We start from the raw sequence: 72,089 nt of genomic DNA, 5'->3' as shown, positions 1-72,089 counted from the left end.
TAGACAGGAGATTCTGCAGGAGCTGCACGATGAGCCGACAGCGGGACATCTCGGCTTGCACGCACGTTGTACAGCATACAAAAGAAATATTATCGGCCGCAGTTACCTCCCGACGTTGCTCATATGTGAAAACGTGCGGTGAGTGTCAGCAATGCGACGCCCCAGTCAGACCAGCTGGTCTACTGAACCCAATACCACCCCCGATTAAGCCCTTTCAACAAACTGGGATGGACCTGCTCGGCCCCTTCCCAACTTCATCAGCGGGGAACAAATGGATCATAGTGGCAACTGATTACATGACCCGTTACGCCGAAGCGAAAGCCCTGCCCAACGGTACCGCAGCATAAGTTGCTAAGTTTTTCGTCGAGCGAATTCTCCGGCGACATGGCGCTGCTGAAGGGCTTATCACGGACAGAGGATCGAATTGCATTTACGGCGGAGCTCACGCAGACCATCTTGCACTAGGGCCAAACGAGCCACCGGAGGACAACTGCTTACTATCCCAAGACCAATATACTTACGGAGCACCTCAACAAAACGATAGGAGACATGATTGTAATGTACGTCGACGCCGAGCACAAGACCTGGGACTCCATCCTGCCGTACGTGACCTTCGCGTATAACACGGCCGTCCAGGAGACAACCAGAACAACCCCGTTCAAGCTTGTGTACAGTAGGGAACCCACGACGACGGTTGACGCAGTGCTGCCGCACGTAACCGACGAGGAGAACCTGGACGTCGCTGCCTACCTTCACAGTGCAGAGGAAGCGTGACGGCTTGCCCTGCTGCGCATAAAAGACCAGCAACGCACCGACGCCCGACGATACAACTTTCGATGCCGCCACGCAAAGTGCAAGCCCGCGGAGACCAAGTCTGGGTATCGACGCCAATTCGCCGCCGCGGACTGAGTGAAAAGCTTCTGCGGCGGTACTTCGGACCATACACTTCGACACATCGGACAGCTCGACTGCCAGGTCATCCCCAATGGCCTGACCACATCCCAGAGGCGCCGGGCGCTCCCAGAACTCGTCCATGTTGCGCGCCTCAAACTTTATTGCGCGCTTAAGTTATTTCAATATTTAGTGCTTTGTTTACCTTTCTGTGTTTATTTTGTAAACATCGGATCGATGCTTTTTTAGTAGGGGAGTAATGCTGCAAATCATACTGTGTTTGTTCTTTTTTCGACAGCCACCGGCATTCAGCTTTATCACTCTGATTCTGGCACGCATATCAATTCTGTGCTCTTTGTTTGATCATGCTCGTTGTCGCGAAACGCAGCTTTATCAGTTTGCCTCGCAAGATGCTCGATGTTTCTGGAAGATTGCGGCCACTCGCGTATATTTCTGCAATGTTCTAGGTTGAGCTAATCACCGTTTGCAATTTTATCTCGATCTTTCTTGCGCTAATGCGTGAAATCGGAATTCGTAGATCAACGACAGCTGAACACGATTGTTGCTATCGCTGCCGCCTAGCTCTTAGGTTCTTTTACGGGCGCAAGTCAGCCCTATAAAGAGTTGATCCCTTTGAAGTCTCCTCATTTGTTGTCGATGGCATTGTCACCACTACGTGGCATCTCAGGGTGAAATCCGAGCTCTCGTGACATTGACAGTGGTCACGGGCCACTTGGTTGGTCGCAGACCACTTCGTGTCCTACGTGACTACTCAGAGTCACATGACGACCACCAGGTCACATGGCCTTAACCTTGACAGGGATCCCGGCCCCTTGGTGGCCTACGTGACTATGCCTGAAAGTCACATGGAGACCACCAGGCTTAACACGGAAGTTTGACCTCTAAATATCCCTCCCAGCGCAGGTCGCGTGAACTTGACCTTCTGTTATTTTTTTTTTCGCTTGCGGATGTTTGTACGAAAGGAAGATTGTGACATGCAAGCTGCTCAAGCATACATCGGCAAGGGCTGCTGAAAGCTGCTGTTCTTATAACCGAGAGCAAAAGGCGCATACTAGAGATACTGGCTTGACAGACACCTGAAACTGCCTTTAATGCGGCGTCTGCCTACAGCCTGGGATCTGCCGACACCTTGTCAATGGACCTGACCTTCACTGGTGCCACGACGGACAGCGACGGTGCGTCGGCGAGGGACGCGGCCAGCGACGCGGGTGCAATACTAAGGAGGAACGCCACATCGGAGGGAGAGGTAGAAGTGGATCCGTGGGATATGGAAGCTGAGGCATCTGCAAAGAGACGTCGAGAGGAACTTGGCAAGACGCATGTCTCTACAAGAAGGTGGAGAGTGGAAAGTGAGTGGCGGCAAAAAGAAAAAGAACGCCGCTTCCCAGCCGCGGGCGTCTTCGCTCCGGCGGGAGAAGCCTGTCCGTTAGGGGTAGGCTCAAACGAGGCACCATGCTTCCGGTGGGCTTTTGCTATGCAATGGCGTCGTTCGAAAGGTCTTTACATTCGAGTCGGAATGATAAATATGCAGGAGGGTTTGCCTCTGGGGAAAAAAAAAAGACATGCAGTTGTGTCGACTCGTCGTGGATCGGGACTTTGATGTTATATATAGATCGTTGTAGATCGGGACCAGGAAACAAAAGTAGAAAACAATGACCGGACCGCGATCATGATGCGGCGTTTCACTACGCGGTACAACACATATATGTTAACCTTGCGGTTGGAACCTCGGCAAGATGTGGGCTGTTTGTCCGGAAGTGTGCAGGCATGGTTGTGACGGCGGTCACAACACCTATTTCGGGCACTCTCTTTTTCGTCTTCAGAATGGCGTGTGATATGTGTCTACGCACCAGTGTGTACTGATGTGAGGCACGACTTCTTTGGAAGTCTAAATAATTACCGTAACTGCAAACGCTCTATCATCATGCTTGGTGACTTCAACTGCATGCGTTTGTGCGGCTCGGCCCCAGCAATGTATCACTCATGGACGCTAGTAGCACTGTACTAAGAAATAGGGTTAGTGAATTCGACCTTGAAGACGTTGGAGATAGCATTAACAAGTGAAAGTGTTTAACTTATTAAATTATTAAAAAGTATTATTGAAAGTGTTTACACACTTTCAGGGCTCGAGTCATGCTCGTTTAGAGAGAGTATATGTTTCTTTGGAAAGTCTAGCAATACGTATGTATTACAACATAATATATAGGTACCAGTTTCTTTCAGTGATGCGTCAGGCAAACATCTTAACTGGTCTAATGGTTTAAGGAACAATTCCCAAGTTGATACCAGTTACCAGTTGGATCCAACGGGTTTTGCTAACATCCTGTACGTACAGCTCCGCTGTTAAGGCGTCGCCGAAAATAATAATTTCCTTTACTACGAAACAGTTGGGTTGAGAGTAAAGGAGTTTAATGATCGAGTGGTCCATTTAATAAAACGTCTCGGTGATCTATTACAAAGTGCCGTCCGCTGTGCCTTCGATGGGGAAGTAATTTAGAGGTCCGTTCGTTTCACCGGCACTACGTGAACTGGTTCACGTGGTGCTGCACTTCACCATTCGTTTCGATGGATGGATGAATGGAATATAGGAGCGTCCCCTTTGAAACGGGGTGGTATCAGTAGCTATCACCCTCATTTTTCTCCCTATATCTTAAATATTGATTTAGATTGGTTAACTAAACCATCAATCTATTTATTAAATTTTTGTTTCTACATTACTAACATTATGTCACTTCTCTGCTTTTAAGCCACCAATCTTCCAGTTGTTTTTTGCTAGTTTCCACCGCCGGTTTATTCACCCGGCCACTGGTATCTCTAAACCCCAGAGCTTCAGGAACAGTGACTGCGCCTGCATCAACTTCCGAATGGATACCATTACAATCGAGTATAATGTGGTCAATTGTCTCACTGGAGTTACCACATACAGCACATGCGTCATCTTCATTGTTAAATTTCTTTTTGTAGCTGCGTGTTCTAAGGCGCCCTAATCTAGCTTCAAAAATTCGTAGGGCACTGCCTCTTGAGTTATCAAAGAAAGCTTCCTTCCTGATCTGCATTTTCCATTTTCGGTATAGCTCCACACTCTGTTTCTTTTCCATCGAATTTATCCAATTTTTACCTTCTGTGTTTTTCACCTGTTTTTCACCTCTTTATTTCTCCCTCCTTGTGACTAGCATACTTACTAGTTAGTTTCCTAGTCCTTTTCCTCCAATATGAGTCAACACTTTTTAAGTACAGGTACTTAAATACTTTAGCTGCCCATCTGTTACTGTACAATTTTCTCAGGCGTTCCTCTTATAATATTTTACTCTGAGCTTCCCGTACTTCGAAAGATGCCCAGCCCATATCTCCCTGTACCGCCTCATTTGTGGTTTTGCAGTGGGCAACTAGTGCTAATCGGCCAACGACTCTCTGATTTATTTCTAATGTCGACTGTACCTCTGATTTTAGGCACAAAACCGCATTTCCGAAAGTAAGTCCGGGCACCATAATTTCTTTCCAAATAACCCTCAAAACCTCATACCTGTTGTATCCCCACAATTCCCTGTGCTTCATTATCCCGGCATTCCTTCGCACTTTGGCCTTAAGTGATTTCTCATGCTTTCCAATGTATGCCAATCCTTCGTTTACCCATACCCCCAAATATTTATATTCTGCTACTCTAGGTATTTCATGGCCTTTTATTTTAAGACCCTGATCAGTTGAGCCGTTGAAAATCATCAGGCCCGATTTAACTGCGCTGAAACTGAAGCCTAGAGCGTCCCTTTCGTCTTCGCAATACTTAACTAGAGTTTGCAATTCTCCCCAGACTCTCAGCTAGCAGCACAATATCGCCTGCATACATCAAACCGGGGAGGCGCGGCTCTACCGCCTTTCTACCTAATATATATGACAGGTTAAAACGTAGATTACTTTCTTGTATCCTCCGTTATATATTTATCATATAAAGCATGAACTGCGTTGGTGATAGAGGACAACCGTGTCTAAATCCTTTGCATACCTTGACAGCTTTCGTACTTCTTATCCCTTCCCATGTAATTTCTACTTTGTTATCCCCGTATATTTCCTGTAGGAACTCTGTTATCTCATAACCGATACCTTCTTCTTTCAATATGTTCCACAGGTATTCTATGTTTACATTGTCGTACGCCCCGTTTATGTCCAAGAAGGCCAAATACAGATGTCTATTTTCCACTCTAGATATTTCGATGCATTGGGTAAGCACGAACAGGCTATCATCTAAGCGCCTACCATTTCTAAAGCCGTTCTGAAGTTCTCCGAGTATCTTGTAACTTTCTACCCATGCTTGCACCTTTAATTTCACCGCCTGCATGGCCAACTTATACACAACAGATGATATGGTAATCGGCCTGTAGGATTTTATGTGTATCTTTTCTCCTTTTCCTTTATAAATCAAATTCATTTTACTCTGCCGCCAGCTGTCCGGAATCTGCTTATTCGCATGACTGTTTTCAGAGCTTTTAACAACGTTTCCTTACTTTTTGGACCAAGTTCATTAATCAGCTTGATCGGAATCCCATCTATTCCTGTAGATGTGTTTTCAGGAATATTTTTTTCTGCCTTTTTCCAGTTTATATTCATCAGTTCTAAGCTGCTTTGTATTCTGCTACCTTGTGTTGCTTCCTGATTTGCGGAGATTAACCTATCGTCGCTCTTAAATGACTCGGCTATAACTGATGTAATGTAGTTCACTGCGTTGTCTCCCTTTACACAATTTCTCTCGTTATCTTGAATCCGATCCTGCTTTCTTTGATTCTTCTTCCCTGGCCAGCTTATATGGTTCCAGAATTTTCTTGCTCCGCCTCTAGAGCCATCGTGTATGTCAGCAATCCAGCGATCGGTGGACTGCCTTATTTTACTTTGGACGAGGGCCTGTACCTCAAGTTTCTTTTGTCGATATGATTCCCATTTTTGGTCGATTTCCTCCTGAGATATATGTGCTTTCTTTGCCACTCAGTGTTCCCTTGAAGCAGCCCGTCGTTGTTCAATAGCTTCCCTGATTTCCTTATTCCACCAGCTCCGTGGCTTCCTCTTTCCATTCCAGCGGTTTGCTACTTTAACCTCCTTAATTTTCCTCCTTATGAGTAGTTCTAACTGTTCATAATCCCAGTCATCCATGAGGCTTTTCTCTATTGCTTCCTATATGTCTGCTGCTATCTGCGCTATTTGATCGTCGCTTATTTTCGCGTTTACTTTTTGTCTAAGTTTCATTTCTCTTTTCATCAAGAGCCCCATCTGCAGACTAATACGTTTATGATCACTTCCCAGACTACACTCCCCTTCTTCGTCTATTTCTATTTTTGTGACCTCGCTATAAATTTTCTGCGACATTAGACAGTAGTCGATGGTCGTCTGCCTGTTGCGGAATTACCACGTGATTTGGCCTTCGCATTTTGTTTCTCTATTTATTATAACTAGATCGTCTCGCTCACAGAAATCTATAGCATTAGCTTCCCGTTATAATCCGTGTATCCATCCAGATCGTCGATAGGGCCGTTCATGTCCCCCAGCAGAATAATATTGGCCCCATCTCCAAACTGGCTTATATCGTCACTAAGGCATTCAACAAAATCCTTGTTTTCTTGGCTGCATTGGTGTCCTGTTCCTAAATAAACTACCCCTAGCCATGTCCTTATGCCGGCAATTGTTCCTGATACCCAGATATGTTCTTTACAAGATGATTTAATTCTTTGCCAATTTGTTCCCTGGTGTACCATACCTACCCCTCCACCCGTTCTTTTTCTCGTTCTCGTTCTGTTGCACTCTTCCCAGACGTAGCCTTCTATAAACGGCGGATCCTGAGATGAGTCTCGCAAAGAGCGTACACACCTATTTTGTCATCCTTCAACTGCTGTTCTATCTCTAGCCATTTCGCTCTTTTTCTACCTCCTTGCATGTTTATGTAGCTGATCCTAGTGTTAAATTTCTTTTTTGCACTTTTCTTTCTCGACCTCCTTCTTGCCATTTTTGGGGGCTCAGCCTCCGGGCTCAGCCTCAGCACCACGCCGTTCGTTTCAAAAAGTGCAGACGTCGTGCAGGTCGAGTTCACGGGAATTTCGGCAAAACTGTGCACCTCCTCAGCGGTCAGTGCCGAAATGGTGCATCTGCAGCCGCACCATGAAAGCAGACGACAGCTTGCGCGACGATGGCTTGCGTGTTGTGATAAACGGTGAAGCGACCCTTATTCCACTCGTCAACGAGAACGGTGCCTGTGTTTGCCAAAGAAACGACGACGCGTACTTCAAACCATGTCTACCAAGTAAGCAAGTGCATGCGTTATGGTTCATGCTGACTTCAATTCGGGATCGAAGTTCGTTCACGCTTCGTGCCAGCTGCCGCATATAGTGTGCATACACATACATTGATCGAGGCTGGTTCGTGTCAACGCTTCATTGCGATGTGCTGTTTGAAAATTGATCTTATTCGGCATGTTGGCGCCGGTTGATGTGAGTGGCAATATAATTCACAGATAGCCGACCACATGCGGTCGGCTTTTGTACATGTATGCATCGCATATTCATGAATGAATGAATTCTATCGCCTGTGTATATGCCGCTCGATCAACGGCGCTAATCATCCCAAACATGAAGATTTTCAAGTATACCACATCGCATTAAGTACGTCTTGTGCAAATGCATATATATGCACCTTTTGCAGCAGCCGGCGATCGAAGCGCACATGGTCATGATTGAAATATATAATCAGCATGCATCACACCGCATGCGTGTGTCTACTTCTTGAGTATGCGTAGCCGATACCTTGGTGAATTCTATCGTATTCTCGTTGGCAAGTGCCGTTTATTACAAAGCACAGGCCAAAAGCATCGCGGCTGGATAATGTCAAAACTTCGTTGTTATGTGCTATTTGAAAATTCATCAAGTCAACCGGAACGTTGGCGTCGGCTAACGCGATGTTGCACACAGCCGGCCGCAGCTTGTTGGCGACGGCAAGGCTAGCAGACGGCCCGGCCTGCACTCTACCATTCGTTTGTAAGTAGCTGGTGCCGATGCTGCACCTGAACTGCTGGAACTGGTGCTGCACGCTTGCGGCTCCGCCGCAGAACTTTACGGAACTGGTGCAAAGAGTGCAGTTGAATCGAACAGTCTTTAGGCCTAGCGACGATTAGGGAGAAGCAGACAGCCAGAGCGCCATCGATGGCTCTGGCTGTCTGCTTTTTCCTAATCGTCGCTAGGCCTAAATTACTTATTCGCGCTCGCCGGTGCTGTTGCTGTAAGCTTGTGGCATCCGGGGCTGTGAGCCTATGCGCTTATCGTTTACTTTCATGATGCAACTAGGGCCAGACTACTGTCGACGAGCAGCGTGCGCCACGCTCAATTACTACGCTGCTACGCTGTCGGGTGGTACCCGAAGATTGTACAAAAGGGCAAAAACGCCGTCGGACGGTGCTTATACACTGCGCATTTCATGTGTTGATTTTGAGACTTGTTTCAGTGTACAGTGTGTACGCTATTAGAGCGGGTCAGCTCGTGCGGCTTTCGTACTTGGGCACCGACGCGCACCACAATCTCGCCCACAGATGCCGCTAATGCAGGCAAGAAAACAAGGATCTCTTTGAATGTCTCAGTGACGATATAAGCCAGTTTGGAGACGGGGCCAATATTATTCTACTGGGAGACATGAACGGCCACATCGACGATCTGGATGGATACACGGATTGTAACGGGAAGCTAATTCTAGATTTCTGTGAGCGACACGTGCTAGTTATTATAAATAGAGAAACAAAATGCGAGGGGAAAATCACGTGGGAATTCCGGAACAGGCATACGACCGTTGACTACTGTCTAATGTCGCAGGGAATTTATCGTAAGTTCGCCAATATGGAAATAGACGAAGAAGGGGAGTGTAGTCTGGGAAGTGATCATAGTCTGCAGATGAGGCCCTTGATCAAAAGAGAAATGGAACTTAGACAAAAAGTAAACGCAAAATTAAACGACGATCAAATAGCGCAGATAGCACAGGAATAGATGGAATTCCGATCAAGCTGGTTAATGAACTTGGCCCAAGAAGTAAGGAAACGTTGTTAAAAGCTTTGGAAACAGTCATAACAAAAAAGCAAATCCCGAACAGCTGGCGGCAGAGTAAAATGAATTTTATTTATAAAGGGAAAGGAGAAAGGATGCACATAAAATCCTACAGGCCGATTACCATAACGTCTGTTATATACAGGTTGGCCATGCAGGCAGTGGAATTAAAGATGCAAGCATGGGTAGAAAGTAACAAGGTACTCGGAGAACTTCAGAGCGGCTTTAGAAATGGTAGGCGCTTAGATGATAGCCTGTTCGTGCTTACAGCTTCAGAGCGGCTTTAGAAATAGTAGGCGCTTAGATGGTAGCCTGGTCGAGCTTACCCAATGCATCGAAATATCTAGGGTGGAAAATAGACATCTGTATTTGGCCTTCTTGGACATAAACGGGGCGTACGACAATGTAAACATAGAATACCTGTGGAACATATTGAAAGAAGAAGGTATCGGTTATGAGATAACAGAGTTCCTACAGGAAATATACGGGGATAACAAAGTAGAAATTACATGGGAAGGGATAAGAAGTACGAAAGCTGTCAAGGTATGCAAAGGATTTAGACACGGTTGTCCTCTATCACCAACGCAGTTCATGCTTTATATGATAAATATATAACGGAGGATACAAGAAAGTAACCTATAGGTTTTAACCTGCCACATAGATTAGGCGGAACGGCGGTAGAGCAGCGCCTCCCCGGTTTGATGTATGCAGACGATATTGTGCTGCTAGCAGAAAGTCAGCAAGAACTGCAAACTCTGGTTAAGTATAGCGGAGACGAAGGGGACGCTCTATGCTTTTTTAGCGCAGTTAACTCGGGTCTGATTATTTTCAACGACTCAACTGATAAGGGTCTTAAAATACAAGGCCATTAAATACCCAGAGTGGCCGAATATAAATATCTGGGGGTATGGGTAAACGAAGGATTGGCATAAATTGGAAAGCATGAGCAATCACTTAAAGCAAAAGGGCGAAGAAATGCCGTGATAATGAAGCATAGGGCATTGTGGGGATACAACAGCTATGAGGTTTTGAGGATTATTCGGAAAGGAATTATGGTGCCCGGGCTTGCTTTCGGAAATGCGATTTCGTGCCTAAAATCAGAGGTACAGTCGATATTAGAAATAAATCATAGAGCCGTCGGACGATTAGCACTAGGTGCCCAAGGCAAAACCACAAATGAGGCGGTACATGGAGATATGGGCTGGGCATCCTTCGAAGCACGGGAAGCTCAGAGTAAAATATTATACGAGGAATGCCTGAGGAAATTGGACAGTAACAGATGGGCAGCTCAAGTATTTAAATACCTATACCTAAAAAGCGTTGACTCACAATGGAGGAAAAGAACTAGGAAGCTAACCAGCAAATATGCTGGTCACAAGGACCAAGAAATAAAGAGCGTTAAGCAACATGTGAAAAACACAGAAGGTAAAAAGTGGATAAATTCTATGGAAAAGAAACACTAGTGTGGAGCTATACCGAAAGTGGAAAAAGCAGATCAGGAAGGAATCTTTCTTTGATAACTCAAGAGGCAGTGCCCTACTTTTGAAGCTAGATCAGGGTGTCTTGGAACACGCAGCTACAAAAAGAAATCTAACACTGAAGATGACGCATGTGCTGTATGTGGTAACTCCAGTGAAACATTTGACCATATTATACTCGAATGTAATGGTATCCATCCGGAAGTTGATGCAGGCGCAGTCACTGTTCCTGAAGCTCTGGGGTTCAGAGATACCAGTGGCCGGGTGAATGAACCTGCGGTGGAAGCTAGCAAAAAACGATTGGAAGTTTGGCGGCTTAAAAGCAGAAAAGTGACATAATGTTGGTAATGTAGAAAGGAAATTTAATAAATAGAATGATGGCATAACCAATCTAAAATAATAATTAAGATATATGGGGGAAAAATGAGCATGATAGCAACTGCTACCACCCCGTTTCAAACGGGATGTTCCTATATTCCATCCATTCCATAAAAGCGCTAACAGAGATCGACGAAAAGCTCAGTTTGTGGTAACCTCTGTAAGCGACATGACTGTTGTTTGCCCGACATTACCGCGGCTTCGCGTAACCGCGTTGACGCTTCCCGTGCCATGGATCAGACGACACGGCGGTGGCCTATATATGGCCCCTGCTTAATATGTCTTGACCGGCTCTGCCTGTTGCCAGAACCAACGTTTAGCTATAAACGTTTATTTATAAACTATTTATCTATAAACGATGGCCAGAACAGCAAGCTGTTGACGAATAAACGAAAATGCTAACTTTAAAAATATCTGCAGCTCCGATAAAGTGCTCTAGATTTATCTCCGATGCAGCTGAAACATTGAGGTTTAGTTGCTTAGCACATCAGGAACAAGATGCAATAAATAGCTTATGTTTCAAAATGTGTGTCATGACCCATTTAAGGAAATTGAATATAAAGCTTTTAGATGATGGTAATTCAAGTATTCAAGGATCGAGGTAGAAAAAGAATTAGAAGTGACGAGTGAAAACTATGGTGTACGATGTGAAAGCTTCAAGCAGCGCATTATGAAGGCCCTGGAGAGATCCAGTGAAATAAAGCACTATAATAGCATTTAAATGAAAGCGTTCTTAAAACTCCGGCGATTTATGATGCTCACCGATATCAACGAAATTTGCATCGGACGTTCTTGTCAACGTCAACATTACGTGTTCCAAAAAGTACAGTTGAGGACGCTTTAATTTTCCCGCAAGTAATTTTAAAGATAAAGCGCGGGACCCGCGACTTGCGCTGCTAGACAGGAAATTTTTACGGCCAACAATGCAACGACCCTACTGGGCGCGGCTTGTACGATGTTGCGTCGCCTGATACTGTGAGGTGATGCTGGCACGGGCAGGACAGAAACGGCCTGGCACGAGGCAGATACGGCCAACAGCTTGTAATCACTCTCTTGTAGTTTCAGCTCACTTTAATACATTCCTTTACAGTGGCAGCTAGTGTTGCGTTGTCGACTGCGCAAGTTATTCTACGAAAAACAACACACTGATTTACCAGGCCGATTTCCGGAGGAAAAAAAAAAAAGAAACTTCGCGACAAATTCCGCAAGCTCAAGACCAACCCCCGACGGGTCGGCGCAGCAGATCAAAGAGCACGGAAGGGCGAGAGTTCGAGGCCAGGGACGAATCCTTTCCCCGGCTAGACGGCAAGAAGACGGAACTGGTGGAATGTTCCAGCTCACAAGACCCAGCGGACGCCTGGCGGCGGAGCGGCAGCCAGGAGCAGCAGGGGGTGAGTTTCGCAGATATGGTCTCCCAGAAGGAATTGGCAAAACTAAGAGATGAAAATAGACAGCTTAGAAGCATGCTACAAAATCTTAATGGAGTAGTAGAAGGAATTGGCAAAACTAAGAGATGAAAATAGACATCTTAGAAGCATGCTACAAAATCTTAATGGGGTAGTAGGTTCCCTTCGAGGTCAAATTCAAAATCTGCAACAGCAGGGGCAGTCCAGATCTGGCATAGCCGCTAATCTCACTAACAGGCCCAATACGCAGAACGCTAAAGAGGATAGCATGATCACTGACACGGCGAGCCCTCCACCTGTAAAACGGAAAGTACGCGAGGATCCCTCCGAAGAAAAATCAGTAGAAGAAAGGGTGACCCGAATTAAGGGGGCGCTAGATTCAATGGCCGCCTCCCTAAATCAAATCACCTCCCAACTCCAGACGCTTGTGGGGGCAGTGCAAAAACAAGCTGAGGAGTCTCAGGTACTCCGGAACAAGCTGCTAGGCATCAACGCCTGGCAGCAGAACATCGAACAGACCCTTGCGAGTAAACATGGCTCGCAAGGCTAAGTATGAGATATGGCAGTGGAACTGTCGCGGATTCCGAAGGAAACGGCCGGTGCTGCAGCAGTTCCTCACAACGATAGAACTTGCGCCTCTCGCATTAGCACTTCAGGAAACCGGGGGCCCGGCTAAACTGTTGGGATACCAAGCATTCCACAGCGATAAGGGGGAGCGGGCGGCAGTGACAACTTTAGTTAAAAGAAATATGGCAGCAGTGCGACACGACCTCGCATCGCCAGAGATAGAAAATGTTTTTGTGGAGATTATCCTGGGAACCAGTCCTAGGGCCAGTATGTTCCTCCTCAATATTTACAGCTCACCGAGGCAGCGCAATGGCCAGATTCAGGACTTTGCTCCGAAAAGCAGAGCAAGTCAGCGGGGAACATCAGTTAGTGATTATGGGAGATTTCAATGCAAGACACCCTGCGTGGCGATACTGTACGCCTTGCCCAAAAGGGAGGCAGTTGTGGGAGGATATAAAAGACCTAGGGTGCACTATACATACAGATCCTACCTGTCCGACACGAATTGGGAACAGTGTTAGCGTCGATACCATCCCCCCGACCTCACACTATCTAGGCGCACCCTCAATCCCCAGTGGAACAACACGCACATGAACTTCGGTAGCGATCACTACATAATCGCGCTTAAACTGCTTAAACTTGTGGGGAGGGGGGGGGGGGGGGGGTACGCCGGCCCCGAACGTCGTACAAAGCCGGCGATAGTGGAATGGGACAAATTTCGGGACAACAGGACAGGCGACAATGAAGGCAAATAACCGACCTCGACACGTGAGTTGCACAACTAAAGTCCGAGGTCAAGGCAGCGACTAAATATCTCGATGACGCTAACGCTCCGGATTTAGTGGATAGTCGTCTTCTCCGCATGTGGGAGGCAAAGGAACGAATGGAACGGAGACTTAAGGGGCAGCGGTGGAATCGTAACCTAAGGCGCAAGATAGCTCGGCATAATAAGGCCATTGAAGATTACGCTTTCAAGCTATGCGAGCAAAACTGGGGGGGATCGATGCGAACACATGGAGAGTGATATGAGCATGCCTAAGACCTGGGGACTTCTTCGTCACCTTCTGGACCCTGAGAACTCGAAAGCTCAAGAAGGCACTAACCTCATGAAGATTAGACACTCCTTTCCAGGAGATGACGAGAAGTTCTTTCGACAGTTACAAGACTTGTATGTTGGCGATACAAGCAGGAGGTCCCTTCCAGATTACTTAGGGGACGCCAGTGATGAGCTTGATGCCCCTATTAGCACGGCATAAGTAAGAGCAGAGATTCTTCGGCTTAGAATCAACACGGCGCCGGGCCCAGATGGTGTCACTAATAAAATACTGCGAAACCTAGATGACCAATCGGTAGCCGCACTAACTCAGCTTATGCAGGAGTGCTGGGAGAAAGGGGAAATACCTCAGCAGTGGAAAACGGCTGACATTATTCTCATACCCAAGCCTGATAAGCCACTTCGGATAGACAATTTACGGTCAATATCCCTAACATCATGCTTGGGAAAGCTACTAGAGCATGTTATCCTAACCAGGCTCACCAAATATATTGATAGACACGACCTTTTCTCGCGGGAAATGATAGGCTTCCGCTCTCATCTCTCGACTCAGGACCTCATGGTCCAGTTGGAACATGACATTATCCGGTCCACGAGTAAAGATGCTAAGGCCATATCCTTGGCCTCGATCTAAAGAAGGCATTTGATAATATCTCGCACCAGGGAGTCATAGACGGACTGTCAGCATTGAATGTAGGGACAAAAACGTATAACTGTATCAAAAACTTTTTGAGTGGACGTAGTGCCCGCTTTAAATTCCACGATAGCACATCATCACTTTTCCCTCTGGGCAGTAGGGGTACTCCTCAGGGCTCGGTACTCTCGCCTCTTCTCTTCAACGTAGTAATGGCAAAATTACCAGAACAACTGCGACGTTACCCTCATTTAAATTTTAGTATTTATGCTGACGACGTTACACTATGGGTCAGCCGGGGTAGCGATGCCGTAATTGAACACACGCTACAAGAGGCGGTGGACACGATCGTGCGGTTTGCAGCAGAACGTGGACTTACATGCTCGCCGGAAAAATCAGAACTCTTCATTTACAATCCACGGTGCCTGCGGAACGATCGTAAGGTGGATATACAGATTTCGGTACAAGGACATCAAGTTCCCCAGGTATCGCAGATCCGTATACTAGGTCTCCTTCTCCAAGATAATGGCTACAACGGAGAAACTATTAAAAGGATTGAGCGGCATGTATCTCAAACAGTTAGCCTCATCCGCCGAGTTTCGAATAAAGGCAGAGGACTAAAGGAAAAGAATCTTCTGCGCATAATCCAGGCATTTATCATTAGTCGAATCAGCTATTTTACGCCATACTTACCCCTTAAGACAGCAGAACGACAGAAATTAGAGAGCCTCATCCGCACAAGTATTACAAGAGCCCTTGGACTCCGGCGCTGTACCTCCACCGCTAGCCTCCTGCAACTGGGCATCCATAACACATGGGATGAGATCGCGGAAGCGGTGCGCACTTCACAGGTAGAACGGCTCCGCCTAACCGCCGCAGGCAGATCCATTCTAGAAAAACTGGGCATCGACACTTGGGGAGGCGCTCAGACAAAATCTGAAATAGACATGGCTGTACGGGACAGGCTATGGATACCTCCGCTGCCAAAAAACATGCATCCCGAACACCATACGGAGCGTCGGGAAAAAAGAACTCAAATGCTCAGTAGGAAATTTAGCCTCTTGCCGCCGGAGGAAGTAACCTTTGTAGATGCTGCCGGAGGGGCAAGCCCCTTCATGGTTGCAGCGATAACGAATGGGTTGGGTAGACCGATCACCGCGGTCACCCTGAAAACTAGATCTCCTGAGACAGCTGAGGAAGTGGCTGTAGCTCTAGCCTGCGCCCAGACAAAGGCGCGCTTCGTGATCTGCGACAGCAAAACTGCCATACGAAATTACAGACGTGGGTTGATTGCTCCCTATGGCAATTCGAATGTTACACCAATCACCAATCTCGCGAACTATACAACAGATTTGAACTCCAGCGCACACTGGAGTTCCCGGCAACGAATCCGCCCATGCCATGGCTCGAGGGCTCTACCACCGAGCCGGCGGCAGAGAGGGGGGGCCGGAGCGGGGAGCATAGAGTGTGCCAAATCTTACACAGAAATTCTGCAGCATTATAGACTCAGTAGACGGGTGGCTGCTGCGCCAGCCCCTACCCTAAATTTCAGGTAGGCCGTCGCCTGGCGTTGCCTTCAGACTGGGACATTCCCACACCCGTTCCTGGTGAGCCATATGCTCCCGGGAGGAATATCTGAATTCTGTGCTAACTGTGACTCGAGAGGGACCCTCGAACACATCCTCTGGGACTGCCCCTTTTCTCCCGGGAGGGATCTAAATCTGATGCCGCAACTCTGGGAGACCATGTTGCGCTGCTCGGACCCTGGGCTCCAGCTAGCCGCCATCCAGCTGGCCTGGGACGCCGCCGGCCAACAACGTCTGCCGGCCTGCGTCTGAGGCGGGACACCCGCCATCCATCCCAAGCGACGGAGGGCCGGAGCCCCTTCATCCACTGGAATAAATAAAACGTTCTGCTCTCTCTCGCGACAGATTGAATTATGCGATCCGGCACCCTCCCCCCCCCCCCCCCCCCACAAACACACACATGTATACTCGGAACGTTTCACGTGGGCCTGCTACTACCACCACCGTCACACACACACAAAAAGCGAAAATTTGTCGATTTTTTTAATAATACGCGATTGGATAAATTAATCTAAAAAACAAAAACCTTACTGAGAATCGCTGATTTGCAATGAGATTCTGGGGATATTCTGCAAGGTCTATGTACAACCATGTATTCTGCCGTTCTAGTTTCCGTTTCAGTTGCCAAAGGATGGCTTTTACAGTAAGTAGCTAGAAGCCGGAATAATAAGGCTGAACAAAAGGCTATTCATGGAAAAAGAAAAAAACTTCCTCCCATTAAATTCTCGTTGGGTCTCAAGCAACGTTGGCACGTTTGTCTCAGATTAACTCGCATCAGACGATCGTTTGGCAACCAAAAGCCGAAACCGAAACTGTGTTATACCCAGAAATGTGGCGCAGCAAACACAAACACATTGTGTTTGTGTTTGTTGCGCCACCGCCACATTTCTGGGTATTATGCATGTACATGGAGGAACCTTCATGATTATGCAGCACCAACTAGCCCCTCAAGCTGTTATATTGGTAATATTGTGAAACCGTGAAACTGTGTTATTTACTATTTGCGGGTTGATTCTAAGTTGTGATTTAATTTTTAACGTTTTAAGCGCAATATTAGTCATAAATGCACTAAAAAACATTGCGAAATTGCGGGCTTCTACCGTTTTAAGGTATTTTATATTGTCCGTAGCGGAGCAGTAGCTACGGTGGTAGCAGGTAGTGGCAATAGTGGCAATAGCAACAACTTGGGCAACAATGGGCAATAAATTACTACAAAAAGCCATTCCTTCCTCCGTACAGCAGGAGGTTTAGCGCGAAAAGCAAAAGCAATCGAACAAGGAGCAATGGGTCTGCCAAAGTATGATTTTGACGCAGAGGAACTCTTAGTTGCTTTTGAGATGCACAAGGATTGTGATAACTGTAAGTGGGCAAGATTATTTTTCGAACCTGAGACTGGGCGCACTCAGGCGCTGCAAACGGTGCTGGCTGCAACGGACAGTGCGGGCGACATCCGCTTGTATTTAAAGTCTAGCAGCAGTGACAGCGAACTTAGACATCGCGTAGTAGAAATTTTGACTGTACTTAATGAGGAGAGAGAGAATGAGAATGAAGCATTCGTCGCTGGCACCGCAGATATCGAGGTATGTCATGTTTGAATTCATTGCCTGCTTTCCTTTTCTACCATTATTCCTTTAGATACTGCGCTGGCTCTCCTAGGGAGCATTGTTTTGAAATCATTTTAGAAAAAGATTTTGTGATGGTTTATTTGGGGAGTGTGTATTGTGCGCTTTAAATCCTCAGGTGATCCTTTCTACCGTTGGGACGTAGAACCCCCTCCTACCATCAAATATATTTCTACTGCAAATCGATTCTAATATATTGTACGTGCTCGAAAACATTAGAAACGCATCGAATCTATTCTCGAGTATGATACGGCATAGTTTTTTTTTTTTTTTTTTTTTTTTTTTTTTTTTTTTTCAACGTCTGCTTCTAAAACGGCCCACTCGGACGCCTCAGAACATGCTGCCGCGATCGGTCTGTGCGGCTACCTGCAAGGAAGGTTCAGCGTCGCTACGCGTTACATTCGTTCTCATCAAATGAGATTTAGTGCTAGTTAGCTGTCGTCAGCAGCAAAAGATTATTTCTCTATGCATATGGCATGCAGTTACGAAGTTAATATAAACTGATATTTTGTGCCCCTTAGTGAAGTTCAATGTGAGGTCTTTCGATAGCTCTAACGCTTCGCTGTTTCACATGGATATTTTCACAAGTATCAAATAGTCACAAATGTTTTATTCATATTTGATTCAGTTCTATTGCTGTTCATTTGTATTCGGTTTTGTTTTTTAACAATACTAATCACATTCTATTTGATAGCAAAACACCCTGTATTTGATCCTGTTTAAGAAAACTGCAATTCGCACACCACTACCATATGCACATTGCAATGCCAGGCTATGGACTGGGCATATCATTGTTGTCATGCTCATTCTACCCTGCCATGCTGCAGTGTCAAAAAATAATTGAATAGTTGGTTTATCCCTCCTCCTTTCTTCCACTTCTTGTAGAGTCACCTTTGATCTGAAAGAAGATACAAGTATGTTGTGTGCAGAGCTTGAACTAAATTCAGTACTGGTAAACCCATTTAAAGAACTCCTGACAGCTGAAATTAACCTGAGCCCTCCATTGCGACCCCTCTTATAGTGCATGTGCAGTTTTGCTATGTTAAATCTCACATATGCTACACACCATGCCTTGCCATGCCTTCCTTGCAAAATTCAGCCAGTGTAGTGCACACATCTGCATTCAAATATTGCTTCTGCTGCTCTCTAGCATAGGCACAAGCATAAACTATTTCCACTGTATCATTGATGGTCCCTAGATGTATGCGCATTCTCTTAAGAACAATTTAACAAGGTTGAAATGCAAACACACCTATGCATTATTTCGGAAGTATGTAGCATGATATGTATGTGCAACCTGCTGATGAATACACCCTTCCCAAGACCTTTCACTGGAGGGACAAATGACTTGCTAATTTAGCTTAACATGCAGGTTAAATATTATATTCAGCTCAAAGGCAATGTGTGGTTTAGGTCTGGTCTCATAAGTCTGTGAGCATGAAGAAAATTTTAATCATAAAAGTTCAGGCACTTGTAAATGATAGCATTGATTCTAACAGGGTCCTGTTACATGTAAATTACTTAATCAACCAGCAGCAACACAGTATAATAATATTTCATAATGACAAACAAAAAGAAAGGAAGAACATTACAGCATATCAAATGTATGGTATGAATATGTGCATTTAGAAGTAATAACAAAGCCTTAGGCTGGCATCTTGCAGATTTGAAGAGAAAATGCTTGTAAACCACACACGCAGATAAATATTTTGAAGTATGACACACTAAAGAAAATTGAGTGAATGCAAAAAGATACGCGATCCTGCAAACAGCTAAGAAAAACTTTTCAAAAGTACTGAAATTATTATATAAATGAGAGATAGAGCCAGGAATAGTGAAGTATTGAAAGCAAAAGTATAAGTCAACAACAGTATGATAATCAATGACAGTAATCTTTCTTTAGGAGAGAAACGTTTGCCAACAGTTGTATGGGTGTTCCTTGCTAAGGGCGTGTTCTTGGTGTCATGGCACATGCCAAAGCCCTACGCTTCTGTATTGTACAAGTTGCCCAGTAGCCCTCCTAAACCAGTTATGCTCCAGTAAACCACAACACTGAACACAACCTCCACACCCATTGACTGCTTACTGACCCAGCTGCTTCAGCATTCTCAGTGCCACATTCCTGTGTCTGCCTTATCTATCTCTGGAGATGGATTGTGAATGGAAGGACACCCATGCATGACTCAGGGGTGGAAGCACTGCTCCAATTGCTCCATTCTGCTCCAAACAGCTTTCACTGCTCCATCCTGCTCCAAAGCACAATATTGCTCCAAAACTTCCAAGCCGGTTGCCGCGATGTTTTACTGTCAAACATACAGGGGTGGAAGTGCTGCTCCAATTGCTCCATTCTGCTCCAAACTGCTTTCCCTGCTCCAAAATGCAATATTGCTCCAAAACTGCTCCAAACTGGTTGTTTTGATGTTTTGCCATCAAATTTAGCAGAGCACAGGAACAATGTCATTGCATCAGTGGCAAAGATATAATGCATCTTGCAATGGGGCTTAATACAAATGTCTTTTTTTGTTTGTTTGTTTTTTGTAAGGGAAGGAAGCATGGAGTATAATAAATATTTGTTCGCAATTAAATTTAGTATGAGCCACCGGCGGTTGGAGGTAATTGCAAAAAAAAAAAAAAAAAATGCACTGTGCATGTGATGTAGCACCTCCTGTCAGCCTTTTGAATTGCTGGTGGAGAGAAGCGAGATCAGCAAGCGAAGCAGGTAGCGCAAACTATTGTGAGCCATTAGGAAGAAAACTTGAAGACTACAAAAGCTGCATGTACTATTCCAATGGTTCTGCTGTGAAAACAAGTAGGTACTTCACCATCGAGCCTCTTTGTCAGGGGCAAGCTAGCCAGGCTTACGGCAGAAAAAAACATACTTGAAGCATTATGGGTTGGTACGCCAAAGCTGTCGCTCACTAGGAAGCTTCTCAAGAGTGTTGGGAAGGCATACGGGGTCTATTGCCAAAATATTAAAAAGAAGCCCAAGCATTTCTCAGTTAAAGAATGATAAACTATTGGTAGGAAGCAGTGAAGTAAAAAAGCTGTAGGATGGAAAGGCTACCCTTCAATGCCATCTATCTGCAACCCAAAGCTGCTCCAAAATGACTGAGCCTGCTTTAACTCCTGTAGACCTCCATCATATTTACAAATGGACAAGACGAACAAGGTTGTGCTGCAGTTGTCTGCGGTCCCACGGTAGGCAAAATGCACTGAAGCGGCACTGGCTTAGAGCTTGTCAATGCGCGTAATTGTGGTCTGAAGGCGCCTTTTTGGCAGATGAAATATCCATGGGCTCAGAAATTTATCAACCCAGGCATAGGATCAAAAGGGATCATGTAATACCCCCTGTCTGGGGGCTTTGAGGTGTATTCTAAATAAATAAAATAAAATAGACATGCGCAAGATAGGGATCAGAAATGTCATGCCCATTAATCTGAATTCCAAGTTAGTACCGCTGCTAGAGCGCATCGAAGTGGTAGACTCGACATTTGAATCTATCAAGTCAAAATAGGTAAACGCATTAGATCAGACTAGATGTTCAGTTATGAAGCGCTCCAGCAAGCGTTACATTTGCTGCTAGTCTGTTCCAAGTTTTTGCTAAGGTCGGCCTGTGTTATATTAATCATCTTTACATGCTTTGGCTGTTTGTCATGTCAGAGGTGAGTGCAAAATTGGAACTTGCATAAAAAAGAATCAGATTGATGATTTTGTATTTCAGGAAAAGAAAACTGCAATTACCAAAGGCATTTGACCTTGGAAATGTGCTCCAAAACATAATTAAAATGCTCCAAAACTCTCGTTTTGTTGCTCTAAAGCTGCTCCAAAATGGCTTCACTACTGCTCCCAAAGCTGCTCCAAAATGCTCGAGCCTGCTTCCCCCCCTGAACACATCTCAACACAAGAACAATAGCAGTGGTATAACACTTCTTGCACTGCGCTCAATACAAACAAAATTTTTGCAAGGTGGAGAAGCATGAAACATAATTTAAAATTTTTTCGCAAGTAAATTTAATTTGAGTTACAAGCGATTGGAGGCAATTGTGAAAAAATGCACTGTGCATGTGACATAGCACATCCTCCTAGGTTTTTGAATCACCGGTGGAGAGAGAAGCGAGAGCCGCAAGTGATGCAGGTAGCCCTAACTACCACGTTAGCTTGGTAGCAGTGGTTAGAAAACTTGTTTGGCAGTAGAAAGTACACAAGTTCTTCTAGTGCTTTTGCTTTCAAAACAAGCAGGTACTTCACCATCGAGCCTCTTTGTCAATGACAATCGTGTCAGGCCTATGTCAAACAAACACATACTTGAAGCGTTGTAGGATGTCGAAGGTTCCAATCACTATAAAAGTTCCAAAGGGGGTTTGAAGGCCACACAGGGCCTATCGCCAACTTGTTAAAACTGAAACCTCAGAATTGCTTAAGCAAAAAAATGACCAGCTACTGGAAGGAGGCAATTAAGTAAAGACGCTGAAGGGGGAAAAGCCTGCCCATTAGTGCCATCTATCCTGCCTGAAGGCACTACTGGCCAGTGCTCGGGAATTTATTTGCGCAGGCGTAAGGTCAAAGAAAATGCTCTGAATAGCGGGAATATGCCCATTCATGTGAACGTCCAAACTAGTGGCGCTGCTTGGGCGCATCAAAATGGAAGGAATGAAAGGAGAGATTTTATACGTTGGGAACAGAAAACTGTAATCATCAAGAGTATTTCATCCTTTAAACATTCTCCGAAACATCATTCGAATGCTCCAAAACTCGATTGCTTCAAAATTGATTGCTCGAAAGCTGCTCCAAAATATCATTTTAACTGCTCCCTGAGCTGCTCCAAAATGCTCGAGCCTGCTTCCACTTCTGATGACTTTTGATTGCAAGCATAATGCATGCTTATCCTGTAACTCTAATCCCTACCTAGAGTAAAAATTCTCTGAATGGCATCAGCATGTCTCTGTACCTCAACTGCCTCTCTCCCATTTTCCTAGCTGTGCCTATCATGCTGGATGCTCAGCTTATTCGCCACTTTCACGTACAGTGCTGCCGCCACGCAGCCGCTTTTGGTGCCACCCTTGAGGTAATACCTGGTGAATGACGGCTCGTGCTTCACCAGCTTGGTGCGGCGTCTCCTGCCTAACTTTTTTGCATTTAGTTCAGTCGAGCAGCACTTGTTGTGCATATTTTCCTTTTGAGTTAGATTTTGCTCAAAGCCATGACAACTGGTTAATAATGTAATTTCCATTTCGGTATGTGAAGCATGCAAAATGAGCAGAAAACAAAAGCAGTCGAATCTTCTATACACTGCTGTTTTCTAACTGTGTAATCAAAGACGGGATAAACTTGCATACATTACATCTAGATTATGTGCTCAGGAAGAAGGGGATAATCAAGTTAATTAATATCTCGGTAAAAGCAAGTCAGTTACTTACTCACCGTGAAAAGCGTCCAGGCAGTGCGTGCTCTTTGCCGTTATTTGAGCGCCAGCGGACTTGATTCGCGCTTGTAAAGCAAGCTGCTGTGTCTGTATATATATTTCATATGCCTTCTCCCACATCGTCACCCATCATGACCTTCTTTCTTCTCTCCTTCCCCTTCCCCAGTGCAGAGTAGCAGGCCAGATTTGAATTATTCGGGCCAACCTCTCTGCCTTTTCCTTTCAATAAATCCATCTATCTATCTATAGGGATAAAACCTGGCCAACAAAGAAAAACACCGTTAATGTTGGTACAAGTGGCGTAGCTGTTTTGTTATTTCTGAGTTTAGGCATAAGTTTTTCATTGCCGCTTTAAACTCTGAGCGGAGCCAAGGTTCGCATTGGAAAGACTGTGACCAAAGCTATGACGGTTTTCAGTGCACATATGAACTGGTGGGATTGATATGAAATGATATGAAATTCACTGACGTAAGTTGCGAACCATCCATGATGGCAACATTTTTTTTATTGGCGACGACTTCATGGCAGACACTTGTTTTGAGAACGTAAGAACGTCTGTTTTCTCCTCGATTCCATGAATGCAGTGTTTGCAACTGCCAGATGAACGCTAAATTTATAGCTTGTACTGCATGTTACAGAGCTTGCACCATCAATTCATATGCGGCATCGGAAAATAGTAGCTATAGCTTCTTCTCAAAGCTGGAACTGTCTCACTCGTCTAGTGATTGTTGCCAAAAAAATATTTCTGTCAGTACTGGTTCATGGCACGAAGACCACTATGGAGCAAAGAAGACAACACAAGAAAGAATGCAGCACCACATGCGCACACACTACCAATTGTTTATTACGCGAAAAGGGGCATATTTAAATCCTCGACCGTGCATGTGTACAACACTTAATCGCTTGAACCTTCCAGAACTCAGCCAGTGTAAGTGTTGATAATTTTTTGTCATTACTTGAATTTTACCTGAGGTGTACCGTAGTTACTTTTGAAACTGAATGTATGTGCAAAAAAAAGGAATTTGTTTTGGTTCCTGTTTGCCCCAGTTCTGTGTAACATATTTATATTATCTGTTGACCATGATTTAGCCTCTTCCTTTGACAATAACCTAGCCCTGAAAAGTTTTAGATATATGGACGACTTCCTTTGTTATACTAAAAACTAACGCTACAATGACGTACCATGGTTCTGTGGGGAACATACTATCCGCCTTTAGACAACAAAGGAAAGGGCTCACTTTTACGCATGAATTATTAAACAATGACAGCCTTCAGTTTTTAGATATTAACATCAAACTCTTAGAAGGTAGATTGTGCTAGATTTACTCACCTTGGGCAAAAAAAAAAAAAAAAAAAAGAGCTACTTCCGTACCGTTCTGCACACTCCAAGACGGTCAAAGGGTTATCGCTTCACTTTGCCTGTAATCTGCACTGCTTAAATACTGTGGTCACATGGCTGAGGCTAGCTTCAATAATCATATTGGAAGGGTTCAAATGGCTGGTTTCTCATGTTCTGTCATTTTTGGTGTAGCTGACCCTCCTTTAAAATATGAAAGGCAAGAAGGAACCTAATGGCAAGATGGGAGCTAGGCGACCACAAATGGTCCCCTATATACACTGAGCGGCACACAACATGAAGGTGGCAAGCTATTATAATGTTCTCATTGTGTTCTCTGCATCCAAAAAGCTGTGAGAGCTGTGCTCAAAGATTGGGCAAATGAAAAAACCAAAGTGTGATAAGAGACATGGTAAGTGTTTTGTTTCCTGCGCCGTCGGCGTTGTGTATGAAATCCCACTAATCTGTGGAAGGGCCTACATAGGCCAGACGGGCCGTAGCATCAAGGACAGAGCACGGGAGCATGAAAAATTGCTAAAGAAAGGAGTAAAGTCAGATTTGCCTCTCTACTGTATGGATTGTGGGTGTGAGCCATTACTTAGCAGTATCAGGATTCTAGGTAGAAGTCTCTATCAGGTGACACGAGAAATTCTTGAAGCCTTTTTGATTAAAAAGAAGGGGAGCGTGTGTATCAGTGATAACTCTGTGGTTCTTCGAAAAAATGAAATTTACTATCTTGAAACATTTCTGTAAAGATCTGCTTCGCCTTGCATTAATATTTTTCAGTGTCTGACTACCTGTCTTGGGTGGTACTGTGTAACTTTTTGTTTTTATTATTTTACCTTGTTTTTGTTTTGTTTTTGCATTTTAGGTTTTGACTGCTATTGCTTCGAATATGACACTGCTTTTGCTGCAATTAACTGACTCTGCTATTGCTAAGATTTGTTTGGTTTTGTTACCTTTGCTTTAAGTGTTTAGCCACAACGGCAGGGTTGAGCGCGATTAAGCGTTGTACACATGTGTTGGTGGACGAAGGTTTAAATATGCTCCTTTTTTTCCAATAAACAGTTGGCAGTGTGTGCATGGGGTGTCGTATTCTTTCTTGAGTTGCCTTGTTTGTGCTGTAGTGGTCTTCAAGTCATAAATCAACTCACTCCACAGGCCGTCATTCATGCTGGGTCATGAATTGCGAAAGTCAAAACCATTGCCTATCAGAGGGGCTGCAAAAAATTATACATATATATATATATATATATATATATGAATGAAAGAAGCCAACAGTATGTACATGTATTATCATTCATGTATTATAACGAGCACTTCTTTCATTCATGTATTATAACGAGCACTTCTTTCATTCATGTATTATAACGAGCACCCTCATTTCCCCTTAATTGATCTGCTTATATATATATATCAGGTGGGTTAGAATGATTAAAATGATCAGAGGAGACCATCATTATTACCTTGTAGTGATGTTTTCTTGTTGCATCCAAACTAGGTAGTAGGTACTCCAATGCAACGGCAACAGTGTATATGTTGAAATGAAGTGGAAAAAGGGGCCAGATGGAATGCGGGTTTGGTCACTAGGCAAGCGCGTGAATGCACAACGCGACAAAATGCTGCAGTCCGCGAGTGCCCATGATCCCGGGATAAGTTGAAACTTTATCAATGTTCTTGTTTGCTTTCACAGTCTGTGTCGAGCATTTCTGTGTAGCTTTTAGTGGTGTGATTAGAGCCGCTTTGGAACGTGTTATACACCTTGTACAACACCGTCAGCAATAGGATGTCTCACATACCAGACTAGCCACTCTCGAGGGGTCCTTTGTATAAGCTTCCTTAAACACCTGCTCACGAAGGGCTTGTATGCTGACTAACAATACTGTGCATACCTTTGCGCCACTGAACACTTGCACAATTATTGCCATGCATCTTCTGGAAGCGTAGCCCAGCTCAGTGCATGTGTAGTGCGACTGCTGGATCATCACAAGGGCAGTCATATTGGATTTCCAGTGGTGCCACCTATATCCCGTGAAAGTTGCCAATATGAAAGGATGAACAAGTGTGCCTCACTGTGTTTACTACTTTTGGTTTCAGTTTAACCCACTTTTGGAAGCTCTCAGGTCCTAAGTGCAATATCCTAGCTATTCTTTATATTAAAATTTTGTTTAAAGGGACACTAAAGACACCCAAATATGCTATCAAGATCTAATAAACGGCATTTCGTGACATTGTCTCTGCATATCCGGCAGCAAAAAAAAAAAAAAAAACGAATTATTGCTGAGATATTGCGATAAGAAGTTTGTTTTTTGTTTGTTTGTTTCCGCTGGTCGAATTCAAACTGGTTTTCTCTTACTACGTAGTAGGGTTGAATGGCGCACACTATGACACAAGAGGGGGCTCGGTGATCGCTGGTGCGTGGGGAGCGGAGCATACTTCGCAGGTGCGTGCCGAGCATGGAAGAAGAAGGGAGCGCCACGGGCTGGGAGGGAAGCCTAGTCGTAAAAAATATAACGGAAAGCATCATGGGAATTTAGCCGTTACGAGACATGGCAAGCGGTAGACAGCGGCTGGTTTCGGTTTGCGTTTCACTCTGGAAGAATGCCCGTGGAATGCCTTCGCTACGCAACGCCTGCGCTAGAAATCTGAGGCGCGCGCTGAGAGCAGACAATAGATAGAGCTTTGGGCCTTTAGACAGGCCGATGCCCTAGGAGCTGCTGCTGCCACAGTACACACGTGTATTTCACGACTTGCAGGGCTCGGCGCACAAAGTCGAGAACAGGAAGAACAAAGCGCTGATCCGCTTCGTCCAGTCGTCCTTCGTATTCTTGTGTTTCGCGCTTTGCCCTTCTTGTTCTTGTGCTTTGCCTTTGTGCACTGAGTCTCAAAAGCATGGAATCAAACCAACTAGCCCAGCAACAAAAGCTCTCATATGAAATGCTGCGTGCCAAGATGCTAGACGAATATACCGCCCGGAGCTGTCGCTCCAACAGTGAGTATCCTGTTATGCGCACTCCTCGAGAAACGAGACATTTGCTTGTTAGGGTATGTGCATGCATTATTCGAGACGAAAATCGTCTGCTTCATTTATGAAACGCAGACCTCGAGTACATTACTTCGACATGTTGGTTACTTGGATTTCAGACTATTTAACAAACCACAAACAGAATGTATCAATTAACGGAGAGGAATTGGACGGTCTTGCAGTCACTTCTGGAGTGCCACAAGGGAGTGTACTCGGGCCTTTATTATTTCTTATTTACATTAATGATATTGTTGAAACAGTTGTTCCTGGCGTGGAGATTCGTTTGTTTGCAGATAACTGTGTGCTGTACCGGGATATTAGACGTTATAATCACCAAATTGATCTTGAGACTTCGCTAACTAACCTCCTTGCATGGTGCCAGAAAGGGGACATGGTCTTAAATAAAGAAAAGACCAATTTCCTTCACGTGACACGTAAAAAAAAATATATTTCTTCACAGGTATCACCTTGGGAAATCACCATTACATGAAGTATCCAGTTTTAAATACCCAGGTGTTACATTAACTAACAACCTGTCCTGGAATTCACATGTTACGAATATCTGCTCGTCCGCATTTCGCAAGGTATGTTTTCTGCCAAACAAACTTTCGAAAGCTCCCGCTGCAGTTAAATTACTCGCCTATAATTCATTAATCAGGCCTAAGCTCGAGTATGCATGCGTAGTGTGGGATCCTTATACTAAAACCGATGTTAAAAAACTTGAAAGAATTCAAAGAAAAGCCATAAGATTTATTCATTCCACGTTTTCGCCGTTTGATTCCCCATCTGCGCTAATGAATATTAACAATATCCAACCCCTTGAGGCAAGAAGAAAAAATATCCGTCGAGAGTTCCTTTCCCTGCTCATAAATAGCAAGTTGGCGCTTGATCCTGCACCCTACGTATCCTTTTTAACTACACGCCCTACGCGTCCATCATCCCAGTGCACTTACTCCATACTTTGCTCGAACTGACACATTTAAATTTTCCTTTTTCCCACGTACCATAAAAGAGTGGAATCTTCCAGCACAATGATTGACAGCGCATAGTCATGCTGCATGTTTCGTTTCATTTTGTTTATTTTGTTCATTTTACTTCGTGTTTTTGTATTTGTGATATCTACTTGTGTATTTGTTCTGCTTGGATCTGTACAATGATCTGCAGTATGGAATAAATAAAAAAGAATCCGTGGTCTTCCTGACGAACCCGTGGTTGAAAAACCTACCTGCTGTTCTCACCAGTGCGCCTCTAAACACACGAGTACAATGCAGCATTTGTAAACAAAGTAACATATGTTACGACGAGATGCGCAACTTTCGGTGTCTACTCCGATGGGCTTTCGGCCGGAGGGGGGGGGGGGGGGCATCCACAGTCACTACAGAATACCATGTACCCAACTGCTTTTGAGTCTGGCAACTATGTTGGCTAAATTCCCAAGAATCGTTGCGCGCAAGAGAGAGAAGGGAGTGGCGTCAGAGTAGGTTGGCTTGCGGAGGCTGTGCGTGCCCCCTCCTAGTTTTTTTTTTTCCTCCATGGTGCCGAGTCATGATCTTCCTTTGATAAGCACTTAGAGTAGGCGCATCTGCTGCTCCGAGCTCGTATTTTAGGCGCCGCAGATCCAAAACAAAACTGTCCGAGCACGCACGAAGTGCCTGAGACTGAACATAACCGAAACTGAAGTGGGTGCCTGTGGCGCCGTCATGTATATTTTTGTGTTTGCCTTGCAACATTTACGTGGCCGTTTTGCCGTCGTTTACGTGTGATAAAAGCACGATGAGACAAAACCTACTACCGCATTCAAACAAGCAACATAGTTCGCATTTGTCAGCCTCCGGGATCCCTTACGCGTCACATGATTTCTAGTTGCGAGTCTCGGCCGTTTCAGCTATGGCGGCGATACCTGTATTTCTGTCCTTCCTCTTTGCTACCTTATAACAGCTCTGTTTTCAGTAAGAATGGGTTTTTTTGTAATCGGGAACTGACATTCTATCGATGAAAGCCCACTTCATATTTCTCTTTAGTATCCCTTTAAGGCTTGTTTAGTAGTGGTGCTGTTCGTTGGAAAACACTGATCTTAGCCTCTCTTTTTTATTGTCTGTAATTTAATGTCACTATACAGTTTGTTGCTTCCTGCAGGAATTGTGTGCAAGCTGTCTTGAAGGCTTTGCATGTCTGTGATCTATGTATACATATCTGTCATTTTGTTTTAAAGGAGTGCTACTTTACTGCTGTAGTTAAATTTGTTGCTCATATTCTAATGAACACCCAACTCTTGCGAAAAAGAGGGGAAAGCATTATTCATATTGTTGTCACTTCCTATTCTATTTTAAGCCGCATGTTGTCCTGAGTTTTGTTTGATGTAACTTGCCTTCCAAGCCCTTCTATTATACAGCTTGCTCAAATTCTAGATAATTTTGTTCCTTTCACAATGGCTGTCGCAATGGCCTATCCATGTGTAACCATGATGCCAGTTATAGGGATATGTAGCCATTCACATAAGTTATGAATTAACTCTGCCTGCTGGGTGGCGCAGTGGTTAAGGCATTTGACTACTGTGCTCGAGGATGCGGGATCGAATCCCAGCCTCGGTGGCCGCTTTTCGGTGGAAGCGAAAAGCTAGGCGCTCGCATACTGTACGATGTCAGTGCACGTTAAAGAACCCCAGGTGGTCGAAATTTCTAGAGCCCGCCACTACGGCGTCTCTCATAGCTTGAACGCTTTGGGAAATTAAAGGTCCACAGAAACGGTCACCAAGAAGGGTAAACAACGCCATAACACTGATATATATTGAACCACCCATCATTCTCCCTCAAAAATTTTCGATCTAGCTTCTGCAACACCAGAGATATTGGTAATTAAAAATGACTCTTCCAATTTTTTTTCTCAACTCGTACGCCGAAGGGAGTAAAAAAAATAAGGAATACAAGCAAGTTCAAAGCTCCGCCCAGAAATACATCACTTTAACAAACTTCCGGTTGCCGCGCACGCGCTCGCTGGCGTACTCGGGTCAACCCATCTGTGCTGTTATCATCTGTTTTGGTTTGGCTTGGCTTGGCTTGGCTGGCAGCTGCGACTGCGATAGTGGATCTGTGGCGCAAGTGTATAAAAGCGGAGTGCGATAATAAACAGGGGTCATTTTCGTCGCTTGGGAGCGCGGTGTCTGGACTGCTTTCTCGGGCAGCGTTCCGGCGCGGGTGCGGCTGCGCCTCCCCCTGCCTGGGCTAACATGACATGGTGTCAGAAGTGGCCGTCTACGACATGATGTCAGATGGTCAAGAATCTTCCCACTGAGCCAGGCACCTTCCATCCACGATGTCGAAGACGCCTTCAATACGGCTGCATGGACTGCAGCAACCGCCACCGCTGGACTTTGACCGCACGTCAGAGTGGCCGGCGTGGATCGAACATTTCGACGGACTTCAACCCCGTTTTCCGTTTGAACACGGTTGTACAACGCTTCGCTACAAACCACTCTTTCAGCTGACACACCGTCTTTCGGTCTGGGAGCAGTTTTGTTTCAAAAGCAAAAAGACGGGCAACGTAGACCAGTTGCATTCGCTTCTCGTTCGCTCACCAAAACCGAGCAACGGTACTCCCAGATCGAAAAGGAAGCGCTGGCGTTGACGTGGGCAGCGGAAAGGTTTGATGAGTATATACGTGGTCTGGAAGTTGTTTTTGAAACTGACCACAAGCCCTTGGTGTCTCTGTTGGGTCACATGGCAATCGACGCTATGCCGCCAAGAATTCAACGTTTTCGTCTGCGCCTGATGCGATACAGTTTTTCTGTATTATATGTACCAGGCAAATCGCTAACCACTGCTGATACTCTTTCACGTTCGCCGTTAGCTCGTACGAAAGTGGAAAGCTGTTTAACTGTCTCAGAGGTAACCTCTTACTCGAAAGCTTGTTTACTGGGTTTAGAAACAGGCGACGATTTCTTGAAAAGAGTAAAAGAAGGTCAAGCAAAAGACGAAGTGTGTCGAAGCTTGCGCACAGTGTGCAAAAAAGGGTGGCCCAGGAAACAAAATGTTCCCTGTTATCTTCTGCCATACTGGCAGGAACGTGCATGCATTACTTTGGTGAACGGGTTTCTGCTCAAAGGTATGAGGCTTATCATTCCTCAGACCCTTCGCAAGGAAGCGCTAAGCAAACTGCATGACAGTCACCAAGGCATCTCGCGATGCCGCAGTGTGGCTAAAGGTTCTGTCTGGTGGCCGGGACTTAGCACTGAGATAGCGTCATTCGTGAAACAGTGCAGCGTTTGCACGATGCATGCGCCGGAACAGATCGAACCGATGATTGCATCGCCAACGCTCTCTTTTCCTTGGGAGAGAGTAAGGGTCGATCTGTTTCAAATTCAGGGGCGGCAATATCTTGTCGTAGTAGACTATCTTTCGCGATACCCAGAGATTGCCATTCTTCCGTCAACAAAGTCTGCTACCGTGATAAGCCGAATGAAAAGCATTTTTGCGAGACATGGCATTCCCGAGTGTGTGGTGACCGACAGTGGTCCCCAATTTGTCAGTGCCGAGTTCGAGAAATTTGCAAAACTCTATGGCTTCTGTCATGTCACCTCGAGTCCGAGGCACCCCCAGGGAAACGGGGAAGTCGAACGTATGATAAAGACGGTTAAGAATCTTTCTAAAATCGGACGACCCTTACTTAGCCTTGCTGGCTTATAGGGCCACGCCTGGTGTTTTGAACGTCAGCCCAACGGAGATACTGATGGGTAGAAGGCTTAGGACGAGAGTCCCAATGCTGCCTTCGCACTGCAATCCGGGACAATGCTGTCTGCAAGAAGCGGCGGCCAAGGACCGTAAAGTCAGAAAGGAGCAAAGCCGCCACTTCGACCGACATCACAGGTCTAAAAATCTCCCAAAGCTGGAAGCAGGTGATGTGGTGTGGGTGACTGATCTCCGTACCAAAGGTACAGTGCTCGGAGCAGCACCACAGCCGCGTTCATATCGTGTTCAAACGGAAAACGGGGTTGAAGTCCGTCGAAACAGGAGAATGCTTAACCGTCTCCCAAAAGACCGGGTAGATAGCAGGAACTACGAGTTTCCGGATAGTCAGGAACAGCCCAGCAGAGCCGGATTGGTAACTGGAGTAGACAACCAATTTGACGAAGCTCCGGAAGCTTTGGTGCCTCTAACTCAGACGGAGACTGACGGTGGCAATTCTCAAGCTAGGATTGTAACTACGACCAGATTTGGCAGAGTTGTTCGCAAACCCATAAGGCTGGGGGTGGACGACTGATGCTTGGAGTGAATGTGTTCTGTCTTGTTTTCTTGGGTGTGTTCCAATGTTATTTTGAAGTGTATGCATGTAAAGTTAATAGTGCTTCAAAAGGGGGATGTGCTGTTATCATCTGTTTTGGTTTGGCTTGGCTTGGCTTGGCTGGCAGCTGCGACTGCGATAGTGGATCTGTGGTAGGGTGTCTGAAGGGGAGGTGTGAAAAACGCGGCGCACTGCCCATAGAGAGGAGCTGCCCCCTGCGCGTGACTGCCGCCAGGGAGCGCCGCGGTCTGGGGCGCCATCAGCATTCCGGAGGGGGCGGCAGAGTGAAGGTAGTCACAGCGCGGTTTGACCCGTCGTCGTTGTGTGTTTCGGGGCGATTTCCTGCGTGTGCTGCTTGCATACCCTCGCTGCGTGCTGGCAGAAATGCCGCCGACGTCAAAGAAAAAAAACTCAGAGGTGGTGCTTTGTTCCCGGGTGCGATTCGGGTTACAAGTCGTGTTCGGAAAAAGTGTCTCTTTTCCGTGCACCGTCTTGCCCAGATCAGCTCTCGAAGTGAGCTGCAGTCCCCCTGGATGCTGTTGAGGTCGCGTTAGACCACACAGACTATGTCAAAAAGCGAAGCGACGCTCGGCTGGTATATTATATTGCGGGCTATGTGGCCAGGAAGCGTGTGCTGTCAGGGAGGCTTGCCTTGTGGAGAAAGACTGCGTCCCTATAGAGATCTTCCAGCTGATGCTTGTAAAGAGTGGGTGGGCTACTGTATTCATCATCATCACTGTATAATTTGATTCAAACTCTTGAAAACAGGCTGACACATGAATTCAGCAGAACCCGCCTGCATTCTAGATTTGTTTTCAGCATACTGCAGAAAGTGAGCTCAAATTCGTGCCACAGATTGGTTGTGTGGAGCATTGTGTTGAAATCACAAAATCGGTAGTAAGGTGTTTCTGCCTCACCAGAATCCACTTTCTTTTGAAGGGTCTAAATCAAGAAATTAATGAAAAAAAAAAGGTAAAAGAACAAAGCCTTGTGTGATTTGAAGTAAACAGCGAAATTGGTCGAAAACATTCTGCTGTGTGCCAATAAAGCTTGCTTGTCCAGGAACACGTTGCATGATTTTATTGCGTTCTTGTCCTGGAGCATCAACAGACAAGAAGTGGAAGCTGTGACAGATTTTCTGTTCTTCGGCTCCAAGGGTTACCTCGGAAGGAGACTGCAGTCATGAAATTAGGAGACGCCTGCTTCGTGCTATGGTCTTTCCAGTTGTGATGTATGGATGCGAGAGTTGGACTGTAAAAAAGTGCTGACCGCCGAAGAATTGACGCGTTTGAATTGTGGTGCTGGCTAAGACCCTTGAGAGTTCCTTGGACTGCCAGAAGATCAAATCAGTCGATATTGTCGACCATAAACCCTGACTGCTCATTGGAGGGTCAAATTCTAAAGTTAAAGCTCAGCTACTTTGGTCATCTTATGAAAAGAGAGGAGTCGCTGGAGAAAGATTTGATGTTTGGAAAGGTTGAGGGTCGCCGGAGAAGGGGTAGGCAGCGAACGCGATGGTAAGATGGCATCCTCGAGGCACTGCAGATTAAGTTATGTGATGTTAGGAAGATAGTGAGAGACCGGAAAGCGTGGCGTGACATGGTCCATAGGGTCACGAACAGTCGGACACGACTGAACGACTGAACTGAACTGATCATATCCAAAATGCACGAATGTTGGTTGCAGCACACGATCTTGCTATTGTACGGGCAACAAGCTTAATTTTGTTTACGTAGGCTGCATGACGCCTACCACAGCACGAGCAGCGAATATTCGAGGAAAAAGTAGTTGAAATGGCTCTGAAACCTTTCAACACGTTTGTGATGGTTTAGTAATGCTCTGGTAGGTTTAATCGCATTCAATCGCTTTCGAGTTGATAACACCCGCCGCAAAAAGTAACGTGCGCAAGAATCGGGTGATTCTGGCAATAACTATCGCGTTCACCAAGAAGAAGAGGAAAATTTTTGCGTATACAATCATGCGGAACACATTCCGTCGTAGTTAAGCTCCATAAAAATTGATTGGCTTTAATAGATTCGTAAAATATGTGCTTTCGGCTAGCAGAAAACTCGCGCGAAATTCGCTCAGATGCCCAAAGATACTGTTGTTTCTCTTTGTTTGTATGTCAACAGTAGTATTAGTTAAGCTTTATAATGTTTGAAGACCTGCGGTGTCTGCTAAAACTTCGAAAAATTCAACAGAACGCGTTTCGACTACAGCCTTGTCCTTGCTCGCGCAAGCAGACGCGCCGCGCGAGCTGACGGCGCCGCTGACAACAGCGCCGCCGCGCGGCAATCACGCGGAAGGGACCAGCTTTTCCTGTCCGGTTTTCACACCTCCCCTTCTAGACACCTTATCTGTGGCGCAAGTGTATAAAAGCGGAGTGCGATAATAAACGGGGGTCATTTTCGTCGCTTGGGAGCGCGGTGTCTGGACTGCTTTCTCGGGCAGCGTTCCGGCGCGGGTGCGGCTGCGCCCCCCCCCTGCCTGGGCTAACACGACACCGTCTTCGCTCGCACACTCCTGAGGAGTTTGCCAGTTTGCGCAGCGTAACTGCGGTTACGCAAAAGTGTGCTTAGCCCATGTTACACGGCGGACCAAACCATGGTTACACCACTAACCGTGGTTATTGCAAACCGAGCTTGGCAACCTCGGTTTGCGTCATTAGCCGAGGTTATGGCGGCATCTGTTGATGGAGGCTACTCGTCGGCGTCCGAGTGCGCGAAACGTACGAGCGGGTTTGCTTCACAAAGTTATTCATTTGCCCACTGTATCATGTTTACAGATCGATCTATAGAATATGCGGTGTTTACTGTGCCGCCCGACATCTTCGATTACGGCCGACAGCGCAGCGACTGTGTACTGAAGCCTTGTCCTGCCTGCAGTATCGTTTGAACGGCTTGTTGCTCAGCAGAACGTCAAAAAATGCGCGGCCTTAGCTGTAATGAAAGTGCACGGGTAAAGTGTAATATACCTCAGTGTAAATTGTTTTGCTTCGGAGCCGCGCCGGTCGGCGCTTTGGAACCGATCAACGCTGTCGTAAATCATCTACTTATGAAACTGCCTTATTGTGAATTCTATCCTGCCATAGTAAAAGAATCATAGGATTAACTCTGGCGACGCATTAATCACAGAGCTAGTACGACCAGATCGGATAAGCCGAAATGCACCAGCGGCAGCTGGCTTGAGCAGAAACTTGTCTGTATCACGGCTATCGCTCTTACCAGCAGTTTGCTGCTGGTCAGCGATTCTCACGAGGGCTTCATACTTGATATTCGGCTCGATATTCCAAACGCCAACAAATTTTAGCAGTTTTATTATGGACATCGGCGCTAACGATCCGCCGTGTCGTTCGCGTACGGTATGTGGGAGGAGGGGCCACAGCGGTGGTGTTTACGGCGGTCAAGGAAGTGCTGCCATCGTACGGTGTTTGACCGCCTGAGGAGGCACCTGAGGAGCTCGCACAGCGCACGAGCAGATGACTTTCACAGCTACCGGAAGTGTGTCCATGACGCAGCGAATGGCAGCTTCTAGCAAGCCTTGCCAGTCAACTCACCCGTGACGTCACAGTTTAAGGAAATAGTTCCATGTGACACTGCCAAGCAACAACCTCTCTGCCCGCGAATTTAAAAATACGCTGTTTTTAAAAATTAATAATAAATTGTTGGCTTTGTTCCGAGGCGTTATACTTTGGGTTAATGCTCAAAAGGATTCGTTCTACACACTGAACACGTTTATCAGTGGCTTCTTGGTGACCGTTTCTGTGGACCTTTAAGCCCCATAAACCAGATCAAACCTATGGATTAACTGTGTGCCACCTCTTCCAACCTGCATACAGCACTATGGTCAGCAGATCATTCACTGCGAAACAAAATATGTGTTAGAGAATGCTGTTTCAAGTAGCTTGCATCACGTAGCGGGACATTTATAGATTTCATATTTTCTTCGAAGTGCAAATAAAAGTATGTTTCGCATTTCTGCCTCCAGGTCCAGAGGAAGATGTGGAAATTGCTTTTAGATGTGGCTACAATGACCAAAGGGTCATTAGGAACTGCTGGCTCCCATGGAGATGCAACAAGAGGAGCCGAAATGTCGTTCCAACCACAGGTGGCATCGACACCAATGGTGGAAACCTCTGCATCACCTTTAAGCAGCATCCAGCCCCGAAAAGCATCAAAATGCTTATTTGATGATGACTGCCCTGGCTGTCAGAACTTGGACGTCTGCGATGACAAGGTAAGTGCTGTTATGTAAGCAGCACTTGCCTATGGGGACATGAGCCTCCCCTCTTGCATTTTATTTTCATGTTGTCGTGTTAAAGGCCCTGTCCCCCAGAAAGTACAGCATTGATGTTATTGACGTTGTGAGCAAAGAATCATGGAAATTTCTCTGGTAAGTGGTAGGCCTCATTCTCACAGCCGGTGCTCCTCTCCGTCGCGGCAGCACCTGCGGGGGACACCGCACAGCGGATGGAGTGGTGCGATGTTCAAACAGAAAGGGGCGCCGGACACCGTCAAACCTGTTCGGGTGGGGCTTCGCCGCTCCCACGTGACTCTACGTCAGAGCGCTTTTTTTTTTTTTCTCCTGCAAGAAAAAAAAATGCGGAGGTGGCGGCTGCCCTTTCTGCAGCGGTGAAAGTCATGTGCTTCATGTCTGTATGGAAAAAAAAAAGCGTGCTGTCTCACGTGCTCTAGCAGCAGCTTGGAGCTAGAACGCGTTTTCATCTCAGCTTCGGTGATGGTACAAACACCACGCGTACTGTGCTAAAACAAATGAGTATAATTATAGCAACCATGTAATAAACCGCAGAAAATTGTGCTCACTCCAATAACATTATTCTTTGCAATCAGCACAAAGAACACATAATTAACTATTCTCTCGATAAAACAATTGTTCGCGACAACATGGCAAGATGGTTTTGATACAAGCATTAAAAAATCAAGTTAAAAGGGCACCGGCAGAAATAATATTTCACGCAAATCTGTCGAAAGTCGTGGTTAGCTGTGACGTCCTGCATATTGCAAAATGAAATAAAAGGGCATTTTTTGTTAGCCTCTTCTGCTTTGAGGCTGGAATGCATTACCATCTTAGCTTCAGTAGCTGTACGCAACTCCACAGTTTACTGCAAAGCGCCGCGCGTACAGCACGGAAGCAAATGGGTACAAATATAAGCAGCGAGAATTAAAACGTAGTGTAAATGCACACTCTAGTTATATTACTCTTGATGAGCAGCTAAACAGAAGAAACACAGAAACATGAGCTCTCGTCAAAAATTCTGAGTGCTCTTAAATCGCCATTTATGAATTAAGTGATATGGTTTTAAATAATATCACACTGATATGCTGTGAAGCAACAGGCACAACGCCTTCGCACTGTTCTCGCAGATCAGCGAAACATAAGAAACACATAAACATTGATAAATGTGTTGTCAATAATTTATCGCCGGCATTTCTAGAGTGCAGCGATCATAAGTGATAAAGTGACAAAAAATGTGTTACAAATATTGTACTATAGCATCAGATGAAATTTAGCCTTATGCAAAATGGCACCTCTTGTTGTCCAAATGAGTGAAAATTATTTTCTTTTTTTTTTTTTTTTTTTTTTCAAGTACTATTCTTCCTTTATCAGTGACAGCGTTTACAAATGACGTCACACTAACTCATTGCTGTTGAGAGTCGCAGGATAATTTTGCTTGGTAATTTTACGAGGCGCACTTGCTAGCTATCAAAATATTTTTTTCGGGGGAAAAGTTTCGATTGCAGAGCCTTAATTCACCTTAGAATACTAGGCTGAAGAATCTGCAAAAAAGTGCTTTTTCAGTAACCTGCTTTAAGCTCCAAAAATGCCTAGTCAAATAAGACTGCTACCAATACAAGCATTGTTCACCAGTAATGAAAGGTTGCTGTCAGCATTCATGATATTAAGGTAGCGCTTAATATTTCACTATCACCGGCAAGTGCAAACAATGCGGCTTCAAAAGCTGTGGCTTCCCCTTGAAATGCAGCTTCGTCACAGCTTTAAAAAAAAGGGGGGGTATCTGTCTGGCGGGTAAATTGTGGCCTTTTCTTGCATTTCTTTTCCCCATTGATATGCTTTTTCTTTACTTCCTTTCTTAGACCTCCTCCCCTTGATGATGTTTTCTTGCCGTGCCATTTACCCGCTGTTCGCTTTTCTTTCTCTTTTTTTTTTTTGTTCAGTTTTCTCCTCTGCTCCTTTCCTCATCTCGCCCATTACCTCTTTCTTTCCCTTCTTCACCTGTGCGGCAGTCGTTTTAACTTCTTCGCCTGCCTAGCCAACAGATTTTCCGCCCATCCAAATCTTTACTGCCCCGAACCTTGTTTGCCACTCCGCAGTTGTTTTTGGTTCTGGTTTTGTCTATATAATAGCTTTTAGCTCAACTTGTGAGCCACATGCTTTACATGATTTCAATTTGTCAAGGACCTGTTCTGCGTTTGGATCGGCTTAGGTTTGCGAGAAAAACTACCAGCTTAACTGTTTGCAACGAGGTTCCGTTTGCATAGCTCCAAAATAAAAGGGGGGGGAAGTCCAAATCTACTACTGGAAAATAGTGTTACCTCAGCATCCTGGATAAAAATAAACAAATTCCCGTATCTTATATTTCGCATTTAGTGTCGTGACTTCTCGCAGCAGTTCAGAGTTGGAACGCCTTCTTATCTCAGCCTCAGTACAAACACCGCGCATACTACAGAACAACAAACAGGTACAAATATATATCAAGCCAGTATCCAAGCTCAGCATAAATGCGCACTTCTATAACATTATTCATGGCAGTCAGCGAAATCAAATAATCTATAGGAACATATATAATTAACTCTGTCATCAATAAAGTAATGGGTCGCCAGAACTGGCAAGATTTCACACCCATTCAAACATACAACTGAAACATCGTAAAGTTTTGCAGGAGGTCATGTTTAGCTGTGACACCCAGTGCATTGAAAAATGAAAAAGAAAAAAAAACAGCATCTGTTGTCTCTTGTCAGCACGCACTTCGCGGGCACCAGACAGAAGCGCAACCCACGCTTTTTTTTTTCTCTCACGTGACTCTACGTCACGTGAGAGAAGCGAGCGCGTTCACTGGTCCGTCTTTCGTAGGGCGGAGTCCGTCGCTTGCCAGATTGGCGGCACCTTGCAGCAAAACCCCATGGCGCCGGCCACCCGATTTCGAGAAATACTGGCACTATTAACTCCCCTCCTCCGTCAAACACCGGCGCGACGGAGGAGGGAAAAACCGGCTGTGAGAATGAGGCCTTAATTGGCCAGTGACACGGCAGCTTACCAACTGGTCATCGGGTTGTGTGACATTGCAAGACCACATGAGATGGCCAATTTGGCAGGTGCTGTGAACTCAAGACTTCACTTTGAGGTGGGAGGGTGACATTGGAACGCAGCCTTCCAAGGCCCTTAGATCCCGAATTGGACACGCTGCCTCTAGGATTAAAGCAGAGCTTTATATCTACAATCGGTGGTCTTTCATGTAATCTATTGGCTTATGACTATGCTAATTTGATTGTATGGGATAATGAAGGCACAAATTGAAATATTAGTGATATGCAAGTGACAAGGTGCCTGTACATGAATGAGGATCTACAAAGGGAACCGGCAAATGGTAGCCATTAATACTGTCAAAACACCCTTAAAGGCAGAGCTCAAGTGTGCCTGCAGTTTTTGCTCGAAATCTGCAGTAGTTGCTGTTTCTATGCTCCTTCCTCCAGAGAGAGCAGAACCTTAGCGTAGTGGTTAAAGGGCCTGTGCAACATTTTTTGCCCCTCTGTTTATTCTGGTTCAAATGATTTCCCATGCGTTTCAGCAACGGGCGCAAAAAGAATGGCAAAAGTCAGCTTATAAAGGCCCCAGTAAACTAAGACATAATGCGCGTGCGTGCATAGGCCTCCGCAATGTTACGTTGGCGAAAGACCGATGTCTCTACTCCGACACGCCGTGACAAATGTAGTGAGCGCGAGCCGGCGCGTCCCAACATCGCCGACGCACAAATAGAATTTTTCCTATTTCTCGCCAACCGCGCCAGCCACGCATCCCAGCATTCCTCACGCGTTGTGAAGATGGTGGCTTGCTGTGCAGACAGTGACCACGCACGCGTTTCAGACAATGTTGCGGAAAGGCTGCTAGAAGGCATTCGAGCGCATTCCTGCATCTATGATACCAAATGGATTCACTACAGAGACACTGAGAGGGGAAAAAAAATGCCAAAGATGGCAATCTGTCAGCAGTGGGGCCCGAGTACAGCTGTGAGCTCTTTGCTACAGTGTATAAAGTGCCATGCTCGTTTTAATGCAGTGCTCGAAGAGGTGTAACAATGGTGTTCTTTCCCTTATCGGCAGTACTTTCAGTGGAAGAATATTGGAAACTGTGGAAGCGACTTCGTGACCGGTACACGCTGGAATCGAAGGCCGTCGATTTGGTGACACGGAATGGCAGTGGTTTCGTGTCCAACAACCTAGGAATTCGTGAAATCGATGAAATTCTACAGGAATTGTGGCCGACCGAGAAAGTGATCCTCATGATGGTGTAAGCGTCGTCCGTGTGCACTCCTTCCTTGTTAACGCATCCTCTTTTCAGTGGTTTTCACCTTCAACTATGGACCAACTGGCTCAACAAGCTACGCTTCTTGAAATCTCTAACTCTTCTGCAATCATTCAGACACTTAAATGCTGATTAGTTTTCAGTCATACACACACGTACACAGTCATTAGCGCTTTGTTCGTAGCCGCCGTTGGCACGGACTCAGGCCGTTGCTGGGCTGGACATGTCCACGGCTGGCTGTAAATGCGTAGTAACATTTGAACGCTCGCAGTAAGCAGATCGCATCGGACAGTAAATGCCTCGGTAGGCGGCTTCCCAGGAGCCCTGTTGTCTGCTCGAAGATGCACACCAAAAATGTACCAGAGCTCAAGGGCACCTTATGCACATGCACGCTGTGGCACTGTGGAGGCAGCGCAAGAGTCCTTGATGGTAGCAGTTGGAAGAACAGTCCTGTTTCGTCTGCAGTGTAGATGTTTTTGTCAAAATACACAAGAATCTAAACACGATGCTCGGCCTTCCACTGCTGGAGTGAACCCTCTCCAACGGACACGGCCTCCCCGACCATATTTTTACACGTAGTGTTGTGCCTCTACTTGAATCTCTGGAGCCATCCATTTCCCGGCTGGAAGTCATCGTGACCGAGAGCAAAGCCCAAGTCTTTAGCCTCCACCAGCATGATGGGTCCACTGAGCAAAATGTTCTTTGACCGGGCATCTAAGAACACTTCTAAAGTGTGGCTTCTACATCGGCATATGTGGCGTACCGAATTCTCTTTCGATCCCTGCTGCCAACGTAGTCATTGAGAACAGCATTGATCTTGCTGCTGTTCTTGATTATCGTGGTGTGTGTGAACTGTATGATTTCATACTTCTGTGCGATATCACTCTTCATTTTTGGTGCACTTCATCCAGAATGCTACGCTGTGTCTTCAGTGACAACACTTTTCTCTTACCCGTTGAAGCGCTGGGGCTCGCGAGACTCAACATTGCCAAGAAATCGAAGGGTCGGGTCCAAGAAAGGGGATAGCTGAGTAGGTCCATTGTCTAAAAATTGTCCAGGCAAACTCAGGGGCCATGAAATATCAATGGTAAGAAGCGGAACAAGTCTACAAAGATCCAATAAGGTGGAGGAAGCATTCTCGCCTCTCTCTGTCTCCCGGGCCTAGAACTGAGAGGAGAGAAATTCAAGAACAACGATTCACCAAGTCGACCGCTGCTTCGCGACGTCATGAAAAATTGCCTTTTATCTTCTTACCTTTTTTTACGTCCCGTGCAGCCGGCTCGACGGAAACGTTACAACGGGACACGAAGAATGCAAGCCAAGCAATGCAGTAAAGCAACCTTCCTTTTTGCGGGGCTGCAGACGATGCCGCAAATGCGGCCATCAGCCAAATTTTGTCCTTATTTTAGCACGAAATTTGCCATAAGGTATAAAAATCAACTTCGCTATATCTGCTAACATGCGCTTATATACTTCATTAAAACTGGACCCAAATTGTATTGAAAATGCAAAAAAAATGGGAATGGGAAATTCAACTTCCTTCGTTAGATTACTGTTTCACTAAAAGTGGCTTCACTATAACCGTGCTAAACTGTATTTCAGTAAAGAAAAGTGTTGTTTTTTTTTACCATCATATCACAGTGAACCATCAGATGAAACACTAGCAAAGCATATCTGCCAGATACGAGAGTTTCTTTGGCAACAGCGCGACAGAAGGGCTACTTACACAATCATCTTTCAAAAGAGCAATCCATTCCGCTTACATTATTTCATGTGTTAACCTGTCTTTATTCACTTTTTGGTCAACCGAACACTTTTTGGAAAGGTAAAAGCATTGTCACATGCGGCAGTGTGCCAATAAACCTTTCCAACGCATGTTCTTAACGTCGTGCCCATGTTCCTGTTCAGGCATCAGCCTATTTGTCTTACATATTGTTTGCCAGAGGATAGAGGAATTCGATAGACGGCACAACATTTTTGATGAATTTAACAAATTTTCTCCACGCTGCTTTGTGTAGCCAACCGTCTTATTGGGTTCTGAAAGAGTGCACAGATGACTGAACTTATTAGGAGCCGGAAAAAAATCACTGTGGCACAAGATCGCTGCACAGTTTGTTTGTTTTTTCCTCTGGGTTATAAGGCACCTTGTGAATGTATGGAATGATGGCAACTTTTTCTTTGTTATGCAGAATTTCTTGACTGGCCTCCACTTTTTTATGGCAAACTTTCTTGAGAACGCCTTCCTACAAACACAAGAACATGGGAAGGGTACCCACCACTTTCCAGTCGCTTGCACTGTTGTGAAAAGCTTTCATGCATGAGGTGCGGGCTGGACTTCTTGAGAGAATTAAGAAATGAAAGGCAAGCAGTGAATCGTTTCACAAGTTTAGAGTGTGATGACTCAAAAGGTAGCAATAGCTTTTCACTGGACATCCAGCACGTCTGGTCATGATGCAGTATGATGTTACTACAATAAAACCTCGTTACAAGAGACACTCAAGGAACCCGAAAAAGATGTCTCTTGTAAGTAAGGTCTGTTGTAACCAAAAATTCCAAAAGCACTGTGTTGATCAAGCACACAAATGCATTATACGCATTAACAGAAAATTGTTCAGGAAAGCTTAAAGAAGTTATTTATACTAGTGTGTATTTTTGTGAGTGCAGAGTGTATTCCTTCCCAAATTCTGAAGGTAAAGCACTTCACTTTGCAAGTCTTCCTGTTGCTCTAATACCTTTGAAGCACTCTTACATGCTTGTCACCCTCAGATGCTGACACTTTTCCTCTGAAATGTCCTTGTAGTCATCCTCTATGGCACATGTACCATTTACTTGCACGAGAATTGCACAGTCTGTAAGTTCTTTGAGAGCATACAAGATCCACATCTGCAGATACGAATTTCTCAGAAGGTTCTGGTACCTCAGCAGTCTCTTGGATGCTCGCCCAGGCTTCATCTTCAAAGAAACTTTCCACAGTATCCATATATGGGCCCTCTTACATCATGTCACCACATTTAAAGCTTGCTTGTCTGAAACGGTTTTTCATAGCTTCACTTCTCAGACCATTCCAGACACTTGAAAACATCTGAACAGCAAACTTCGCATCAATCACTATTGTACAGTCTTGCTGCCTGTTGAGCAACAGACATTCTACCAACCTTGTTTTGTACTGCAACTTAACTGAGTGCATAATGCCCTTGTCTACTGGCTAAAGGTAGAGTGTGGAGTTTGAGGGGGAAAAATAACTTTGGTGGCTTTGAGCACAAGAACTTTGGTGCTGCAAGAAGCATTGTCCACAAAGAGAAAGACGTCAGGATTCTGAGCTTTCATCTTGTGATCAAATTTTAACAGCGAGGAGTTAAAAATGCAGGATGTCATTCATGCGTTTTGATTTGCTTCGTAGGTGACAGTAATGCGATGCCAGTGGCTGAAACAACGGGGTTGTCTTGACTTTCCAATCATGGGGAAGCACTACTTCCAGTTCCTGACATATACAACAAAAAGGATGCTGATATGGAACAAAATTTAGCTAAGGGAATCTGAAGTGCATCATGTACGAGTTGGCACACTTAAGCTGCATTGCATGAGCATACCTTGGTTGATTGTCTCTTATAAATGGTGAAGAAGTTACTTTAGGGACCTGCAAAGTAACCATGTCTCTTGTATGCAATGTTGTTAACATGGCAGACATAGGAAAACCAACCAAACCATTTTCAAGTGTCTCATAACCGAGTGTCTCTTGTAACAGTGTCTTTTTTAACGAGATTTAACTATCTAAGAATTTGATAACACCTGCTTCGGGTAGTTCAAACATTGGTTCTAGAGGTTTGAAATGGCTAGAAACAGCGCGAGGGCTTTAGAAATGTCATCCATGAAGGAACCATCATTCCCGTTAAGTGCAATGATACAGTCATCAACATTAAAGCCCCTCAATAAACTAAAAGTAGCGACAACATGTGAAGATTGCCGCCTGCCTTCTCTCTGGCGCTCTCCTTCAGCGTTTGACGCTCCCATTGGCCGAGCACCGTCACGTGTTTTCGCGCGCTTTTTTCTTGCTTGTTGTGTTGGCTGCCTCCTTTCCACCGGTGCAAAACGACACTCACGCGGCGCATATCCTCGTGTGTTTTGCTACGGCTCGCGCCTCTTTCACACAGTTTTTTTTTTTTTTTTTTAAGTTGCTTCGTTTGAAATGCCATGTTACCGCACTTTCTGGTGCAGCACACTTGGGCATGGTGACAAACGATTGTTTATAATGCCGTCTGTGAATCGAGATGCGGCGCAGAGGAAGGTTTTGCGGCACCCATTCGGCCAGGGGGACTTAACTCAGTGCTACGGTCGCGGCTCTTTGAGTTAGTGAGCAAGTGCTCATTTCTAAACTAATATACCGCCACAAACTCTGTATAGATTTGCTCATTTTTGTTGCCTTGCCATGTGGCACATGCCTGCGCGTCAAATTTTTTGTTTTACACTTTACGCGTTATACAGAATAAGATCCTTGATTTTTAGCTACTCAGCCATGCTTTCTGAGGCGTTGTATGTCGTGAATGTAAGCTAACTGCTTGTTTGGAGTGCGTCGCCGCATTTAACGAAGCAGTGACAGCTCATAGGCTACCGGATAAAGCCACATATTTTGTGCTTTGCTTTAGTTTGGTGTGCTAGTTCTCGATTTCTCACGCCACACATGCAATCACTGATAGATCTGCAGCTGAAGTTGAAAACACATGGAAGACAACTGCTGCCACGCTTTGAAGTTTACCGGCAGCTCGCAAACCATGCAGTCAAAGCTGCAAAGAAACCATAAACATACTGTTGGTCTGCCACCTAGTTACAACTTTTTAAAGCATGCCGCTCAGTTTCGCCAACGGGTGACAAAATACGGACACACAGTGGTGAAGGTGAGTTGAACCAGCGCCGAAATCGCGTACGTGTGGTGTAAGACACTGACAGTTGAAACTATTTTGGCGGGAAATCCCTGTCAACATTCTGTATTGATGTTTCAGCAGCGAGTAATATTTTAACCTGAACACATTGCGATAAAATGCAAGCTGAAATGCTCTGATGAGACTCGCCGCGCGCGGGGCTGGGCCTCGCCGCGCGCGCCGATCAAGGCAGCCGTGACCGGCGCCTGCTCCAGCGGCTGTCTTGCTTACCTGTAGTGCTAAAAAAAGTGTGCTTTTATTTCCATCACTCACCCCATGTACGAGAAGCAAACGTCAGTGTTATTGGTTTTAAATTCCCTTCAAATTGTATGTCAGCTGCTGTATTCATGCCAGCGATATTCACACAGCAGACAAAAATTTCAGAGATGCCAGTCTCAGCAGTGCTGTGTTGAGGGAGAATGGGAGGGGGAGCGGAGAGTCAATTTAAGGTAGGCATGATGCCTATGTAGCATTGCTTTTTGTAAATATAAAGTGAACAGAGTGGCTATCCAGCAAGGGGTGACTGGTATATGCATTATCAAGAATCATCACTCCATCAGGGTATGAAGGAAACGCCCAGCAAGTTTTAATCAAGCCTTGCCAGCTCAGCTTTTGTGCCAAATGCAAAGTTGGAACCACTGCTCCAATTGCTTCATTCTGCTCCAAACTGCTTTCCCTACTCCAGATGTCAGCGCACGTTAAAGATCCCCAGGTGGTCAAAATAACTTTGTAGCCCTTCACTATGGCTCCTCCTCTCTTTCTACTTTCACTCCCACCTTTCTCCCTTCCCCTACAGCACAGTTCAGGTGTCCACAGAAACAAGTGTGACAGATGCTGCGCCTTTCCCTTCCTGTGAACCAATTATAATTAAACTGCTTCAGACCAGTTGCCACAATATTTTACTGTCAAACTTACCTCAACACAGGAACAATAGCAGTGCACCGGTGGCAGAGGTATAACACCTTCTGCACTGGGCTCAATACAAATAAAATTTTGACAAGCTAGGGAAGTGTGAAGCATAATTTAAAAATTCTTCACAGGTAAATTTAATATGACCTGCAAGCAATTGGAGGCATTTATGAAAGCATGCACTGTGCATGTGACATAGCTAGCACATCCTCCCATGCTTTTGAATAAACGGTGGAGAGAGAAGCGATAGCAGCAAGGCAAGCAGGTAGTTTGGTTTGGTTTGGTTCGGTTTGTGGAGTTTAACGTCCCAAAGCAACTCAGGCTATGAGAGACGCCATAGTAAAGGACTCCGAAAATTTCGACCCCCTGGGGTTCTCTAAGGTGCACTGACATCGCACAGCACACGAGCGCCTTGCTTTTCGCCTCCATCGAAAAGCGGCCGCTGAGGCCGGGATTCGATCCCGCGTCTTTGGGACCAGTAGTCGAGCGCTGTAACCACTGCACCACCCCGGCGGGCTGCAAGCAGGTAGTGCTAACTGCCACGTGAACATTTTAGGAACCGCTAGGAAACTTGTTTGAAAAAGTACACAAGTCCTTCTAATGCTCTTGCTTTAAAAACAAGCAGGTACTTCATCATCAAGCATCTTTGTTAATGACAAGCGTGGCAGGCCTATGTCAGACAAAAGCATACTTAAAGCGTTGTAGGATGCCAAAGGTGTCAATCACTTGAAAACTTCCCAAGGGTGTTGGAAAGCCGCACAGGGCCTATCACCAACTTGCTAAAACAAACCCCAGCACTGCTTAAGCAAAGAAATGATGAGCTACTGGCAGGAGGCAAATGAGTAAAGAAACTGAAGGAGGAAAAGGCTACCCTTTAGTATCATCTATCTTCCCTGAAGACACTACTGGCCAGTGCTCAGGAATTTATCAGCACAGGCGTAGGATCAAAGAACATGCACAAGATAGTGGAAATGTGCCCATTGATGTGAACGCCCAAACTAGTAGCACTGCTTGAGCTCATCGAAATGGTAGACACCACGTTTGAATCTATCAAGTCGAAATAGGCAGAACCTTTAATTAAAGTCAGACATGGTGTTCGGTTATGAAGTGCATAAGCAAGTGTTCTGTTTGCTGCAAGCCTGTTCCGAATTGTTGCTTAGGTCAGCCTGTGTTGTTTTAAACATCATTACATGTCTTGGCTATTTATATTGTGTTGTCAGAGGTGCATGCATAGTCTGCAGAAGCACTCAGTGTTGCATAAAAAGGAATAAAAGGAGGGATTTTATATGTCGGGAATAAAAAACTGAAATTATCAAGGGCATTTCACCCTAGCAACTTGCTCCAAAACTCCTGTTTGATTGCTCCAAAGCTGCTCCAAAATGCCATAATAACTGCTCTCTGAGCTGCTCAAAAATTCTCGAGCCTGCTTCCACCCCTGCAAATGTTGTCAGTGCCTAAAGTGCAAGGTTTTTGCATGAATTCCACTTGTACGTGTCTCCTCGCTGCTTTGTGACGTTTTCAACAGAAGGGTATCTGTCGTTTCAGTTTTTTTTTTTTTTTTCTGTTACATACGCACGTAGCGATTTATATTAGACAACCATGCAAGTTGTTACAATTTCATACTATCGTAAGCACAAAAAAAATGAACTCAAATATGTATGCAGATGATATTCAGACAGGCACTTAGGTATCGCAGCACATGAAGTTCTGCGGGGAGTGCAATTTAGGGCTGTGTTCTGACACTCTTTGTTTAACTTATGCATGCTGAAGACATATCCTTTATTTGAAAAAATATAGGCACAAAAATTTAGTTGCATGTTATGCTAAAGGCATGTAATTTATTTAGAAGTACCTATGTCCATCTTTATCCTCTCAGTTTCTTGTTATGATACACTGCTCATTGAAGATATGAGGGAATCAGATGTAGAGCTCAACTTCTTGGAAGGCACAGGTTGTTTGTGCATCAGATATAATGAAAACTGAGTCAGAACTGCCCTCTTTCTCAACAGGTTTCACTTCATTCATTTGCTGCAACCTTTCTCTTAGAAATGGAGCGAGCATATGACAGCAATGGAGCATGGATGTCACTGGCTGCTGTTGTCACTGTTTAACAGTAAAATATCTCACATACTTACCAGGTCTCCCGAATTATTCGAGCGATTCCAAATTTTGATGCTTTTGCACGATTGTACAACCAAAACAGAAATCTCCCGGGAACGCTCCCATGTTTAGTCAAATCCTCTTTCTAGTTTGGGCACACAGCTTCAAAGCTACCTACTGCCTGACACGGATTGACATCGTGATCAGTGAAGAGTCTAAAAAGCATAGTCAGCCAAGCGAAGTAGCTTAACCTGCCAAAACTACTTTTATTTTGCTGTTTATGAGACTAGCGCCGCCCGTGCCTGGGGCGGCTCAAGCATAGCGCTAAGGTCGGGTTCTGTCTAAAGTTCCAGTGACTTTACTTCTGCCTATAATCTCTCTACACATATACTGGTTCTTGCTTCAGGCAACCTCTATGTTTTCTTCTGTTCTTTGTTACCTTCAGCAGCTCAGGTGCATGGTCTAGTGCAGTTTTTAGGAGGTATGTGTTGTGCATTGTCTAGTGCCGCATTAACATAGTCTTCGGCCATGGCACTAAGTAAAGATCGCAAGAAATGTCTTCAGGTCTTCCTGAGGCAGTATACTGCTGAGTTTGGATGTATTATGGCATCGCAGAAAGGCAAGCATCATGCAATTTGCAGTTTGCAATTCTGACATCAGCATCTCGTATGGTGGAAGAATGGACTTGACTGTGCACATTTTGTCGAAGAAGCACTCAAGCAACCTTCAGTGCCAAGACAAGCAACACCATCTCCAAGATTTCTTCGGTGCACAAGACGACAGCGATTCCATCCATGCAGAGTGCTTGTTTACAGATTTCTTGTTGGAGCATAACATCCCGCTGAGCACCCGTGAGCACATGGGACCTCTGTTGTGCAAAATGTTCCCAAGTCTGAGGTTACCAAACGCTACGCATGTTCTAGGACCAAGACGACAGCAATTGTCGGTCAAATGACGCGTCATGCACAAGAGAGCATGGCGAGTGCCCTAAAAAAGGGAGTGTTTTCAGTTGCCGTAGGTGGCAGTAACGATAGCTAAGCTTAACTGTACCCGATCGTGGTTACCTATTTTGTCAAAAAATTGGGCTTGATCGAAAGCAAACTTCTTGCGCTGAGCACCATAGAAGGTCAATCAACGAGCACAATATCGCCAGATTGCTGATAGATACTCTCAGTTTCTTGGACTTACCGTTGTCTAATTGCATAGCTTTTGGCTCCGACTTCAGCGTGATACTGGGAAAGAAAAATGGCGTAGCGGCACCACTGACAAAGGCCCATGAAAACGTTATAATCGGCTGTCTATGCCACTTAACCAATATTGCAGCAAACAAAGCAGCATCTTGTCTCCCAGCGAAGGTAGACGAAATCCCCGTAGATATTTTTTTTTATTTGGAACAAAAGTGCGAAAAGAAAGACTGCCCTTAAAACATTTTAAAGGAATGCATAATGTTGACTATCGAAAAATTCTGAAGCGCGCACCAGCCTGATGGCTATCGTTTGGGAAATGCCTGGAAAGGTTAATAAATCAGTGGGGACCTCTGTTGAGTTTTTTTCCGCCATGAGGCGAAAAAAGAAGCCACAAGTGCACAAATTGTTATGCTACCAAATTCCAAAGACTCCAGTGGCGTCAGCGCAAAGTGCACAACTGGAGCACGTGCCATGCTAACTGAAGAGAAAGAAAGCAACAGACACTGCATCAATGGCAGTGAAAAAGGCTAAGGCCAATGATGGTGGTAGACCAGACCAGGCCACCATACATAACACGTGAAGAGAGGCTGTTTGAGTTCTTGATCTCTGACCTCAACTAAGCGTGCTGTCTTTTTTTGAATAACACCATTCCTGCCTTTGAGCCATTGAGCTGCAGTCACAAGCTCCACAAATACACGTGCTGCAGTCTACTTTTTGGGCTTTTTGAAGACCTTTCAACTTTCTTGCGGCCACGCCTCCTAAAGGAACACCTACCTACAGTTGATTACCAGGACAGAAATGGACAGAAGGATGATGAAGACATTGTGGTTGGACTGGAAGCCTAGTGCATTGGTCAGAAACTCAAGGCAAGGGAGCAAGAACAATTTTATGAGGCTGTTCGGAAATACACGGTCACTGCCTGCAGTTATATTCGCCTCAAATTTCCTTTGACTGACAATGCAGTAATTTTAGAGTTGCAGATCTGAAGTTCATCGACACTGTGTCATTTCAGAATGACCTTTTCTTTATGGAGCAATTTCCGCTCTTATTGCCACTAAAGCAGCAAGAGTCAAAAGACCAAGCTTTGAATTCTCTTGATATTGAATTTGTCAGACTTCAAGCATTTGACATTCCTCAAGACGTGCTACAAGAGGAACATGCTACATGGGGTGGAGCGCCATCTCCCAGCTGAAAGGCGCAGATGGGCAAAAGAAATTTAGCCGTATCTCGGCAGTAACGCTCGGAATCCTCTGTGTACCACACAGCAGTGCTGAGAGGCAGTTCAGTATTGTAAAAAAAAATGCACCCAGTTTTTATCAGCCATGTCCAACACAACCCTGGGTCACATTCTTTTGTCAGAATGTTGCAGGGGCAAACATTGTTACGCTCGACAGTACTTAAGGAACTTCTGAAAGGGCAGCATCTGCTACATCGAAAATTACCCAACAGTGAGCAGTGATGTGGCACGTCGGCGGTGGTTTGCACAAAAAACGACCCGATTCTCACTCTTTTGAACTAACAAAAAAAAACAACTCAGTGGGGGGGGGGTGAGAGAAACCTGGCAGGTATGATTTAACAGCCATGTATCCCAAGCACTTTCAGTAAGTGACAGTTCATGGTGACAAATTTCGTGATTTCTTGTAGTAGTGTTATATTTGCAGAAATGACTACAGTGGGAGCATGCTGGAGAAAATACCAGGAATGCTCTTTCACTCTTGACACCACGAGCCCGACTCTGTGGTCTGGAGCAAAAGCATGGAATACTGCCACACAAGCAGTTAGTTGCTTTAAAGAACCTATTTCATACTTGCACATCAGGGAAATTAGAGCAAATGTTTACTAATTACTTTGCTATCATCTATATGTGGTTTAATCTTCATGAGGACATTCACGGGGTCATCATCATCATCAGCCTGACTATACCCACTGCAGGACGAAGGCCTCTCCCATATTTCTCCACTTAACCCGGTTCTGTGCTAGCTACATCCACTTGACCCCTACGAACTTCTTAACCTCATCCGCCCACCTAACTTTCTGCCGCCCCCTGCTACGATTTCCTTCCCTTGGAATCCAGTTTGTTACCCTAAGCGACGATCGGTTATCCTCTCTTTGCTCTACATGTCCTGCCCATGCCCATTTCTTCTTCTCAATTTCCACTGGAATGTCGGTAACTTGAGTTATTTCTCTGACCCACTCTGCACGCTTCCTATCTCTTAATGTTACCCCTACCATTTTTCGTTCCATAGCCCTCTGGGTCGTCCTCAACTTAAGTAGAACTTTCTTGGTTAGCCTCCACGTTTCAGCCCCATAAGTGAGTATAGGTAAGATGCAACTGTTGTATACTTTCCTCTTGAGCGATACCGGTAAGCTGCTAGTCATAATCTGCGAGTGCTTGCCAAATGCGCTCCATCCCTATCTTATTCTTCTTGTTATTTCCTTTTCATGGTCCGGATCTGCGGTTACTACCTGTCCTAAGTAGACATATTCGCCTACTACTTCCAGTACTTCGCTACCTAATGTAAACTGCTGTTCCTTCCCGAGGCTGTTGAACATTACCTTAGTCTTCTGCATATTGATTTTCAAGCCTACCTTCCTACTTTTCCTGTCTAGGTCATCAATCATTATTTGCAGTCCCCCGAGTTGCTTAGCAAGGCAATGTCATCAGCAAATCGCAGATTACTGAGGTATTCTCCATCTATCCTTATCCCCAACTGCTCCCATTCCAAGTCTTTGAATACTTCCTCTAAGCAAGCTGTGAATAGTACTGGGAAGATTGTGTCTCCTTGCCTAACACCTTTCTTTATGGGAATTTTGTTACTTTCTTCATGCAGAACTATGGTTGCTGTGCAGCCACTATATATATATATATATATATATATATATATATATATCTCTTCCAGCACTTTCACCTACGGCTCGTCTACCCCCTGATTTCGCAATGCCGACATCACCGCCGATGTTTCAACTGAGTCAAATACTTTTTCGTAATCGATGAATGCTATGTATAAGGGCTGGTTATATTCCGAGCATTTTTCTATCATCGGATTGATGGTATAGATATGATCGATAGTAGAGTACTGTTTCCGAAAACTTGCTTGATCCTTTGCTTGATTGCAGTCTAAGGTTGTCCTGATTCTAATAGCGATTACCTTAGTAAATATCTTATACGTAACAGACAGTAAGCTGATTAGTCTGTAATATTTAAGGTCCTTAGAGTCCTCTTATGAATGAGGATAATGTTTGCATTCTTCCATGGGTCCGGTATTGTCGATGACACCAGGCACTGCGTATACAGGGTGGCCAGTTTTTTCTAGCATGATATCCTCCCCGTCCTTTAGCAAATCTGTAGTTATTTGATCCTCTCCAGCCGACTTTCCCCTTTTCATAGTTTCGAATGCTTTCTTGACCTCGTCCTTCGTCACTGGTGGAACGTCTCACTGTTTTTTCCTGCCACTAATCTCGTTACGGTCCTGACTACTTTGGCTACTGTAGAGATCTGTATAGAACTCCTCGGCTACTTTGACTATCTTGTCCATATTCGTGATGACGTTGCCCGCCTTGTCCCTTATCGCATACATCTGGTTTTTGCCTATTCCCAATTTCTTCTTTACCGCTTTAAGGCTTCCCCCGTTCTTTACAGCATGCTCAATTTTTTCCATGTTATACTTCCTTATATCGGCCACCTTGCGCTTTGATATCTCGGCCAATTCGGTCTGGTCTGTTGGATTGGAAGCTTTCGTACTCTGGCGTTTCTTAATCAAGTCTTTTGTCTCCTTAGACAGCTTACCGGTATCCTCTCTATCCTACCGCCTACTTCTACCGCACACTCATTAATGATATGTCTGAAATTATTGTTCATTGCTTCTAGGGTAATGTCGCCATCCTCGGTTAGAGCTGAATATCTATTCTGTAGCGAGATCCTGAATTTTTCTGCCCTCCCCCTCACCGCTAATTCGTTGATGGGTTTCTTTCTTACTAATCTATTGCGTTCCTTCTTGAGATTTAGGCTAATTCGGGACCTCACCATCCTGTGGTCACTGCATCGCACTTTCCCGATTACCTCTACATCTTGCACAATGGCAGGGTTGAACACAGTATGAAGTCAATTTCATTTTTAGTCTCCCCGTTAGGACTTTTCCATGTCCATTTCCGGTTCTTCAGTTTGCTGAAGAAGGTATTCATGAATCTTAACGTATTACGCTCTGCAAACTCAACTAGTAACTCTCCCCTGCTATTCCTAGAACCAATGCCATAATCACCTACTGCCTGGTCTTCTGCCTGCTTTTTCCCTACCTTGGCATTGAAGTCGCCCTAGTACAGTATACTGCGTCTTTACATTTCGCATTGCCGATACCACATCTTCGTAGAAGCTTTCAACTGCCTGGTCATCATAACTACGTGTAGGTGCATAGTCCTGTACAACCTTCAGTTTATACCGCTTAAGCCTAATTATGATGACTGCCACCCTCTCATTAATACTATAGAATTCATCTATATTACCCGCTATATACGTATTGACAAGAAAACCTACTCCTAGTTTTCGCCTCTCTGGTAAGCCTCGATAACACAGTACATATGCCCATCCTTCAGTACAGTATATGCCTCATTCGGCCTCCTAACCTGACTAAGCCCTATGACATCCCATATCATACCTTCTAGTTCTAACAGCACTGCTAAACTAGCTTCACCAGCGAGGGTTCTAACGTTAAACGTTGCCAGGGTCAGTTTCCAATGGCGGCCTGTCCAGCGGAGCCAGAAGCTCTTAGCACTCCCTGCTGCGTCACAGGTCTGACCGCCGCCGTGGTCAGTTGTTCCGCAGCCGCTGGTGACTGAGGGCAGGGGTTTTATGGAGCTTACCATGAGAGGTTGCGGCCAATTACTGCACCAGGGTGGCCAACTCCTGTTCTGGTGAGGGAGTGCGTTACCGGAGGTATGTTCACCGGCATCAGATCGCACCCCAAACCTGTTTATGCAATTCCATCGACGCGCGGATTTTTTTTTTTTTTAAATCCGGTGGAGAATGCGCGGCACCGGGATTTGAGGCGGATGTTCTACCGCTACGCCACTGCTGCAGCGCAGGGTATATGCAGTCTTTTTGCAGACTGCCTTTCACGGTTGGGTGTTGAGGGGCAAATGTTTAAAGCATAAGCTATTTGACTCGCCGCCCAAGGTGCTGTATTTTATATTTGTCAGTGCATTCATATTGTGCTCCTTTCCTTTCTGTGCATTCTTTAGAATACAGCGGTGAGCTCAAAAGCTGTCTCAAAAGACGTATTCCTTCAGCGACTCTCCATTTCCGGCAGCTTGTCGACGTCGTCGTGGCGGCTCCGCCCTTTGCACTTTTTAGCAGACGATCAGTACTTGGCGCCACTATGGGTGCAAATTCCCGTCGCAAACTGAGGCTTTCTCTTGGGGACAGCAAGTCGGATACAGCTCGGAAAGCGACTGTAAAACTATGAGTCATCAAATTACTGCTCTGCTGTGGAAGACGGAAACTGTGAACCGCGACTTTGTTTTATTCGAAAAAGTGCCGAACTCTTGTCGTGTTTTCCCTCGTTCGGCTGTGTAAACATGAACGAAAAATCGCGCAGACTGTTGATGACAACACCAACAACACTTTTTCAAGAAGGAGCTCGAAACATAGATCCGTTACAGGTTTGAAAACAGATGCGCGTACATGAAGCGCAGCTAAGCAAGCACAAGGAATGGCTGGTTTTGCCTCTGTCAGTTCGCGAGCGCCACTTAGTGCCCCGGCCGGAGCACAAGTGTTCCAAACGCAGAGTCGGAATTCATGCTGTCCGCCGGGTTCAAGCGCTCTGATGCCGAGCGTGCGGGCCGCTGTGGTTCTGCGATTGGAATTCACCGTCAGTGTCCCCATGAAAATCCCATACAAAACTGTAGGAGTCGCGTTCGTGTTTATCGAACTCCCATTTAGCGGAGCATTCGATATATCGAACTGCACACCGTGCCCCTACAAGGCGCGCTTCTCCTAATGGCAACCCCATGATCACTTATCTTGCCAGAGCCGGGTCGGCTGCTTAACCTTGGGCACCTGCTGGAAACGCTAACGCTGTAAAACCGCTTGATAGGATGAGCATTGAGTCCACTTGAAAGCGGTTTTCGGTCTGGGGTGCTTGCGGGGGAGCCGGCGTTCAAGGCATCGGTTGTCCTGCGGTGAAGCTAGTCTTGCTGACCGAAGGCTTGCGGCGGCTGATGAGCAGTGGCTTTTTCCAAAGCATCGTCAGTTGCAGCGTTGGTGTGAACCCGAAACACACGCAAGGTGCATGCAGCGCGAGCTCGGACGCTCCGATCTGTCCCGAGGAAATATTTGGAGCGCGCTTGCGTCCACGGAGTGGCATGTGAGGGGACACCCCTTATTTTGACGCTCGGCACGCGCGTGTTCGTCGCGCGAGTCGCCGCGCCCACGGCGAGCGGATGGTTACCAGTATGCCGGCGGGCATACTGGCAGCCCGCCGCTAGCGTGGGTACACCGTATTCACGCTTCTCGGTTACAAAGAAGCTCATCTGTTAGCATGTTTTATATATCGATATATCGAACTATTTCGAGATCGCCTTCGAGTTGGTATATCGGGATCGACGTTTTCTATCGGTTTTGTTAGTCTGCGGGTTGTCCTTGAAGGTTTAAGGGTCGCCTGGTGCTGCATTCAGTCGAAGAGGCGCTGAGGTCACTCTAAAGCGATAGAGAGAACGCCAGCGCGAAAGAGGAGTGGCAGCATGCGCAGAGGGGAGTCCGTGCACTCCCTAGGCTAGGCGTGGTGCCCCGAGGGGTTCGCGACCTGTCGAGAAGACTCGGGGGCTGCGTGCCAGTGAAAGCGTTTGTAAGCGTTTGGACGCACGCCTTCTTGCCCGCTGTCTGCAGGCCATGGCGGCGGCCGGAGATCGGCGAAGTGCCACCTGCCTTGTGGGTCAGAGAAGGGCGGCAGTCGACCGCACTGGCGGCTTGAAATTCGTCGGCCGAGCCCGTAATCCGAACCACTAGTACCACTAGAGCAGCCGTGCCGCGCTGCGGGCAATAGAGTGGGGTATAGAGCAAAGTTGCCGTCTGCGTTTCCGGCCTCTATGTGGACAGTCATGAAGGCGGCCGTGCCAGGGCGTTTACCGCTAGACATTCCGACGGCTGAAGTCAGCGCACGTTGATCGATGTGCTACGTCGCTATACGTAGCTCTTTCATTTTTATTTTTTCAATCAGCTTCCTTGTTAATAAATGCGCATTTTTTGAAGCCAAACAATCGAGCTAGCTAACATAACTGGCTAGAGTTTTCCTCGATATGCTTCAACGCCAGCTGTAGTGGTGGTGTGCACGTGAAAGCACGCGCCGCCGCCGCTTGAGTCCGGCCGTGCCGTAAGGAACCTAGCCTACTTTACGTTCCTCTGGTTCACGTGCCACTGCCCAGTAGTCCTGTGCAATAATTCGCCAAGCTCCAGGGTTTCCTTCAAAGGGGTGTCGGCCCATTTACTTCGTTGGTCAATTGTTTTCTCGCCATCGTCAAGGGTCATACGTTGATTGAGCCAGCAGTAATTGCAGCGCATTGTCGGCACGCATAATACCCGTGCGGCAACGAGCATGTAGTGACGTCAGTGCATTTTCTTTTTGTAGCGTCAGGTAGCACGAGCTATTGTGGCGACCCCTCTATCGGGATCACGCTTATTAAATGTCATCACGTAGTGAGTTCACATCACCAAGTGCCGTCGGTAGCACGAGCGAGTGGCCAGATTAATGGGCCGCGTTACTGAACACTGGGCGCATTTGCTTGTAACATTCTTCCACATCCTGCCTTGCACTTACAAATTGACACCCCTTGCCCCTTTTTCTTTTTGTATCTTCAGATTGGCGCGGGAAGTGTACTCAAATCCTTGGCAGACAAGCTGTCCACAAAACCTGAAGGTGCCGGGAAAGATGTTTCTGGTTCTAGTGATGTTCTGGCAGCCAGCTTATCACTCAGTGAAGACACCCTGAAAAATCTTGCCTCGCCCGTCACAGTCGACGACGAGCCCATGGAGGAGGTGATAGCCAACAAAGAACAGATCGGTGAAGTACGGGACGCCGCCTGCCAGCTCGACCGAGAGATCCAGCAGCTGTCGGCGGTGCTGGCATGCCCGCGGGCAGCAGACCAGTGGCTTGTGACTCTTACCAAGGAGCAGGCCGGCGATGTTGCCGCCGGCGCAGTGACTCTCGAACGTGCGCTCAAGTTACTCGCGGCATTGAGAGGTCTCAAGGATTGAGCCCGCTAGGATGACTTGTGCCAAAGCTGAGACCTGAGCCAGCACAACACTCATTGAGGACATTGAACACGCCGGGTCCAGGGTTAAAGATTTCCCTTTTCTGTGTATGCAGTGGCGACAACTGTTTTATTTTTGTCATTTATTTCTTTCTGTGCTAACAGCTGGCTTTCAATAAAGGCTGTTTCTTGCCTTATAATACGAGAAATTTGTTCCTCTTATCATAAGTGCTCCCAAAAAAAGACGAGCATGCTAGATGTGTCGAAATATACATTTTTTGAAATAACGAATAAAATAACATTTCACAGAGAGGATAATTGTTAATAGCATTTATTGCACAGCATGCCCTGAAGTTTAGAGCATGAAATAAAATATCGCGTCCTCCTAATCTAAAATGGCATTGGCCTCTTTTTTTTTTTCTTTTTTTTTTCTTGCTGTATCGCACGGCAGTTTTCTTTTTCTCCTTTCCGCCTGATCCGAGTCCTTCGAACACGCCTAATAGGGTAGCCATGTGTCAATCACCCACCTCCTTCCCGCCGTGGTGGTGCAATGGTTAGAGCACTCGACTGCTGTGCCCAAGAATGCGGCATCGAATCCCGGCCGCGGCAGCCGCTTTTCGGTGGCGGCTGCGCCAATTGCGCCGTTTTGCTACAAATGGAATTTTGTGCGCCATGCTGCCCCAAAAGCATTAAATTGCCTAAAATTGCGACAGCTTGCGCCGAAAGGCGAGGAGAGAGCGGCACGATTTTTTTTTTTTTTTTTTTTTTTTTTCATGGCATGTCGCGGCTTCCATTGTTGTCAGAACATTCGAAATGGTTTGCGATTAGCAATTGCTATACCACTCGGACCGCATTATTGAACACGTTCGATCAATGTGCATATTCAGAAATTACGGGATCAAGGTACGAGCTGCAATCACCGATATCACGCCACTCCCGTCGCAAAGCAGCAGCAGCGGGCTTACGTCGCACGCCCATGGAGTTACCTCCATGCGCACGCCGCACCGTCGCAGCGACCGTCGCGAGCGAAGTGAAACTGCATCAGAGGTAATTTTCACTCGGTTTGAAGGCGCTCCTGGCGTTGGCCTGGCGCTGCTGCTTAGAGTTACTGTATATGCTGCTGCCGTGTCCGGCACGAACTACAGAACACTATAGTACGAACTCACCACCGGGCAAAACTCCGGTTCCTGTTTTCGGTTGAGCATCCACCAAGGCCCCGAAATGGACGCATTCATTACGGTGTTTCTCTTCTTTAGGAGGTAACAGTAACGTTGCTCCAATTTAGATGCAGAAGGCGCCGCCGATCTCAACCAACCGCGGATTGAAGCCAAGCGTCCGCTTGGCCGTTCTCGTCGGGCCCGTGAGTTCTTACTTCGATCAGCTGCTCTTTCTTTTTTTTTTTTCTTTTGAAAGCTCAAGGATGTGCAAGCCTGTATTAGCGTATATTCAATTACGGGCGAGCTAACATGACGCTTAGCCACAGTAAAACCAGTAAAACTATCATGCGTGGTTGCGTACAAAAGGATAAAGTGCTTCATATTTCAGTAAAAAGTTCATAAACAATAAGCGTGCTCTCATTTGTTGGTAGATTATGCCGATATGCTGCTCGTGTCGCACCGAAAAAAATCGCAAGCGCCGCAACGACACTGCGACTGAGCCGCAATTTTTCGTGCTCGTCGTATCATGTGAAACGACCTGTAGTCCTGCCGAATCTGTATTGAATGGAACTGGTAAGTGCACATGCATTTGTGCGTGCTATTGCAGGCACGACTATTGGAGTGTCCACTTTCGAAGACCGGCGCAGTGGCATTGTTTCGGTTTAAATGGGATGAGGGTCTTGAAAGCATGTTCTTTATTTTTCAGCATACCTTGTTGGCACTTAGCATGCAAGCGTAGAATAGAATGCAGACTTCAAATCTGCATTTAGATATCAAATCTCACCTGAAGAAGGTATGGCAAAATAACTATCCTAATTAGGTCATTTCTTAGGAGCCATTGTGGTAATTTCTCTTTAAAAAAAGGCCTCCTTATAGGACCATACAGGCATTTCAAAGGTCTGTCGCACACCATAAAGCTTTCCTTTTTACTTAACGGTGATATATTAGCAATTAGACTAATTTGAGCTAATTACTGCTCCATGCTTTTTTCCGACTTTGGTATTTATTTATAATCAAGAAAATGTTTTTCTCGGAATTTCCTTAGCTTTAGGATGTGCGATGGACCAATCGAAATGTATGCATGTTCCTAAAAGAGGTCTTTACTTTTAAGAAAAATTGCCATAATTACCTAAAGAGACGCCCCAGTTATGATATGCTATTTTGCCACATCTCCTCTAGATGCAATGCTTGAAATCTAAATGTATATTTGAAATCGACATTTATTTCTGCACTTACATGCTAAGTTTCAACAAGATATGCTGAAAAATAGAAGTTTTCCAAGACCCTCATCCCCCTTTAACTCCATGCCATCCCGCGGCTGCGATCAGGCGCGCTCACCGGCCAGTCTTGCCGTTTCGAATGCTGCTTGGCGCGAATTCCGAGCAAGGGAAATCTTTATTTGCTCATCCCTACCGAGGCGGCCGCCTTTCGATAGAGGCGAAAAGCATGGCTCCCGTGTGCTGTGCGATATCAGTGCACGTTAAAGAACCCCAGGTGGTAGACATTTCCGGAGCCCTCCCGGCGCCTCTCAGACTGAGTCGCTTTGGGACCTTGAACCAATTAAACTAAACCTTCCGCAGCACAGATGTTACTAAATACACAAGAAATCACATAACACGCCTTTACGTCTGCTGCCGGCGCTTTGCGACGTCAGTAGATAAACCCCGGGTACTACGATATGAAATGCAAACTGTGCGGAATGGCGGAGCTGCCCAAACAATCCACCTGATAACTCGAACACAATGCCAACTATTGAGGGGTGCGAGGATGCCCTGTGCAGCTTCAGACACGAGGTCCAAAGGCCCTTATTAGCACGGGCAGCAGCGTGTTGCATTAAACGTCTGTTCGGGCACAATCGCTGGGCGAACACCTGCGCTCATGTGCACCCTTTCCTACTAAACTCCGGGGATATTTAAGCGGCGGTCGCTTCCGTTGTCTCTCTTGGGCCTGCTTGTCCGGTTGTTATCGTTATGGGCGTTCCCGAGCGGTACGAGTCTCAGTTCAACGTCAGGATCACCTCCGGAACACTAGAGCACAACAGCTTCAATGTCGTCGTCGTTCTGCCCAACGCCCAAAACATCCTCGTCGTCTTCCGACATCTCGGATACACACCGTGACGCGAGAATCCGTTCTCTCAACGGTATGATAGTAGTAGTAGAAGACTTTAGTGAGGCGCAACACTTAGGCGCCTAATACATCGATGACCTGCTGTACGAGCAGGCGCTGTTCTTGTTCACCCTCAGCACCAAGTCAGTCCACCCAGGTTAAGATAGCATGGGAGGGGGTAGGAAATAAACCCGATTGCACTGCAACCAGGCATGAAAATAGTCAGTGGGAAAGGTTGGCATAAGGGAAAGGGCAGTTGGGGCTTGATGGATCACGACGGAATTTGCAGAGGTTGTGTATTCAGCTGTATCTGCCGAAGGATATGAGCCTCCCGAACGGAGAGATTAGGATGAAGGCCGGGGTAAAGCTTGCGGTCTAAGCGAGCAGCATTGTAATATTCGCTGATGGTGGCGCGAAGGGACAGTCTCAACCCGCCCTCTAAGGATCTTGGTCAGGGGATGAACTGTGCCTGGTTACGAGTTTCATGAGCGAGCTGGTTCGCCAGCTCATTGTCGTCAATCCCCGAGTGTCCAGAGATCCATCGGAGGAAGACGGGGCAATGCTGCAACGCAACAAGTGCGGCCTCGAGCTCTGTGGACAGATGATGTGTGAAACTTTTAGATTGAATGGCACGGAGTCAGTGTATATAATATACTGAGGCACAGGTGGGAGAGAATGGAAACTTTGAATGGCATGAATGATGGAGAGGACCTCAAGCGAGATAATATCCGGAAGGTGGAGAAAGCCGCTAGTATGAGTGACAGGGGATGAAAGGGATAGACGAGGATGAAAGAGGACCTGGCTTCCGGACCCGCGAGGAGCCACATAAGAGGTATCCGTGTGAGCGATTCCATGGGTATTGAAGGGCGGACTATAAAGGGAGGCAGTAGCATGCAGGACCGGCGACAGATTGGCTGGAAGAGGAAGTATACGGAGGTTAGTGGCCTCCAGAGGGGAAGAAGTTGGCAGAGTGATGGACTGGATGGGGGAAATGTCAGCCTGGTTTAGGAGCCAGCATCCATGAACTGTGCCGGAGAAGCGAGCTATCTGTAGGTCGTGGTGAAGGGAAAGGAGACTGCGAAAAGGATGGAAAAGCCCGGTGGCATAAAGCTTATCGATGAAAGTGGTTATGGGAAGACAAAGAGCAGCTAGAGCAGCTTTATAAAGGCCTTAAAGAGCTGTTGCAAATTGTCTAGCTGGCTCTGGGTGAATGAAAGATGTGGTATAAAGTAAAGGAACTTGTTAAGAGCCAGCGTGTGAGCCAGTCGACAGGCGTGCGCGCTTCCCTCAGGCCAGAGGACCATCTCACAACGCGGCGAAGTAAATGGGTGACAGACTGCGGTATGATGATGATGTTCGGGGCCATACCCTTTGAAAGGGGTCGGTACCAGAACTGGTGCACAGGTCAAAGGCAAAAGAAAAAATAAGGAAATAATAAACAAACAGAAAGGGATCTGGGTAGAAAGGAGCACAGCAAGGACGATGCGACGCCCCCCCCTTCCCTCCCCCCTCCGGAGGAAGTGGGGGTAGCTGGTTCCGCACTACACTAACCACTTATTTCCGATGGCGTACAACCTTCAGCCACTACTCAGTTAATCGCCCCTTGATCACCGCCACTGGCCTTGGGCTGCTTCCTGCGGTAGCGAGGGTGATGATGATGATGTAGCCTTCTCTTTGTAACGGGCGGGCGCCTACCAAAGGCGCCCCTCCTCTGAGCAGCGTCAGCTGGCGACAGATAGCGGAAATATTGTAAAAATGAATAAGAGCGCATTTAAAAGCCTGCCATACTACTTACCTGAGCACTGAGCGAATAAAACATCTGTTCGAATCCTGTAAGTGTAACTTTTTTCTGATTTTTTTTAATGCAATGTTAAAATAAGCTACCAAGATCATTCCGGGAGGGATGTTCCCCTTTAGGTTGCATTATGTGATGTTTTTAATCTCTTAATAGCCGCAAAACCAACCGTGAACAGAACCACAAGGTGACCGCATAACAACGGTAACACTATTCAATTAGCTCCATCGTAATCATTTCCTGCCTTCAGTGAGTGTACGTTACGTGTAGGTTGCGTTCAGACACCTCTTTGTAACGATCACCGTTTAACCCGCTCAGAGGCAAGCGGGAGTTTGTGTAGATGGTGCAGTGGCGGGATCTTGTAGGTCACGTCACTAATACCGGTTTCTATTGGGCGAACAGGAGCAAGAGCAACGCGCAGCCAGAGCAGCGCACGAAAGCACTGGGGACGCGCGTTCTCGTCTCCCCAATGGAACATTCACGCTGCTCGGTGCATAGAGTTCCTTACACTAACTAGAGGGAAAGCTGAGGGCGCTGCACTTCAGCCACCATGGGCGCGCTAAGAATCATGGGCCGGTGTGCTACTTGTTGCGGGACAGTCGGTTTTTCTCGAGTACGTGGAGTGGCGTTACTGCAATGTTTTTTTTTTCGTTATCATCATCATCTGAAGGTGCGTACATAGACCGCGAAAGCCATAGTAGCGAAGGCGCAAAAGCAGACGTCGCCAATAAATGGTTTCCGTTTCCCGAAATGCCACTAAAAACTTCCTTAAGTGATGGCACAACGATAAATATTTTCATAACATTTTTTTATTTCAAAGTTTGCCTATTAAGTGCGAAATATTGGTATTTGTGCTGCTCAAAACTAAGCCAATAGGAGAAAGGGCCATCGCTTATATTGGATAAATCTCACACTGGCATTCTGTTTCTCTCTCTTTTTGTAATTTATAGTCACAATATTCAATCTTAGGACATTATTTACGGTAGAACAACGTTTATCTTTGCATTAGTTTTGGCCAAAAGTTGTAGTTCTGCACTCGGTAGCTCACCGGCCCATGATGCTTTGATCGCCCATGGTGGCATAACTGGCCGTCTGGAAACTCCATGTAAACGCCCATAGACGGCAGCACAGCTTTCCCTCTAGGTAAGAGTAAGAAACTCTATGGCTCGGTGAGCAGCGTACCGAGGCGGAGCGCGTGACGTCAGGCGTCATGTGATCAAACTTTTCCCGCGCTTGCGTTGCCCGTATCTGCCGGCCGAACGCCACCGCTGCCGTCTTCCGCCATTTTTCTCGACCGTCCTGCCCGGGCTCCGGGCGGCGAATAACCAGAAGCACGGCCGGTCTCGAGGAAGAAAGCGCGCGCGCTCTCCCTCGAGACCAGCCGTGCCAAAAGTGACATCAAAAAGGTCACATGACTTCCTCCGTTCTCCCTGTACTCCGCCGCTGGCGACGGAGCACCGAGAACTGCTCTCGGCTGCTCCCGGGACCTCAAAAGCGCGCCTCCTCTGCCAATGGAACACAACGCTACTGCTCCTGTTCGGCCACTGGTAGGCGCTGAAACTCACGAGAGCACTTTTAGTGCAGCTAAAAGTGCTCCTGTTCGCTCAATGGAAACCGGTATAAGTTGCTGCAAGACGCGGTAGGGACCCACGTAACGGGGCATGAGTTTCTCGCACAGGCCCACGCGGCGCGCCGGGAGCCAAAGGAAAACGAGGTAGCCAAGCGGATAGCGTACATCTCGATGGTGGTGATCGTAACGATGTTTTTAGACCGTCTGGGAAGCTCTGAGGAGATCCAGAGCAATGTTTCTGGCGGCGTCGGCGCGTGCAGTGGAATCGGAAGCATAATTGCTGACATGTAGAGTGCATATTTTGTCGGCGTAAAATTAAAGACAGGACTAAAGGAGAGTATGCACTCTACTTATCAAGACCAACTAGCCCGTCTTTCTACGTTAACTAGTTTGCTGACATGGTCATCAGCAGACAGTAAAACTGTCGAAAAGGAGCAGAGAGTCGCTTCCAGAGAAGATAAAAGGGTGAGTAGCCGGTTGTATCTTGACGGGACGAAATGCATGCAAATGTGACGAATGGTAAATTGACGTCCAAGTCACGATGGTGGTCAGAAACGTACATGGACAGCATGTCCACAATCGTCCGGTTAAGGCCCTCAGTAAGGCCATTTGTTTGGGGATGATAGGCTGTCGTGAAATTGTGGCAGGTAGAGCATGACCGGAGCAAATCGTCAACAACTTTAGAAAAGAAGCAGGGTCCTGGACCCGTTAGCAGTTGACGGGAAGCACCATGAAGCATGATGACGTCGTAAAGAAGGAAATCAGCGACGTCGGAGGCACTGCTGGTCGGGATAGCTCGCGTGACAGCGCGCCGCGTTGTGTGATCAGTAGCGACCGCAATCCATCTCTTCCCGGAAGTCGATGTCGGGAAAGGCCCAAGGAGGCCAAGACCGACGCGGGAACATGGGCCAGGAGAAACTTCAATTGGTTGAAGGTGACCACTAGGCTGAAGGTGCGACTTCTTCCTACGCTGGTACAGGTCACAAGCTGCAACGTAGCGGCGAGCAAAGCGATAAAGGCCTGGCAAGAAAAGCCATCGGCGTACGCTATCACACGTGCGTGACACTCCAGGTGCCCTGTTGTAAGGGCGTCATGAAGTTGGGCTAAAACGGTAGAGCGGAGACGATTATGGACGAGCAAAAGGTCCGCACCATCTGGGCGCATGTTGCGTCGGAACAGCATCGTCACGCAGCACGAACATACTGACGGAAGGATCGGAATCGTCGGTGCGCAGCTGGTCTATAATGTGTCGTCGGGAAGGGTCAAGACGCTGGTCGGCACCGATGTGCAGAGTCTGATGGACAACACATTATAAGATACAAGAGTAAATGTCGTTCTAGTCAGACGACGCCCTGTCCCTTGCCGGGACCAGGTAATGTTTTTCGCCGAACCGCCCGGCTAGCGCCAGCTTAATTTGCGAGCACCTTGCGACAAGCGGCAGCCACTGGAGTCTAGACTCAGGGACCTCACCCATACATCCCTTCCCTAATGTCCCAGTAAATTTTTTCATTCGTGGAAAATGACCTGCAGTTTTTAACCCCTAAAGCTCCGACTGCAAGAAATTTCTAGGCGCACACGCGCGGTTTAAAGTTCAAGTGACTTTAGTGCGCCTAGCGTCCAGCACCACCTCGCGCCAGGCGTTGAAATGGGCACGTGCGCATCTCTGTTTATGGTGCTAGCTCGCTCTCCTGCGCCTTATGAAAAAATTTCAAACTCAGAAGAGTAAGAGAACCGTAAGGTCCTACAATTGTGAACTGGACACTTCCGACGAGCGTGCTCATGCACGGTCTTTAGTCGAGTCTGGCTAGTCAGGTGCACGCGTATAGACCAGTTCCAGCAGGCGCGTAAGCCTAGGAAGTGTCTTTGGAATCGGGCCGTTGAGCCTTGAAGGGAAATTTCTCCAGCGCTTTTTCAACCTCGTCAGATTTTAAACGACACTTTCACAGTACATTCACCCCACTTTTTCTGTCGTTTGCGCCAAACTTCACAGCGGTTTAATGTTGTGTTGCAAATTATTTTTCAAAGTTCCCATTTCGTGGTCTCAGTGAAAAGGTTTCCACAGGCAATCTTAGATGGGTGACGTCACTAGATGCATGCTTGTGTTTAGCCATTTCAGACCAAGGAGGTTATAACAAAACTCCTGTTTTAGGTTCTATAATACAGAGGCTAGAATAGGTATTCTAGCCACTGTACAAATAGTGACCCCAGCTACAGCGGCACTGTACCCCTGCAGTAACATTTGCCTGTTTAGGCAGCAGTGTTGCCAGGTCCTAGGGGAACAAAAGTGTCAAAAAGTTCTGAAATCTAGCCAAAAATGTCGCCAACTGGGACAAACATTTCATTTAGAAACAAAAAAAAATCTCCAAGGTAAAAGAAAGCGAGAATGATTGATTGTTACATCTATAACTGTATTAGAGAATTTCTTCATAGAAAACGATGTATTGCCGCGAATCATTCGAATCTTTGTTTCTTTTTAGACAGCCGCTGGGCATGCGGCCTTATCACTGTGAATCTGGCGCGCAGACCGATTCTGCATTGTTTGTTTATCCATGCCTGTTGTCCCGAGATGCTTTATCATTTTCTTTGCCGCGCAAGATGCGTCGACCTGTATCTCGAAGATTCCAGTCACTCTCGTAAGTTTCTACAAATTTCCAGGTTATGCTAGCTATCGTTTGCGGTTTTATCTGGACGTTTCTTCGTCGCCCATAAATTGAGCGTTGACGGGTGCGACAGGCATTCTTTGTTCGAAGACCGCCGAACACGATTGTTGCTATCGCCGCCGCCGATTCCTTAGTTCCTTTGCAGGCACAAGTCAGCTCAATAAAGAGTTTCATTTAAGCGCAACGCCAGTGTCTTCACTTGTGGATACTGGGTTTGTCACCACTACGTGACAATTGGTGGAGGTGCTGCCCTTTGAGATTCGGCCTACCTCTTCAAGCGAAGATCTCAGCATCGTTCCTGTCGCCCTGGGGGACCAGCCAGCCGTTGACTGCAAGGACTCCAACCCGAACACGGTCTCCTGCCAGACCCCGGCCTACCCCAGGCTACGTGCAGCCCCAGGACCCCCCCCCCCCCCCCACATCTTCCAAGGACTCCCTACTGAAAATGCGGAAGACTGGATCGACCTTTTCGACCGCGTGCCAGCATTCAATGGCTAGAATGACGCTTCGAAACAAGCCTACTTTGCTCTTCAAGGAACTGCACGAACCTGGTTCGAAAATAATGAGACTTCTTTGGAGGACTGGAAGGCATTCAAAGCGGAGTTTTTTGACGGCCTTCGCAAGTTGCGTCCGAAAAGAAAGAGCCCAGGCCCTCCTCCAATCAAGAATTCAGCTCCCAAATGAGTCTGTCCTCGTTTACGTCGAGTAAATGAAGCGAGGTCTTCCGCCACCACGCTAAGCCAAACATGACGGCAGGGGAAAAAATTAAAGAGCACTGCAGAATCTGCATTGGAGTAGTACAAAAGTACGGATGCTGCTGTTGGTTGCTTCTGGTTGCTTAATTCACTTCTTGTTTACCCATTTTAGTCTTTGGTACTTTCAAATTGCGCGCCAATCCCTTCCTATGCCTTTTTCGGCTCTACTTCCGGTTGCGTGACGACACATCCTTGACGTCACCTTAATTGACTGATTTAATTAACTATTTTAGGATTTGATACAGTCAAATGTGGCGCCAAGCCATTGGCGAGTGAGACCATTTTCGTCTATACATTTAAATGTTGCCTCTAATTAATTACCTAATTACCTTATTTGCCTAATTATTTTCTCGGACATAACATTACGTCACCCTCTATCGATTAACACCATTCATTAACCTCTACCATTTCTCAATTACAACTGCTACAGACACGATTTTAAGTGTTTTGCCTCTAATTAATTACCTAACTAACTTATTGGCCTAATTATTTTCCAGACACAACATTACGTCACTTTCTATCGATTGACACCACTCATTAACCTCTATCACTTCTCAATTACTCACAACTGTTGCGGACATAATTTTGCGGACACGTTCTGCGGACGCGGTCTGCAGACAAATCTATGAACATAGCGAAGTAATGCTTTCGCATTAAAAAGTGCAGCTGTTAATGAGAGGTGTGAATGAATCGCTTTTTGCAGGCCTTGCTATGAATCCGCCGACAAGTGGCTGAATTCGAAGAACAAGCGTCGTCCATCAAGAGGACTATTGAGGCCCGCATGCACCAATATCATCATCAGCAGCAGCCTGACTATACCCACTGCAGGGCGAAGGCCTCTCCCATATTTCTCCACTTAACCCGGTTCTGTGCTAGTTGCATCCACTTGACCCCTGCGAACTTCTTAATCTCATCCGCCCACCTAACTTTCTGCCGCCCCCTGCTACGCTTTCCTTCCCTTGGAATCCAGTTTGTTACCCTCAGCGACCATCTGTTATCCTTTTTTCGCACTACATGTCCTGCCCATGTCCATTTCTTCTTCTTAATTTCCACTAGAATGTCGGTAACTTGAGTTATTTCTCTGACCCACTGTGCACGCTTCCTATCTCTTAATGTTACCCTTACCATTTTTCCATTAATGCTACCCCTACCATGCGCCAATATAGTCTACCTTGAAGCTGTGTAAGCAAGCCCCTACGACGGATCACCTACAAGCGCAGACAGCCTGCGAGACCTTATACGCGATGTCGTTCGGGAAGAGCTGCGCCGGTTCCTCCCATCATTCAAACAACCTCAAGTAGCGACACTTGCGGACGTCGTCCATGAAGAAGTGCAGCAGGCGCTTGTGAATCCTACCTTGACAGATACAGTGCAGCAACCCCAAGCTATGAATTGCGCCGCTGCCTCACGCCGTCCTGCATCCCGACGCGACCCACCAAACCCCCCTCGACGCTAACAAGCTCCACCGAAAACGCCGCCACTTGGCCCCCGCCCGCCAAGTCTATGAACGACTCTCAAGCCCCAGGAAATGCGACGCCTGGAGGACATCTAACAACTGACCACTATTCTTCCATTTTGGTGGGGCTGGACACATCTTACGTCACTGTCCCTACAGGCGTATATCGACCTGGGTGGTTTCACCATCGACGCCACACAACCCCGTCCGGGCGAGCGACCAGAAGAAATCGACGACTTCCTCCGGAGGGCAGAGTATGCGTCGCCAAGACGTCTGTCACGCTCCCCATCGCCGTACAACGCCCAGTTTGCGTCGCCAGACCGCGGTTACGTGCAAGGAAGGTCCCCAGCCACCTTAGGGGAAACTAAAGGCAGCAACCTTTGGAGGTGAGGCTGCGCAACAGCGAAAAAACGAATATCCTCCGCCGGCGACGACGACGAGACACAACGACACCGCTTTTATGACGACGCGCCCTACTACCTCGACGACCACGCGCCCAGGCTCTAAAGTAACACCGCCGCTACGTGCAACAACAGCATCGACGACAACACGACCAGGGTGCAAGCCGACACCGCCGCCCAGCGAAGTGACAACGGTGCGCTCCGACCGTAACCTCAATAAACGACGGAGCCGAGATCGTACACCAATGCCCACGTGCAATGCAAAGGACGCGAACAAGCGACCTTGAAGTTGCTGTCGACGGTCGCTCAGTCACTGCCCTATAGACAACGGAGCCAACTATTCAGTCATCAGTGGACCGTTTGCCTCCCTGCTCAGGAAATTAACGACCGCTTGGGATGGCCCGCTGATTCGCAGCGCTGGTGGTAACCTTATTACTCCGTCGGGACGATGCACCGAAAGAGCAAGAAGAGAATGAACGCACTTATCCTGTCTTTGTGGTCCTGCAGCAGTGCTCCCGTGACGGGATTTTGGGCATGGACTTTTTAAATGAACATAGGGCGATCATCGACTTCCGATCCAAGCTCATCAAGCTCTCGACGGACAAAGCCATACCTGCTACGACGAGTTCGACGCAACACATCGCTCTAACGTCCTCGACGGAGAATTGACCGTGCCACTCCGATCAAGCGTCGTAGTCTGCGTGGGCAGCGCAGACATTGAAAAAGCCGAAGGCGTCGTCGAAGGAAAACACCCAGTTATTACTGGATAGAGGACTGGCATCGCAAGAGGAATCGTCCATTTCCGTCATGGGCAAGCTCATGTACTGGTCACGAACTTCACCGAAGAATACCGGCACCTGAATAAGGGCACGACGATCGCTTTTCTCGACAAGCTAGCGGACACCCGAAATGTCTTCGCCCTCCCCAGCCAACCTGAATACCATGCACCCAACCGAGCAAAGCAGCCCACGTTCGACATCAACGCAGCACTACCCGTGAGAAGCAATACCAGATTCGCAATCTTCTTGAAAGCTACAGCGAGTGCTTTTCTTCAGCGCCTAAGATGCGGCAAACTCCGTTGACAAAGCACCGCATCATCACGGACGAACACGCTCGACCGCTAAGCCAAAGCCGCCCCTACCGTGTCTCGCCGCGAGAACGCCAGGCCATACGCGATCAAGTTGAGGAAATGCTGCGTGATTACGTATCCATGCCATCGAAGAGCCCCTGGGTGGCACCAGTGATTTTGGTGAGGACGGCACACTTCGCTTCTGCGTTGATTACCGCCGCTTGAATAGCATAACGATGAAAGATGTCTACCTGCTTCCCCGCATCTTCGACACACGGGGCCGGCTCTCGCCAAGTACTTCTGTTGACGGACCTGAAGAGCGGGTACTGGCAAATTGAGGTCGACGAAAGAGGCCGCGAGAAGACCGCGTTCATCACACCAGACGGCCTTTTCAAATTCAGGGTAATGCCATTCGGCCTCTGTTCCGCACCAGCGACATTCCAGC

At 46.4% G+C, this 72,089-nt stretch overlaps 1 protein-coding gene across 2 annotated transcripts; it reads left to right on the top strand.

The window, feature by feature from the left end:
• Positions 1 to 17,252: 17,252 nt before the first annotated feature.
• Positions 17,253 to 58,884, top strand: LOC146203980 (uncharacterized). Of its 2 annotated transcripts, XM_084589031.1 has the most exons (4): positions 17,526 to 17,658; positions 27,944 to 28,067; positions 36,748 to 36,996; positions 58,284 to 58,884. In XM_084589031.1, the coding sequence occupies exons 1-4, from the start codon at positions 17,603 to 17,605 to the stop codon at positions 58,677 to 58,679; spliced, it is 825 nt and encodes a 274-aa protein (XP_084445157.1). In that variant the 5' UTR covers positions 17,526 to 17,602; the 3' UTR covers positions 58,680 to 58,884. The 2 variants fall into 2 exon arrangements, with proteins under 2 accessions (XP_084445156.1, XP_084445157.1); XM_084589030.1 differs by lacking the exon at positions 27,944 to 28,067 and having other exon boundaries at positions 17,253 to 17,658.
• The last annotated feature ends 13,205 nt before the right edge of the window (positions 58,885 to 72,089 follow it).

Source organism: Amblyomma maculatum, chromosome 1 (genome assembly GCF_055883805.1).
Source record: "Amblyomma maculatum isolate TAMU_Amacu chromosome 1, ASM5588380v1, whole genome shotgun sequence".
Classification (NCBI taxonomy): Eukaryota; Metazoa; Arthropoda; class Arachnida; order Ixodida; family Ixodidae; genus Amblyomma; species Amblyomma maculatum.
This window is presented reverse-complemented; position numbering and strand designations above follow the sequence as displayed.

Excerpts from the sequence above, each read along its gene's own strand:
- LOC146203980 (XM_084589030.1), top strand. The coding sequence starts at position 17,362 with ATGGGTCTGCCAAAGTATGATTTTGACGCAGAGGAACTCTTAGTTGCT. Across the intron at positions 17,659-36,747 it reads CTGGCACCGCAGATATCGAG|GTCCAGAGGAAGATGTGGAA; the intron begins GTATGTCATGTT and ends TTCTGCCTCCAG. Across the intron at positions 36,997-58,283 it reads TGGACGTCTGCGATGACAAG|ATTGGCGCGGGAAGTGTACT; the intron begins GTAAGTGCTGTT and ends TTGTATCTTCAG.